At 44.2% G+C, this 64,130-nt stretch overlaps 17 protein-coding genes across 17 annotated transcripts; 9 read left to right on the forward strand and 8 right to left on the reverse strand.

Annotated features, from left to right (window-relative positions):
• Positions 1-1,625: 1,625 nt before the first annotated feature.
• LOC137587974 (histone H2B 1/2-like) lies at positions 1,626-2,020 on the reverse strand. The gene has a single exon (XM_068304649.1). The coding sequence runs from the start codon at positions 1,998-2,000 to the stop codon at positions 1,626-1,628; it is 375 nt and encodes a 124-aa protein (XP_068160750.1). The 5' UTR covers positions 2,001-2,020.
• Positions 2,021-2,756: 736 nt separating this feature from the next.
• On the forward strand, positions 2,757-3,120 carry LOC137588001 (histone H4). The gene has a single exon (XM_068304696.1). It carries the CDS (start codon positions 2,765-2,767, stop codon positions 3,074-3,076), a length of 312 nt encoding a protein of 103 aa, XP_068160797.1. The 5' UTR covers positions 2,757-2,764; the 3' UTR covers positions 3,077-3,120.
• A 2,230-nt stretch (positions 3,121-5,350) lies between these two features.
• On the reverse strand, positions 5,351-6,106 carry LOC137587926 (histone H3). The gene has a single exon (XM_068304616.1). The coding sequence runs from the start codon at positions 6,101-6,103 to the stop codon at positions 5,693-5,695; it is 411 nt and encodes a 136-aa protein (XP_068160717.1). The 5' UTR covers positions 6,104-6,106; the 3' UTR covers positions 5,351-5,692.
• A 326-nt stretch (positions 6,107-6,432) lies between these two features.
• On the forward strand, positions 6,433-12,683 carry LOC137588026 (histone H2AX-like). The gene is made up of 3 exons (XM_068304747.1): positions 6,433-6,818; positions 10,821-10,833; positions 12,232-12,683. The coding sequence occupies exons 1-3, from the start codon at positions 6,439-6,441 to the stop codon at positions 12,622-12,624; spliced, it is 786 nt and encodes a 261-aa protein (XP_068160848.1). The 5' UTR covers positions 6,433-6,438; the 3' UTR covers positions 12,625-12,683.
• LOC137587978 (histone H2B 1/2) lies at positions 7,988-9,239 on the forward strand. The gene has a single exon (XM_068304660.1). The coding sequence runs from the start codon at positions 7,997-7,999 to the stop codon at positions 8,369-8,371; it is 375 nt and encodes a 124-aa protein (XP_068160761.1). The 5' UTR covers positions 7,988-7,996; the 3' UTR covers positions 8,372-9,239.
• Positions 12,684-21,657: 8,974 nt separating the features above from the next.
• On the forward strand, positions 21,658-22,269 carry LOC137587899 (histone H1-like). The gene has a single exon (XM_068304584.1). It carries the CDS (start codon positions 21,658-21,660, stop codon positions 22,267-22,269), a length of 612 nt encoding a protein of 203 aa, XP_068160685.1.
• A 1,082-nt stretch (positions 22,270-23,351) lies between these two features.
• On the reverse strand, positions 23,352-24,529 carry LOC137587985 (histone H2B 1/2). Its single transcript, XM_068304672.1, has one exon. It carries the CDS (start codon positions 24,492-24,494, stop codon positions 24,120-24,122), a length of 375 nt encoding a protein of 124 aa, XP_068160773.1. The 5' UTR covers positions 24,495-24,529; the 3' UTR covers positions 23,352-24,119.
• Positions 24,530-25,601: 1,072 nt separating this feature from the next.
• LOC137587940 (histone H2A) lies at positions 25,602-26,042 on the reverse strand. The gene has a single exon (XM_068304636.1). It carries the CDS (start codon positions 26,040-26,042, stop codon positions 25,659-25,661), a length of 384 nt encoding a protein of 127 aa, XP_068160737.1. The 3' UTR covers positions 25,602-25,658.
• A 168-nt stretch (positions 26,043-26,210) lies between these two features.
• LOC137587910 (histone H3) lies at positions 26,211-26,811 on the forward strand. The gene has a single exon (XM_068304594.1). It carries the CDS (start codon positions 26,379-26,381, stop codon positions 26,787-26,789), a length of 411 nt encoding a protein of 136 aa, XP_068160695.1. The 5' UTR covers positions 26,211-26,378; the 3' UTR covers positions 26,790-26,811.
• A 3,424-nt stretch (positions 26,812-30,235) lies between these two features.
• LOC137588021 (histone H4) lies at positions 30,236-30,555 on the reverse strand. Its single transcript, XM_068304734.1, has one exon. The coding sequence runs from the start codon at positions 30,545-30,547 to the stop codon at positions 30,236-30,238; it is 312 nt and encodes a 103-aa protein (XP_068160835.1). The 5' UTR covers positions 30,548-30,555.
• A 742-nt stretch (positions 30,556-31,297) lies between these two features.
• On the forward strand, positions 31,298-33,600 carry LOC137587958 (histone H2B 1/2-like). The gene has a single exon (XM_068304642.1). The coding sequence runs from the start codon at positions 31,312-31,314 to the stop codon at positions 31,684-31,686; it is 375 nt and encodes a 124-aa protein (XP_068160743.1). The 5' UTR covers positions 31,298-31,311; the 3' UTR covers positions 31,687-33,600.
• A 10,477-nt stretch (positions 33,601-44,077) lies between these two features.
• Positions 44,078-44,490, forward strand: LOC137588009 (histone H4). The gene has a single exon (XM_068304707.1). The coding sequence runs from the start codon at positions 44,086-44,088 to the stop codon at positions 44,395-44,397; it is 312 nt and encodes a 103-aa protein (XP_068160808.1). The 5' UTR covers positions 44,078-44,085; the 3' UTR covers positions 44,398-44,490.
• Positions 44,491-49,330: 4,840 nt separating this feature from the next.
• On the reverse strand, positions 49,331-49,792 carry LOC137587919 (histone H3). The gene has a single exon (XM_068304607.1). The coding sequence runs from the start codon at positions 49,790-49,792 to the stop codon at positions 49,382-49,384; it is 411 nt and encodes a 136-aa protein (XP_068160708.1). The 3' UTR covers positions 49,331-49,381.
• Positions 49,793-50,008: 216 nt separating this feature from the next.
• Positions 50,009-50,398, forward strand: LOC137587932 (histone H2A). The gene has a single exon (XM_068304625.1). It carries the CDS (start codon positions 50,015-50,017, stop codon positions 50,396-50,398), a length of 384 nt encoding a protein of 127 aa, XP_068160726.1. The 5' UTR covers positions 50,009-50,014.
• Positions 50,399-52,266: 1,868 nt separating this feature from the next.
• Positions 52,267-52,936, forward strand: LOC137587994 (histone H2B 1/2). The gene has a single exon (XM_068304684.1). It carries the CDS (start codon positions 52,275-52,277, stop codon positions 52,647-52,649), a length of 375 nt encoding a protein of 124 aa, XP_068160785.1. The 5' UTR covers positions 52,267-52,274; the 3' UTR covers positions 52,650-52,936.
• Positions 52,937-54,022: 1,086 nt separating this feature from the next.
• Positions 54,023-54,649, reverse strand: LOC137587888 (histone H1-like). Its single transcript, XM_068304573.1, has one exon. It carries the CDS (start codon positions 54,647-54,649, stop codon positions 54,038-54,040), a length of 612 nt encoding a protein of 203 aa, XP_068160674.1. The 3' UTR covers positions 54,023-54,037.
• Positions 54,650-57,703: 3,054 nt separating this feature from the next.
• LOC137588014 (histone H4) lies at positions 57,704-58,074 on the reverse strand. Its single transcript, XM_068304719.1, has one exon. It carries the CDS (start codon positions 58,064-58,066, stop codon positions 57,755-57,757), a length of 312 nt encoding a protein of 103 aa, XP_068160820.1. The 5' UTR covers positions 58,067-58,074; the 3' UTR covers positions 57,704-57,754.
• Between the last annotated feature and the right edge of the window lie 6,056 nt (positions 58,075-64,130).

Consider the following 64,130-nt stretch of genomic DNA (forward strand, 5'->3'; position numbering starts at 1 on the left):
ATGGGACCGTTTCAGAGCTCGGTTGAGAGGCTTCGGGTCGATGCAGTCTCAATTTGTCTGTTTTTTTTACTGTCACTAGATTGCTGATCCAGTCTGTAGGACGAGTCACTGTAGTTAAGTACCCTTCCTGTTCATAGCGATCAAATTGTGCTTTAACGGCTGCCTTGAGGGCCACGAGAACATTCCTGGGAGCACACTGCACGGGCACCACAGTGCTGTCTAGCTCAAAGTTAACGTCACCTGTGTCCCTCATGCCCTGCTGCTGCGCAGATGCGTTGCTGGGCTCGGATGGCCTGCTGGCAGATCTCCGTCCATAGCGCTGCCCTTGTGTGGCATTAATACTGTCCCCCAGCCTGGAGCTGCCCAGCGACATGGCTTTTAAGTTGCTGTCCATGACCTCGGATGCACGGCAGATCCTGATAGCCTCATCCAATTTAAGGTCCTTTTCCCTCAGTAAGCGACGTCTCGCACCCTCATCAGTTATCCTGAGAACAAGTATGTCCCTTATGAGTTCATCCTTCATAGCTCCATATTCACAAGAGGCAGCTTTTTCTCTCAGCCTGGTAACAAATGAGTCAATAAGCTCTCCATCCTCTTGTTTAAGTTTTCCAAAAACATGTCTCTCGAAAATCACATTCTTCACAGGTGCAAAGTATGTCTCCAATGCTGTCAGTACAGCACCGACATCTTTCTGCTGGTCCGCCGTGAGCCCCAGGTTATGTGTGCAGATAAGACAGCCCTCACTGCCCATCAGCCCCCTTAGTGCTGCAGCCTGCCCTGGCTTGTTTTTCTCACTGAGTCCAGTCGCCAGTAGATAATATTCAAATTCTATCCGAAAGCTCACCCAGTTGCTGTGAATGTCCCCCGTCATCTTCATGGGCTCCGGTGCTGGTATGTTGGATGCCATCCTTTCAGCGCGACACTAATGCTAGCAGGCTAACTAAACTTATAATCCTCACCAAAAACAAAAACGTACGCCGTTTTAGCGTCGGACGGTGCCAAGTTAACTTCTTTGGGTTTCATCATAGGCTTCTGACACCATGTTGCATGTGTCGGTGCCGTAATGATGAGTCACACCAGGCTGAGTTTAATTCAATATATTAGAAGAAGCCGGTTAGGAGCAGCAACAACACAAGCATGGCCAAACTTTAATGTGTATCCCAGAGTCCAGCAAGTACTTCCGTCGGCCACAGGGTGGGGCCGTAGCCTAACTAGTCCATCTTGTAACAGTACTCTGCTGCCACCCTCTAGCGGTTATAGAATATAACAGGTACCCTCTCACACAAATGATAAAATGACTTTAAAATAACAAATCCAATCACAATGAGTAACGTTCTAGGACATATTCAGCATTTATGATCAACTGACATGTCAAACCTGAGATCAACCACACACAGGAATAAATGGAGTGTTGGTCTCCAGATTGACGTTTCAGGACCCTGGACAGCAGCGATTGGACAACTGGTCCCAAAAAAGGCAGCTCATCTATCACTTCAAGGTAGAAAGAAATGAGACAGCTGTTCCAGCTGCTGCACACAAGTGAAGACGTGGGAACAAAAGAAGTGCTCTTGAAAGGAGGTGGTGGCTCTTAGAAGAGCCGTTGGGCTGGGGGGTCGGCAGGAGGTCTATTTGGAACTGGTGTACTTGGTCACGGCCTTGGTGCCCTCAGACACGGCGTGCTTGGCCAGCTCCCCGGGCAGCAGGAGACGCACGGCGGTCTGGATCTCCCTGGAGGTGATGGTGGAGCGCTTGTTGTAGTGAGCCAGACGAGAGGCCTCACCGGCGATGCGTTCAAAGATGTCGTTCACAAACGAGTTCATGATGCCCATGGCCTTAGACGAGATCCCGGTGTCTGGGTGCACCTGCTTCAGCACCTTGTACACGTAGATGGCGTAGCTCTCCTTCCTGGTCCTCCTCCGCTTCTTGCCGGTCTTGCTGGCGGTCTTGCTCACGGCTTTCTTCGAGCCCTTCTTGGGCGCTGACTTCGCTGGTTCAGGCATTCTTCTTCCTCCCCTTCCTCTGAAAAGAAAAACGAGTGACGCATGCGGGGGGGGGGTGACCTAATTTATAGACATTCCATTCAAATTGAACTGTGTGGACCCTCTCCTCTGATTGGTGGAGCTGCACACCGTTCCAGCTGGTCGGGTCTGGTTGAGTGGATGTCCTCTATTGGTCTCTTTCACTTCATAGTAAAGAGTCAAACTGTCCTGTGATGATTTTCCTTCAGGCTCCTCTAATATGTCCAGTCCTCAAGTTTGCCCTTTAACATTTGTCGTCACATCAAATTTGGTGTCACTATCATCGCTGGAATAGATTCCACACACCGTGTCACCACGCGTGTCGAGCGACGTGGATTGAAAGAGTCGAGGCTCGACACGCGTGGTCACACAGCCTCCAGCGAGCAGTTGATCCACTAGAGTTCCTTTTACTGTAGAAAGTCACCATATAGGACAGAGAGGACTAGGAAGTAACGCAGAGAGTAAAGAAGACAGAAATGTTTAAAAAAATTAGGAATTAAGCAAAAATAGTTAAGCTTAAATAAATAAATTAAAGTAAATGTTATAATAAAACAGACATAATAAAGACATTTTCTGTCCCTCCAAAGAGACCACTACTCAATTTTTTCCCACCTTATTGACGACCGTGTGGTTCCGGTCAGGAGAGAAGTAGCCCCGCCTCTGTCCTCTGTCACGTCCGCAGACGATATATATAAGTCTGTGAGAGCTGACATCACCTCATTCAGTCCAGAACTTGTGATCTGAAGATGAGTGGAAGAGGAAAGGGAGGAAAAGGACTCGGGAAAGGAGGCGCCAAGCGTCACCGGAAAGTTCTCCGTGATAACATCCAGGGAATCACCAAGCCCGCTATCCGCCGCCTGGCTCGCCGTGGTGGAGTGAAGCGGATCTCCGGTCTGATCTACGAGGAGACCCGCGGTGTGTTGAAGGTGTTCCTGGAGAACGTGATCCGTGATGCCGTCACGTACACCGAGCACGCCAAGAGAAAGACCGTCACCGCCATGGATGTGGTGTATGCTCTGAAGAGGCAGGGACGCACCCTGTACGGCTTCGGGGGCTAGACCGCTAGTGACGTCATCAACCAAAGGTCCTTTTCAGGACCAGCACTGAGTTCAAAAAGAGTCCGGTTCTAGAGAGATGTGATAAATATCCCCACTGACATACACACCTTCCACAAGACAAAAGACAACCATAAATACACAGCAAACGACACTACAAAGACTAGAGCAGCAGCTAAGCACATAGAAAAACAGACAAACACATGAGAGATGAGTCCAGTTCTATCCACAAAATAATGGTGGCGGTGCTTTCAAGAGGATCAGATTGAAGGGCGTCATGGCTTGATTGTAACTGATGTCAACTATTGGTTCAATCCAATCTAAAGTACAAAACCTAGTGTTGTGCTTTAACTGACACATCATTATGGATACATGGTTACCTTTCAGACTTGTTGCCTATGTCTGATTTTTAGCCCATCAAATTGATGTTGCATATCTCGTGTAGTCTGAAAAGTCCCAATCGAATTTATGCGGGACAGATTAAAACCACATTCGGGAGGTAGTTTCGTGTCGGATAGGGCCAGAGGCCTGCAGACTGAACAACTCCAAATACTCCGATGAGATGTGGGGGACCGCAACATCATATTTGCGACACGAAAGGAAGGCGCCAGAAGGAGGAGTGGTACACAATACAGAGCGTTTAAACACAGACGATGAAATTGACCATCATCAAGAAATTGACGATGTCTGGTGTGTGTGTGTGTTTTCACCACCTCTACCAGACAGTGATATCGCCAATACGCTAAGTCAGGGGTCACCGAATGGCCGACCGCGGCCCGGATCTGGATGGTTCTGTCCAGACCGGTGACCACTCCATGGTAAATTCACGAGGGTAGATTTTTTTTTGAGAATTTTTTCTGATGGTCGCAGCTACAGACGGCGGGCGCTGCTCCTCCAGTTAATGCGGTAATAGCTTCATTCAGTTCAGCCAATCAGATCGTTTATTTACCTGCTCTGTCAGCGCACCTGAAGTGAGACAGCTCGCTACCGCTGTGGGAGACAGTGAAGACAGAATAGTTCTAAACAAAGGGAGGTTAATGAGGAAAACTGCTGGTTAACAATGAGTGGAATAAACTTATGTTCATTCTTCCATCAGGCAGTTCAAAACCATTGTGCCTCATATGCTCTGAACACGTAACAAAATGGTGACATGAAGTGCCACTATGAAACAAAGCACAGACCTTTTGAGCCAAGTTATCCCCTGAAGTCCGAGCTGAGGGCCAAAAAACCGATCAAAATACAAATGTTGACTAAAGGCATGGTGGATTTTGGGGCAACATAAAAAGTCTTTTAGTGATGGCACAGTTGTGAAGGAGAGCTTAAAGTCAATTCTAAAGAAGATTTAAATGACTGGCAGGCCATTCTCATGCCCCTCTCTCATGAAGAAAGTTCTGTTAGCATTTTTCCCTGAAAGAGCCATTTTTTATTGATGCTTTCTGAAGATTTTAATGTTGTTTTTTTTATTTGAAGCGTAGGCCTTCAGTTATTTAGGCTGGGACCTCCTTAATTTATGAGAAAAAAGGGTTATTTAGCTCATTTTGCACTTCATTATTAATTCTGAGGTTTGTGTTCTCTTCAATCATACATGAAGGGCTTAAATATATTTGCCTTTTTCCACTTTTATTTAGGGTAAAAGAGCTTGTTGTGCACTCAGTTAAATGATATCTTGCATTAAAACTTGATAATAACTAAAAATGTGGACATAGGGGCCGGCTACAAGACACAAACTGGACTTGTTTTCGGACCTTGTAATAAGAGGAAATTTTAATAACTGGACCTCCGTGACTTTTAATACCCCTGCGCTAAAGTAACAAAACTTCACGTTCATCGTTGTTGTTGCCTCCGTCCAATTTATATGACCTCACACATTACGCACACTGAAAGACAACTCCGCCCTGATATTGTTGCTACAGCAACCTGTCAGATCAGCAATAATGTGGCCCAGTCTAAACAGAGCCAAAACAAATTTGGACACTTGCTAAAAACAGTGTGAACAGTCAACCCCTAAAAACCAGATATGGAAGGCCTGCAGTCTGAACGGGGCCTAAACGTGTTTTATCTCAGAAAGCCAATTTTGAGCTTTATAATCAAAAGAAGAGTCAGCTAAATCACTTTAATTTTTTTCATATCCTGTACAATCTATTAAATAACCCAGAATATCACCATCACTACTCATTTCATGTCAGTCATTTTACACTGATTTTAAATCTGCTGAACACGGAAGCTTCAGCTATCTGGCCCCTTTACTCTGGAACGAACTCCCAGCCTCGGTCCGGGGGCAGACACTTTCAGCAAATTTAAGAGTAGAATTTAAAAAAATCCTCTTTGATAGAGCCTACAATTACAAATACACACCCCACTAAATATGCTGCTATAGGTTTAGGCTGTTGAGGGTAATTTTCTCCATCTCTCCAGTTGAAGGGAGATACTCTGGAGCTTTTGTCACTTCTCTTTATCCTTCTATGCTCCTCGAATTTATTACTACTATCAAGTGCTTTGAAATGTCTTCAGACGTGATTAAGCGCTATATCAGTAAAAGTTGATTGATTCAGAAGCCCTCAGTGAAGGAAGAGGCTCTGAAAAGAGCCGTTGGGGTGTCAGTGGGGCTGTGACGTCAGTCTAAGCCCTCTCCCCGCGGATGCGGCGGGCCAGCTGGATGTCTTTGGGCATGATGGTCACCCTCTTGGCGTGGATGGCGCACAGGTTGGTGTCCTCGAACAGGCCCACCAGGTAAGCCTCGCTGGCCTCCTGCAGAGCCATGACAGCGGAGCTCTGGAAGCGCAGGTCGGTCTTGAAGTCCTGAGCGATCTCTCTCACCAGACGCTGGAAGGGCAGCTTCCGGATCAGCAGCTCGGTCGACTTCTGGTAGCGACGAATCTCTCTCAGAGCCACGGTACCGGGCCTGTAACGGTGAGGCTTCTTCACGCCGCCGGTGGCCGGAGCGCTCTTCCGAGCTGCTTTGGTGGCCAGCTGCTTTCTGGGGGCTTTGCCTCCAGTAGACTTACGAGCGGTCTGCTTGGTTCTCGCCATCGTTTCTTGCTTGTCTCCACAGGAACACAAGAATGCTGCAGAGACAGGAGAGCCGCTGCTCTTAAAGCGTCCCAGCGGCTGAACAGCGATGACGCGGAGTCGGACCTCCGACCACTGGTTGGTGGGGGGCTCCTCCTGGAGCTCAGCTCCGCCCAGTGGAGCGTCACACAGCCCGCAGCTCATTGGAGCCGAGTAGAGCTGGAAAGTTCCGTCTGACCAGCCTCTCTCTGGTTGGTCCGGCGGGGAGAGTGGCGCGCTCTGCTCCATATAAGTGAAGGTGGCGGTGGTCCAAGGTCTATTTTCTGTGAGCTACATCTCTAGGAAAGCAGTCGAACATGAGCGGACGTGGTAAAACCGGCGGTAAAGCCAGAGCTAAGGCCAAGACCCGCTCCTCTCGTGCCGGGCTCCAGTTCCCGGTCGGCCGTGTTCACCGGCTGCTGCGTAAAGGGAACTATGCGCAGCGCGTCGGTGCCGGCGCCCCCGTCTACCTGGCGGCTGTGCTGGAGTACCTGACCGCTGAGATCCTGGAGCTGGCTGGAAACGCTGCCCGTGACAACAAGAAGACTCGGATCATCCCCCGTCACCTGCAGCTGGCTGTCCGCAACGACGAGGAGCTCAACAAGCTGCTGGGCGGGGTGACCATCGCTCAGGGCGGCGTGCTGCCCAACATCCAGGCCGTCCTGCTGCCCAAGAAGACCGAGAAGGCTGCCAAGAAGTGAACTGCTGGAGCCCACAAGCTGCAACACAACGGCTCTTTTCAGAGCCACACAAGGCTGACAAACAGACACGTTTTTCCTCAACATGTCATCACAAACTATCAGGATGACTGAACAAATCTGGGTCACAACACAATGAATAATGAACCTGAAGCTGATCGTCAGGGAATAACATTTCACCACTGGGATCTGATCAAATTGTTGAAACCCTGCTGACCAGTTTTTTAAAAAAGAAAGATGTGTTCAGAATGACAAATTTTAGAGACTTTGATACATTTTGAGTTGACAACAAATTATTTCCCCCCGTTTCTGACAAGTCTGTAAAAAGTCTTGGACTAATTGTAAAAAACTTCATGACTACATTAACGGGATTAAATTCATTTAGATCAGTGGTTCTTAATCTTGTTGGAGGTACCGAACCCTGCCGGTTTCATATGCTCACTCACTGAACCCTTAGTAGTTTAGAAGTTCTAGTTTTTTGCCTATGGTATATTCACACAGAGTGATCAGGGATTGTTAATCTAAAATATCTTTGACAGTAATTTAACTGATAAATACTGGAGGATTTCCATCTTTTCAAATTAACCCCCCCCCCCCCCCATTACATGAGAAAAGTTCCAAACGATTGAAGTCCGGGAATCACGTTCAGTCACTCGATGAATGGAACTGCAGGATTCAAACCAGATCCAACACACATGTGATGCACCTCATGAAAATACGTCCAAGTTGGAAAGCTTTTTGGGATGTTTTATAGGAACAAGTTCACAACGGACATTTGCTTATTTTATCCAAACGTAATTTTGAGAATCTGTCACGACAAATACAGCATTAGTATTGAGTATGACTGGAAAATGATAAGGTGTGTAACATCACTGGTAACGCCCAATTTAAATGCAAAAATGTCACAATGTATTTTCAAAATTCACAAAAGAGCAAACATATTTCATTATTATCAGTCAACACACTTTATTACGTTAGAATTGTGTTTCTGGTCTATTTGTCTCCAGACTGCAGCTTCAGGAATGACGCATCAAGAATGGGAGACTTCCGCTAACCCCGTGATCAGCTCCACCAATCACAGGAAGGAGACCACACAGTCTGCTTTGAATGGAGTCTGTTCAAATACAGTCACTGTGGTGAGTCAGGATTCATTTCTGTGTGATCAGAAAGAAGAAGAATGCCTGAACCAGCGAAGTCAGCGCCCAAGAAGGGCTCGAAGAAAGCCGTGAGCAAGACCGCCAGCAAGAGCGGCAAGAAGAGGAGGAGGACCAGGAAGGAGAGCTACGCCATCTACGTGTACAAGGTGCTGAAGCAGGTGCACCCAGACACCGGGATCTCGTCTAAGGCCATGGGCATCATGAACTCGTTTGTGAACGACATCTTTGAACGCATCGCCGGTGAGGCCTCTCGTCTGGCTCACTACAACAAGCGCTCCACCATCACCTCCAGGGAGATCCAGACCGCCGTGCGTCTCCTGCTGCCCGGGGAGCTGGCCAAGCACGCCGTGTCTGAGGGCACCAAGGCCGTGACCAAGTACACCAGCTCCAAGTAGACCTCCTCCTGCTGACCCCCCAGCCCAACGGCTCTTCTCAGAGCCACCACCTCCTTTCAAGAGCACTTCTTTTGTCCCCACGTCTTCACTTGTGTCCAGCAGCGCAACTTGGCAGCTGGAAGAGCTATCTCAGTTCTTTTTACCTTGAAATGACAGATGAGCTGCTTTTTTTGGGACCAGTTGTCCAATCGCTGCTGTCCAGGGTTCTGAAACGTCAATCACTGCACAAACTGCTCTGCTTCCCTTTGCTGTGTTTTTCTCTTCAGTGGAGACTTCTGTACAAACCTCCCCTCAAGTAAAAAACAGCCGACCTCCAGTGGAGGATTTTGCATGGTGCCATCGGTTCCAATGCTTTTGTCTGTTTTCGCCCCTGCGGTGTCCAGCCAGTGTCCCTTCTGTCCCCTTCGTGAAACAGTCTTAAATGTTATTTCTGGGGAGGCAAAACTTGCAATTTATGTGACCAGGAAGAGGAAAATTGAAAACAATACTGTTCAAGAAGCAGCTACTGTTTTTTGCTGTAACATCAGATGTCGCTTAAAACTAGAATTTGGTTTCTATAAATTGACAAAAGACCTGAATAACTTTAGGAACATCTGGTGTTACAAAAATGTCCTATGCACTTTAGTTGATGACCACCTCACTTTTGCAAACTTCTTGTTATAATGCACTAATTTTTATATTGTATTTCCCTTTGTTTCTTGGTGTTTAATGTTTTTGAGTGTTTAGTGTTTTTGAAATTTCATCTAATGAAAAATTGTTAAATGTTCTAAATGTTAAATGTGATTGAAGTTTTTTTTTTGCAAAAGATCTTCTGAGGCACTTGAATGCTTTCATCTAATGTAAAACTGCAAAATGTTTGAATGAGATTAAAGTGTTTTTGCAAAAATAAAAAAAAAATCTTCATGCAAGCTGAACTTCAAGGCTGGCACAAACGAAGAACTGGAGACCCAACACTCCATTTATTCCTGTGTGTGGTTGATTGTTCTCAGGTTTGATATGTCAGTTGACCATAAATACTGAATATGTCCTAGAACGTTACTCATTGTGATTGGATTTGTTCTTTAAAAGTCATTGATCATTTGTGTGAGAGGGTAACTGCTACGTTCTATAACCGCCAGAGGGTGGCAGCAGAGTACCACAGGATGGGGTTGGGTTGAGTTAGCCCGGTTGTGATGACCTCATTCCACCACCAAGTCTCCTTATCTACTTTCCTTCCAGATGACACACCAAGTACTCTCCTACCTGTCTCCCTGATCACATTAGCCGTAGTTGTCCAGTCATCTGGAAGCACCTCCTGACCACCCAGAGCCTGTCTTAACTCCCTCCTAAAAATCATGCAGCACTCTTCCTTTTTCAGCTTCCACCATTTCGTCCTCTGCTCTGCCTTTGTCCTCTTCATCTTCCTCACCACCAGAGTCATCCTACACACCACCATCCTATGCTGTTTGGCTACACTCTCACCTACCACTACTTTACAGTCACTGATCTCCTTAAGATTACACCGTCTACACAAGATGTAGTCTACCTGTTTAAATGTTATTTTAAAAAAAAGGAAAAGCAGAAATATGTAACTGTGTTTTTTCCCCCCATCTAAGATGTTTCAATGTTTATTTGTTGTGGAAGACTCGTTCAGGAGCTGCTGCTCAGATATTTCAGGACCATGGACAGCACTGACAATGATTGACTGACCCAGCTCAGTTTGTGTGTGTGTGAGTGCGCGCATGTAGGTACGGGTCTGTATGATCTACAGATCTAAAAAATGATCTAATTACAGCTGGGGAAGATTTTTATTCCTCACTCGAAATAGTATTTCTAATATTACAACATCTTTCAGTGGTTAACCTTGTTGGAGGTACTGAAACATGCCGCTTTCATGTGCTCACTCACCGAACCCTTTAGTAAAAAAAACAAATACTCAAATTGAAGGCATAGTGCATGATATACTGGTGTATTTAATGAATTGTGCATTAATGTCACCTTTTTCAAAGAACAAAACCAAAACAGTGCATGCACTCACATGAAATGACCTACCTGCAAATCAGTGACTTCTGCTGTTATTGAATCCAGTTCTGATATGCGTGGTTTCACCTTGACAAGAGCTACTCTAATGTCATTTTCACAGCAAAGTCTGTTTTCTGTTGTTTTCCAGACAGCTTGAATGTTTCAATGACAGGAAACTTTTTCCAAACCTCAACACAATGACATATATAGCATAACTGGCTAAGGCTAAGGAGAAGCTCTCATGTATCTCTACTCGGATACATGCCACATACAGAAGTACTCCGATGACACCGCGATAGTGGCATGTATCCGGGAGGGTATTGGTGGCTGACTTCGTGGAGTGGTGCCAACAGAACCAGCTCCAGCTCAACATCTCCAAGACAAAGGAGATGGTGGTGGATTTCCGGCGGGCACCTCCCTCTCCACAGCCGGTGATCATCAAAGGCAGTAAGGTGGAGGTGGTAGAAAACTATAAGTACCTGGGACTGCAGCTAGACAGCAGACTGGACTGGTCACTCAACTCGGACTGTGTGTACAAGAAGGGGCAGAGCAGGATGTACTTCCTGAGGAGGCTGGCCTCCTTCAACATCTGTCCTAAGCTCCTTTTCATGTTCTATCAGTCCGTAGTCTCCAGTGTGCTGTCATACGCCATTGTGTGTTGGGGTGGGGGGGCCAGGAAAAGAGATATGGACCGTCTGAACAGACTCATCCGCAGAGCGGGCTCAGTGGTCGGGCTGAGCCTGGACTCTGTGGAGACGCTTCTGGAGAGCAGGACCATGTCTCAAGTTAAGGCTATCATGAACAACACCAGCCCCCCCCTACACACCACCTTCTCCCAGCTCCCCCCCTACACACCACCTTCTCCCAGCAGAGAAGCACCTTCAGCGGCAGACTGCTGTCACACAGCACCTCCACAGAGGCTGAGTCCTCCTTCGTGCCCCGTGCCATCAGGGGGTACAATGACTCTCTCAGGAGGGGGGGGGGGTGGCGAGGTCAGCACAGGGTTGAATGGATTTAATTTAATGTTATATACATATATAATTAAAAAAAAAACTTTTTATACTGTTTATGTTTTAATACTGTAATATTTTTTAAATTTTGTACTGCTTATATTTTAATTTTATACTGTTTATATTTTAGTTATAGTTTAGTATATAAGTCTTGTTAGTGCTGCATGTGTCTGTTAGTGTAGTGTATGTCTTGTGGTATGTCCTGTGATGTCAGTGTTTCTTTTTCTCCTGGTGTTTGTCAAGTAGTATTTGTTATGTAGTGCCTGAGCAGTAGATATATACAATTTCTTCCGGGATTAATAAAGTATCTATCTATCTACATCTATCAGTACTGGATGAAGAGGCTATGAAAAGAGCCGTTGGGTTGTCAGCGGGGCTATGCCGTCAGTCTAAACCCTGACGTCAGTCTAGGCCTGTAACGGTGAGGCTTCTTCACGCCGCCGGTGGCCGGAGCGCTCTTCCGAGCTGCTTTGGTGGCCAGCTGCTTTCTGGGGGCTTTGCCTCCAGTAGACTTACGAGCGGTCTGCTTGGTTCTCGCCATCGTTTTTTTGCTTGTCTCCACAGGAACACAAGAATGCTGCAGAGACAGGAGAGCCGCTGCTCTTAAAGCGTCCGAGGGCGACCACTGGTTGGTGGGGGGCTCCTCCTGGAGCTCAGCTCCGCCCAGTGGAGCGTCACACAGCCCGCAGCTCATTGGAGCCGAGTCTGAGCTTGAACGTCCCGTCTGACCAGCTCCCGTCAGCCTCTTTCTGGTTGGTCCGGCGGGGAGAGTGGCGCGCTCTGCTCCATATAAGTGAAGGTGGCGGCAGTCCGAGGTCTATTTTCTGTGAGCTACATCTCTAGAGAAAGCAGTCGAACATGAGCGGACGTGGTAAAACCGGCGGTAAAGCCAGAGCTAAGGCCAAGACCCGCTCCTCTCGTGCCGGGCTCCAGTTCCCGGTCGGCCGTGTTCACCGGCTGCTGCGTAAAGGGAACTATGCGCAGCGCGTCGGTGCCGGCGCCCCCGTCTACCTGGCGGCTGTGCTGGAGTACCTGACCGCTGAGATCCTGGAGCTGGCTGGAAACGCTGCCCGTGACAACAAGAAGACTCGGATCATCCCCCGTCACCTGCAGCTGGCTGTCCGCAACGACGAGGAGCTCAACAAGCTGCTGGGCGGGGTGACCATCGCTCAGGGCGGCGTGCTGCCCAACATCCAGGCCGTCCTGCTGCCCAAGAAGACCGAGAAGGCTGCCAAGAAGTGAACTGCTGGAGCCCACAAGCTGCAACACAACGGCTCTTTTCAGAGCCACACAAGGCTGACAGACACGTTTTTCCTCATCGTTCCATCATCAACTGTCCGAATAACAGAAAATACGCTTTATGGTTTTTGGTGTCTGTACAAAAAAACCCAAACCAACGCCTTCTCTCTGGAGTCTGTTTTACACAGAAACCGCTGCGTGCAACATAGTCAATACTCCGGATGATACGGTTCAGCAGTCAGAACAAAAGACAATGGAACACAAAAAATGTCGGCAATGAAAAATCTACACACCCAGCTGGGAAAACAGAATTGGTGTTTCTGGGCAAATAAACAATTCAACTAATGTTAAATGGATCTATTTTAAAAGCGTATATGAAACTAAATTATTATAAAACACAGACGTGTTTTATAATTGGGAGTTATATTACAGAAGAGACTTGAAATTGTGCAGATCTCTGTTGATTTTTTAAAAAAACATTAAAAAGTAAAACAATTAAGGATTATAATATAGAATGACTAACATGAAACGACTAAGAATAAAAATTTAAGGCACATTTGTCAAAGTCCAGGCCCATGGGCCGGATCCGGCCCACAAATGAATTATGTACAGCCCCCTGGATGATATATAATTACAGTGATACCTCTACTTATGAATGTCTCTTCTTATGAAATTTTCTACTTACGAAATTTCTAAGCAGTAAAATATTACCTCCACTTACGAAATTTCGACTTACGTAATGTAAAAACACAGCATTGGCTGATACTCGAATAAAAACACAGTATCGGCTGATACATGAATCTCCCACAGGTTCCTTAACGCAACATTCTCATAGTTGCTCTGCCATTAGTTATTATCTATTATGTATCTTCCTGGCATCCCATTGGCTAAGATGGACGCCACTCCACCTCTGTGTGGCGCTAGATCGGTGATTAAGGAGTGTCTCGGTATTCGGCACTCGACCCATGAGGTGTTCTGATAGTTTTGCGCAAATATAATAACTTTTTGAGTACGTATTCGCTATGGACCCCAAGAAGGTGACAGAAAAAAGAGGAAAAGAAAAAACGAAGAAAACAGTTTTTTTGTCCGTACAAACAAAGCAAGAGATCATAGAAAAGCATGAGAAATGGATGCGTTTGGTTGATCTCACCAAAGAATATGGCCGAAATGCATCTACAATCACCACATTATTAAAACAAAAGGAAGTTTAAGGAGTTTAAGGCATTGCGTGGGTGGTTGGAGAAGTTCAGAAGGAGGACTGGAATTCACTCTGTTGTTCGGCATCGTGAGATAGGAGCGCATGAACGAAAGAGGGCAAAAACCAATGAGGACAGCAGTTAAAAGGTAAATAACCGTCATTATTATTCTTTACTCTATTCTTTGTTTTTTTACGCTATGCACAACTGTCATTTATTGCGTTATAATCTAATCGTAACATGTATTTGTTACATGTTTTGATGCATTTTTATGCTTTATAAAACATTTATGTCGGAATTTTTGTGGACTTGGAACGGATGGGGCATTTGCATGGAAAACACATCTCTACTTACGAAATTTTCTACTTGCGTAATTTTTTCCGGAACCAATTAATTCGTAAGTAGAGATACCACTGTAGATAGATAGTATTAGAAAAGGCCACAGCCGCTCCCTGGTGTTTTGCACTTACCAACACTAATTCCCCACAATGCAATGGTAGCCCATAAAGTCACAATAGCAAGTGGGCCTCGGCTTCATTATTCATCAGCAGTCAGAGCAGAGGTTAACTTTACCCCCTCTTCAAAAAAGGCTAAACAGAAGGTGGATGCTGAGAACAGGGGGTTTCAAGCCCGATGGGAGACAGAGGACATGTTCTCAGAGGTGAAAGACATACCTGTGTCTTCTAAGTGGAGAAAGTTTGGCTGTAATGAAAGAATATAATCTAAGAAGGCACCATCAAACGTCTCAGAACTCACAAAGACATGACTGTTCTTTGGAGGTTCCTTTTTGTTCATGTGTCTGTTGTAAAGTGTTTTTATTTGAAATTGCTGAAAGAACCATAAGAGAATTATGCTTTTTCATTTAATCATTAAATAATATACACTCTTGGTTCACTAGGCTCTGTGCAATCATTTCAATATGTTTTAATAAACACTGAACCAGTCCGGCCCCGAGACTTGAAACAAATTTGTTTTTGGCCCTCTGTGTATTTGACTTTGTCTTCACTGTATTAAAGTTTCAGCAGATTCTGTCCATCATCCACCAACAAATATCCTTTCTACTACAGTGTTGTTTATCCTCACATTTACATTAGAATTTACTCTCACAATAATAGAAAAAATTTCCGTCTTCCGAAATGAATCAGACCATAGGTTCGTCCTGAAACGGTGAGTCTTTCATCACAAATGTGCCGAAAAAGATTGAAGTCTTCAAGACTTCAGTGACAAATAGTGGACAACTGAAGCCATAGCAACCTGTAAAGATCACAACCGAAGCAACTGGCTGGTTTCAGTCCTGCAACACAACGTCACACAAGAATGACAAAGAGCTGTCATTCTGACGTCACATTCTCGTGAACGACTCGAGTTTGTAGTAGAATGTTGTGGAGGAAAGTGTATGTCTTAAGTGTCCCATAACTGAACAAATTGTGTCCCATCAATTAACTCAAGTGTATATGTCTTATGTGTCCCATGAATGCATGTGTCTTATTTGTCCCATGGATGAACCCAAGTGTATGAATGAACTCAAGTGTTCTCCTAAATGAGCTCAAACTCATTACTGTTGCACATTTTCATAAAATATCCTTATCTGCACACTCCCATACAATATATGGCCTTGTTATTGCAAAACATGTCAAACTTGTGAGACCAATTCATTTAGCTGATGCTCGTATTTCGCCTTGACAACCTAGATAAGGGGAGACTGCTAGTCTTGACCAGGGATGGATGTTGCCTGCAGGTGGGGACCGGCCCTCCTCATTTGCACGCGATGTTCCACTATAAAGAAGAGAGATTTTTCTCTGCCAGTTACAGTCTGCCACGGGTCTTGGTACAGACGCCTGGTCCTTTGTTTTTCATCTGCTGCTCTGACTGAGGTGTTGGCTCTCCGCCTATTGTCAACGGTAAGAGTGATATAGCTGATGACTTGTTTGCATTCTTTGAACTGATGTTAATGTGGGGATTGCGGGAGTGACAACCTGTATCTAGCGTTTTCATCACTGTTGATTTTGCTTGCTTTGTGGATCTTTTGTTATAATAAATATATTAAGCATTTGTGAGTGTGCTGACTTACTTCGGACCTTAGGTCTTCAAATAAGATTTAAAATTTCACAAAACAAACGTTTGCAACAGTGACGGGGAGGCAGGTGAGGCACGGCCTCAACTGACATCGTGAAAGAAAAACATTAAAAATGGAAGAAATAAATTTAATTGTTACATTTATCCTGTGATGTGTATTATAAAGTTATTTTCTGTTGACCGTCACCAATTTTACGTTATTTTTACTTAAAATAGCTGAATTTTCACGTTTACCACTGAAATACTTAGCAGAGACCTGCGGTGAGACGCCACCCAGCTGAGCCTCACCATGGATTGATCAATGGCTCGACTAGCTGTAGTGGTATGCTATACAGTGAGACCGTAATGGTATCTCTCTATATGTCGCTATTAAAATGTTCAAACACGTTTGATCTTTGATCTAATTTAGCCAATGTATATAATGTGAAGTGTTGTTTTTTGTCAACAACTGCATGTGTGTAGTCTTTCATGTATTGAGCGGTCCTGAAACCACGGTCCTGAAACCGCTGGGAAAAGGCACTAAGTGAAGCACAAAGTTGCATCATGGTAGGGGGCGCTGGTGATCCCAGGGATTCGGCCGAGGATTCTTCTTCCTCGCCCGTAGAACAAGGGATAGCAAACTACAATCTACAGTCAGCAAGTCAAGTGCAGCCATTCATTTGTTTTCCACTCGCCTTACCTTACTATAAAAATGGAGGATTACATATCTCAACTCAAATTTTTTTGGATGCTTTTGTTCAGAAGGAGCGGCGCATGGACTTCATTTATAAGTAACCTTAACATAAAAACAAACATGTAGGAAACAAATGTTTTTTTTTAATCAAATGTGCTAATTTTGTTAGTTTGTATGTGTAAATAATTCTGTTATGAGACTTTAAAAATAACTCACCCACTGTTGCTAATTAAATGGTGAATAAACTACACTGTAGGTTCATATTTTTGTAAATCTAATTATGATAAAATCACTGCCCCACTAGCCATGAACCTCACCGCACGTCACTGGTCTGCAGATCTGGTCATGATTGTTGTCTCCAGCCGCTGCAGTCATTGATCAAGGAATGGAAGTGATCAATGACGTTTGTGATGATTCAGGAGGTGTGTTGCCTCACTCATGACTGATAAACTGAACATCTCAGGTAAATTTGAGTGGAAATGAGTTCTATTATAAGATTTCAGCAGATTCTGTCCATCATCCACCAACAAATATCCTCTTTCTGAAAGTGTTGTTTATCCTCACATTTAAAAGACAAATATTCAAAGAAAATGAGAAGAAATATTTCTGTTTTATCGAAAGTTAAATAACAGTTTATGATATTATTATTATTATTATTATTATCATTATTATTATTATTATTATTATTATTATTAACAAGAACTGCAACATCCCGCGACAAGTAGGTCAGGGTACCCTGAATGTAGTACCTGACAAGTGCATAACTTTGAGCTTTCCAGGACTTTGGATTTATGAGACGGTATGAGAAATTATGAGGCATTATGGTCCCTAATGAGATCTTATGAGACATGAGACCTTATGAGATGTTATGAAACCTTATGAGACATTATAAGCCATTAACTTACGAGACATGTGATATTATGAGACCTCATGAGAGGGCCTTACAGTCACAACATTAGCCTCAGTCTGTCCTGTCTCTCCTGCTGGACATGACTTAGCTGCAGGTGTATCCCCACCTGTATATTTGAATAAGCTCACTTTAAAACCTCACGGTGTCACGCTGTCTGACGTCTAGCTGGAAGTTCAGACAGCTAGTCGAATTAGCTCCGATCTTCACGTTTGTCCGTGTCTCTCACTTAAGAAGCCTTTTTGATTTCATTAAACATAACGGTCTATATTCTTTGATTGTCACGGACCTCTTGTTGTCGTGTGGGGAACTCCGATGCTTTATTTACCAGGACGAAACTCACAAAGCCGGCGTCTACCCAAATGGCCAGACCACAACGCCGAAGCGGCCTTCGTCTTCGCATTCGTCCGTCCCACACGTACAGAGCCGTTACGGCTTCAACGGACACAGCAGTTTGTTTTCTTGTGACGGTGTAGAAAAAAAAGAAAACAGAGTCTGATATTATTTTATCGTGGAATTTCCACGGGTTTGCGCTAGTCTGACATATAATTTAATTACTTTACATGTTGTAAACACATTGTTCTTTATTTTACCCAAATGGTGTTTACAGTCTGTTGGGGTTGGGAGCCCTCTAGTGGTACTTTCTGGAGATAACACCATCAGATGCCAGCGGTGGTGCTGAAATGAGAGGATGGTGCCAGTTGAACTTTACCAGAGATGGCTCCAGCAAGTGTTTAGTCAGATGTTAGAGAAGGACAGTCACACATTTAAAAGGCCCTCTGCCTCGGAGTCCAACCAGCATTACAATCCATAATAATAGATGTTCCACTAACTGTTAAAATGAGTATAAACCAGTAAATGTCAGTTCTGGAGGTTCTGGAACCCCTACTAGACCATGACAGTGAAGAGGAAGAGGATGAATCTGAATCTTAGGACCTCGTTAAGATCAGTTCAGCTTCTGATGATTCTGATTGTGAACCAGATCAGAAATTAGTCTCCCTGTCCCTCCAGCCAAGACACACATGGAACATCTTCAACCAACCTAAAACAAGTCCAGCTGGTTCCTTTTTTCTCTTCTAGATTTATATCAGACTGATTGTGTGTCTTTAACATGGAATCAGTTCATAAGAGATGGTTCCAATGAATGATTATAATGTTTTATCTAATTGGGGAAATGTGAGTTTTATTTTGATTCAACAACATCAAAAAGTAAATAATGATATATGTTTAATTTTTCTCCAAAACAATGTCTGGACTTAATTCTCGTTCGAATTGTGTTTCTGGTCTATTTGTTTCCGGACTGCAGCTTCATGAAAGACTCATAAAGTACCCGACCCAGAGAGAGGGAGACCCCCTCTGACCCCGTGATCAGCTCCACCAATCACAGAGGGGAGGCCACACAGTCTGCTTTGACTGGAGTCTGGAGAAAAAAATACCATCACTGTTGATTATCGACGACAAAATCAAGAACAAGAACAAGAACAACACCGACAACAACAAGGTGTAGTTTATCCTCATATTTACATTAGAATTTATTCTGAATATGAGAAGATATATTTGTGTCTTATTTAAAGTATCATAATAGTTTACTATTATTATCATTATTATTATCATTATAGGGGCATTTCAGAATTGTAGGACTTTTTACATCCCATCCATCAAATTCTTAATAATCCACATACAAAATACAAAAAATATGCAGTTTCTGAGTAAATGTTCCTGTCCTGAGAGAAAAGTATGAAAACAGTTTTAAAAATACCAAATAAGTGTGGTTTACCCCCTAAAACGCCATTTTCCTCTTGTCTCACCTACCTAATGACCAAATAGGACCTCAAATGAAAATGTTCATATTAAATTTATATTTCATTTTTTTGTATTATTTAATTGCTGTCTTTTCACTGTGGGAACATTTGTTTTATAAACATAATATTTCAAATAATAATTGTTATTCATGGAACACGTGTCCCACAACATGCATGCAACCCTGTTACCATTAACTTTTTAGCATGATAGAAGAAGAAAGCAGTGAGTCACATCATCCAGTGGACTTGACCTCATCCAACAGTTTTCCAAAAGAATGGGTGGAGCAAAGGTCTGTCCTCTCTTCTAGTCTTCATTTTTACGTAACGCCCCCCCTTCCCCATTTTTTTCTGGACTTTTTGCTGTTTTTTTGTTGTTGTTGTTGTTGTTCAGAATCTTCTTGTGTGTTTCATGGATATTCTGTTCATTGTAAGCTTTTTCTGTTCTGTCATATTGTAAACAGTATTTTTACTGTACATTCTGTAATAAAGGGGAAAAAAAACTGAGTTGCTCTTTACTGTAATGCTTTTGAACGTGAACATTACATGTGGACATAAAGTTCCCAAACAAGAAATTTTGACTGAAACAACTGAAACATAAAAGTGTATGCAACTTTCATAATGTCAACAATATCCAGTATTTTGAAACCTGTTGTACTTTGATTAACTGCATGTACCTTGTGAAGTGGAAACAAGCATTATTGTTTGACACGGTGATTTCATTTCGAGTCGAATATCCAGTGTTTTGGTAAAGTGTGTGTGCAGAGAAAGATGTATTCTATTTTGAAATGAAGAGTTAGTATTTATTTAACAAAATGTGTTTTTGAGAAGAAAATTAACCATTTGGTCAGTTGTGCTTTTATGTGAGTCTGTGTTTTTAAAAGTATTTGAAGTATGGGTAAGCGCTTGCTAGCGACTGAAAAAAACTAACTTATGAGACATGAGATGTTGTGACCATAAGTGACATTATGAGACCTCATGAAAGGGCCTTACTACACTCACAACATTAGCCTCAATATGTCCTGTCTCTCCTGCTGGACATGACTTAGCGGCAGGTGTATCTGACATATAATTTAATTACTTTACATGTTGTAAACACATTTCTGAATTTTACGTACTGAATTGTTTCCTTTCAGCAAATCCCGTTTAGGGCAGAATATCCACAATCTATCTCCAGCTCTTAATCTGGGATTTAAAGGTAAACAGACAATAAGGTTATTGAGTAATGGAAGTTAGTGTAAGCACAGGATGGAAAGCGCTGCTAATGCATATTTTGCTGCAGGTGAAATTGTTATGGAACAAAATTAATGGTTATATTTTTCTTTTAGGAAATGTGATGCTTCTAGAAGAAAAAAATGCCCCCCCCCAAAAAAAAAAAATCCAAAAAGAAGCAAGAGGAGCTACAGGAAAAGTTGAGAAGAGCAAAACATACAAGAGAATAATCCAGGATAAGACTTTAACGTTTGCAGTAAATAAATAATGAAGTTGGTAAAAACATGCCATTATTGAAAAGGGGGGGCGACGAAGATTTCCAAATTGTTGAAATTAATATGTAAATCCAAGTAGTTATTGAGAATGTTAACTTAGTTATTTCAATGGGAATGGAATTATATTCTGTAAACTGAGCTAATCGGGCCTTTGATAGTTTATTGATAAATGTGTATCAGAAAATGCCTAAACATGCTGGGAATGTAAGATTTAAAAATAAAATTATGTTTGAAAATCTTTCAAAGTCTACTTTGTCACATCAGTGTCACTATGAACAGCTGATTTGTGTCCAAACGAGCTGCCAGCAGCAGAAATGTCCACAGTCCACAGCTGTGACAGGAAGTCTGGCTCCACGGTCCCCGAGCCTCGGTCACCATCAGTGTGTTTGCTGCTCCACAACAACTTGACTTGAGTCCAAAGTGATCCTCAGCCGACAACTGCTGTCACTTTGATTCTCTGAGCAAAGATGTGGAGTCGCTGGAAAACGGAGTTTGATGGAGCTCCGATGCATCGGAAACATTTCATCACGTTAACGAGTGGGAAAAGTCACGGAGACTGGCGGGACACGGCGGTGGACTCGTGAGGTGTGGAGGCTCCCTGAACTCAAGCCAGAGAGTCTCAGAGTTCTCCACGAGTTCAGGATGAAGAGGTTCTAGTCCGCGGTCCTCTCCCTTCACGGCCAGCCTTCAGGACGCGTCCCACGGGGACTTTGGAGTGTTTTATCTGTGACAGAAAACACAAGTGAGCCCACGTTCACGCCGGACAGAGGAGCCGCTGAGCTGGGCTGAGTCTCCACGGTTCTCATGGTGCGTTTAAGCCCCGCCTCCAGCTCCGGATTCGACAGCAGTCGTTTCAGCGACGAGAATCGGAGTCCGGAGGAACGAAACAGAGAAAACGATGGCAGAAGAAGCTCCAGCAGCAGCAGCCGCGGCCCCGGCCAAAGCAGCCAAGAAGAAGGCCCCCAGACCGGCTAAGTCTGGCCCCAGCGTCAGCGAGCTGATCCTGAAAGCAGTGGCCGCGTCCAAGGAGCGGAGCGGCGTGTCAGCCGCTGCCCTGAAGAAGGCTTTGTCTGCCGGCGGCTACGATGTGGACAAGAAAAAGGCGCGGGTCAACATGGCCATCAAGGCTCTGGTGGCCAAAGGGACTCTGGTCCAGACCAAGGGCACCGGGGCGTCGGGCTCCTTCAAGATGAACAAGAAAGCAGCCGAACCCAAGGCCAAGAAGCCCGTCAAGAAAGTGGCGTCTAAAGCCAAGAAGCCCGCAGCCAAGAAACCGCCAGCGGCTAAAAAGCCCAAGGCGGCGGCAGCCAAGAAGCCGGCAGCCGCTAAGAAGTCCCCCAAGAAGGCCAAGAAACCTGCAGCCGCCAAGAAAGCTGCAGCCAAGAGCCCCAAGAAGGCCACCAAGAGCCCCAAGAAAGTGGCCAAGAAGACCAAGGCCCCCGCAGCCAAGAAAGCAGTCAAGAAGGTTGCTAAGCCCAAAGTCAAGAAGGCAGCAGCCAAGAAGAAGTGAGCTGTCATAGTGATCAACACACGTCTGACTAAAGGCTCTTTTTAGAGCCCCCATGTCCACATTGAAGAGCTTTCCTCAAAACAAACGCATGCAGCTCATCATCATCATCACATCAACTCTTCCTCTCACACCACACCACCATCACTGCTGAACAACCACATCACTACTGCTGAGCTACAAACTCACTTCATTCACCTCCAAATGTCATTCACCTCATTCACTAACATTTAACCATCAGCAGCTGACCACATGTTTCCTCGGGTATTCTACATTTAATTTTTTTTTTTTTTAATTTTATATACTGGTTTGATCCCTGAAGGGAAATTAAGAACGCACACTCTAGCTACTGATTACAAACGCATGCATACATATTTGTGAGTACAGGCCCCTGTATCACACACACACACACAAAGGGGCCTGTAGGCATGCAGGGGAGGTAGAGTGGCAGGCAGCTCCTTCTTGGTGCGCCTCAAATGAGCAATTTGTAAAGGGGACGGCACCTTGCTCAAGGGTGCCTCGGCAGTGCTCCGGAGATGAGCTGACACCTCCCACTGTCAGCTCACCTCCGGGTATTTTTTGGGGGGGCAGGAGCGGGAATCGAACCGCCGATCTTAAATCATAGGACGACCCGCTCTACCGCCCGCTTTACCACTGAGCCACTGCCGCCCCATTTACATTCACTTCCCGCGAGAAATAATTTAACTTTTCACAAGATTAAACTTTTATCTATTTATATTTGAAGAAATGTATAAAATTGAAGTTCATACGTACTAATAACTTAATTTCGCACAACCAAACATTTGGGATGTTAATTGAAATTACTTATTCTCATGAATTAGATGCTGCAGTTTCCTTTCCTTTTTTATACAATTTCCTCTGGGATTAGTAAGTATCTAAATAGGTTATTCCAGTCAAAATTACTATGAAAAACGTGTGTTCAGCTAACAAATACTTGTTAAATAAAAAAAAAAGAGCTCTATGATCAAGAAAGGAATCAGTTTTATTTATCCCATCCTGTACAATCAATTAATTTACCCAGAATACCATCAATACAGAGAGAACGAAAAAGATGTTGACAAGATTTATTTTAATTTCTTCTTGTTAGTCGTTTCACATCAATAATCTTGCATTATAATCCTTCATTATTTTACGTTTTAATGTGTTCTGAACATCAACAGAGATCTTCAAATCATCACTGAATCCATTCTGTGAAATAATTCCCAAATATAAAACATCTGTGTTTAACAGTAGTTCTAAAATTAATTCTTTCAAAGACTGTCAACCCTCTAAAATTATATTTCTTAAATTTAAATTTAACTTTTATTTATTCAAAATAGTATTTCTAATGTTTTGAAGTATACAGTATCTAAAACTTTGAAAATGCTGAACTCTAAAAACAATTAATGTTTTCATGATAGGAAGTTTTATGTGTATTTTCCCAAACCTCAATACAATCTGACCCATAAGACTATGAAAGTGAAAAATAAATCATGTACACACATTTTTAAAAATTGCTTATTTGGAAAAAAAAATTAATATAAAATGAAACTTTTTGACAAGTTGTCAACTATATTGTGTATGTGGCTTTCAAATGAATTGATGATCTAAAATCACCGTAAACAATTGAGTTTCATTTTGGCTTCTAAATTTAACTGTTTAACATTACTTACTTACCTTACTTAATATGACATCTAACACTGTAGGACGCATTTAATTTCTAATTATGTATTTGTGATGAGCGAGACCGTAGAGCAGACACTCGCTCTACTCCTGACAGACCGGATCAGCTCTCCAGAGGAGGTGGTGGCTCTTAGAAGAGCCGTTGGGCTGGGGGGTCAGCAGGGGGAGGTCTACTTGGAGCTGGTGTACTTGGTCACGGCCTTGGTGCCCTCAGACACGGCGTGCTTGGCCAGCTCCCCGGGCAGCAGGAGACGCACGGCGGTCTGGATCTCCCTGGAGGTGATGGTGGAGCGCTTGTTGTAGTGAGCCAGACGAGAGGCCTCACCGGCGATGCGTTCAAAGATGTCGTTCACAAACGAGTTCATGATGCCCATGGCCTTAGACGAGATCCCGGTGTCTGGGTGCACCTGCTTCAGCACCTTGTACACGTAGATGGCGTAGCTCTCCTTCCTGGTCCTCCTCCTCTTCTTGCCGCTCTTGCTGGCGGTCTTGCTCACGGCTTTCTTCGAGCCCTTCTTGGGCGCTGACTTCGCTGGTTCAGGCATTCTTCTTCTTTCTGATCACACAGAAATGAATCCCGACTCACCACAGTGACTGTATTTGAACAGACTCCATTCAAAGCAGACTGTGTGGTCTCCCACCTGTGATTGGTGGAGCTGATCACGGGGTTAGCGGAAGTCTCCCATTCTTGATGCGTCATTCCTGAAGCTGCAGTCTGGAGACAAATAGACCAGAAACACAATTCTAACGTATTAAGTGTGTTGACTGATAATAATGAAATATGTTTGCTCTTTTGTGAATTTTGAAAATACTTTGTGACATTTTTGCATTTAAATTGGGTGTTACCAGTGATGTTACACACCTTATCATTTTCCAGTCATACATAATACTAATGCTGTATTTGTCGAGACAGATTCTCAAAATTACGTTTGGATAAAATAAGCAAATGTCCGTTGTGAACTTGTTCCTATAAAACATCCCAAAAAGCTTTCCAACTTGGACATATTTTCATGAGGTGCATCACATGTGTGTTGGATCTGGTTTGAATCCTGCAGTTCCATTCATCAAGTGACTGAACGTGATTCCCGGACTTCAGGATCGTTTGGAACTCGTCTCTTGTAATGGGGGGGGGGGTTAATTTGATAAGATGGAAGTCCTCCAGTATTTATCAGTTAAATTACTGTCAGAGATTTTAGATTAACAATCCCCGATCACTCTGTGTGAATATACCATAGGCAAAAAATTCGAACTTCTAAACTACTAAGGGCTCAGTGAGTGAGCATATGAAACCGGCAGGGTTCGGTACCTCCAACAAGATTAAGAACCACTGATCTAAATGAATTTAATCCCGTTACTATAGTCATGAAGTTTTTTACAATTAGTCCAAGACTTTTTAGACTTGTCAGAAACGGGGGGAAATAATTTGTTGTCAACTCAAAATGTATCAAAGTCACTAAAATTTGTCATTCTGAACACATCTTTCTTTTTAAAAAAACTGGTCAGCAGGGTTTCAACAATTTGATCAGATCCCAGTGGTGAAATGTTAATCCCTGACGATCAGCTTCAGGTTCATTATTCATTGTGTTGTGACGCAGATTTGTTCAGTTGTCCTGATGGTTTGTGATGAAATGAGGAAAAACGTGTCTGTTTGTCAGCCTTGTGTGGCTCTGAAAAGAGCCGTTGTGTTGCCGCTTGTGGGCTCCAGCAGTTCACTTCTTGGCAGCCTTCTCGGTCTTCTTGGGCAGCAGGACGGCCTGGATGTTGGGCAGCACGCCGCCCTGAGCGATGGTCACCCCGCCCAGCAGCTTGTTGAGCTCCTCGTCGTTGCGGACAGCCAGCTGCAGGTGACGGGGGATGATCCGAGTCTTCTTGTTGTCACGGGCAGCGTTTCCAGCCAGCTCCAGGATCTCAGCGGTCAGGTACTCCAGCACAGCCGCCAGGTAGACGGGGGCGCCGGCACCGACGCGCTGCGCATAGTTCCCTTTACGCAGCAGCCGGTGAACACGGCCGACCGGGAACTGGAGCCCGGCACGAGAGGAGCGGGTCTTGGCCTTAGCTCTGGCTTTACCGCCGGTTTTACCACGTCCGCTCATTTTCGACTGGTTTCTCTAGAGATGTAGCTCACAGAAAATGGGACTCACACCGCCCCCACCTTCACTTATATGGAGCAGAGCGCGCCACTCTCCCCGCCGGACCAACCAGAGAGAGGCTGGTCAGACGGAACTTTCCAGCTCTACTCGGCTCCAATGAGCTGCGGGCTGTGTGACGCTCCACTGGGCGGAGCTGAGCTCCAGGAGGAGCCCCCCACCAACCAGTGGTCGGAGGTCCGACTCCGCGTCATCGCTGTTCAGCCGCTCGGACGCTTTAAGAGCAGCGGCTCTCCTGTCTCTGCAGCATTCTTGTGTTCCTGTGGAGACAAGCCAGAAACGATGGCGAGAACCAAGCAGACCGCTCGTAAGTCTACTGGAGGCAAAGCCCCCAGAAAGCAGCTGGCCACCAAAGCAGCTCGGAAGAGCGCTCCGGCCACCGGCGGCGTGAAGAAGCCTCACCGTTACAGGCCCGGTACCGTGGCTCTGAGAGAGATCCGTCGCTACCAGAAGTCGACCGAGCTGCTGATCCGGAAGCTGCCCTTCCAGCGTCTGGTGAGAGAGATCGCTCAGGACTTCAAGACCGACCTGCGCTTCCAGAGCTCCGCTGTCATGGCTCTGCAGGAGGCCAGCGAGGCTTACCTGGTGGGCCTGTTCGAGGACACCAACCTGTGCGCCATCCACGCCAAGAGGGTGACCATCATGCCCAAAGACATCCAGCTGGCCCGCCGCATCCGCGGGGAGAGGGCTTAGACTGACGTCACAGCCCCGCTGACACCCCAACGGCTCTTTTCAGAGCCTCTTCATTCAGTAATGAGAGCTTCTCCTGTGTTCGACAGATTTTAGCCCTTTACACGTTAAGAGAATGTAGGGGTCTTATTTTAGGACGTATCTTGACACAATCATCCGTCTGTGGTTTGAAATAATGAAAGCTACTACAACTTTTGCAGCTGGAATCTCAGGGACAACATTAACCACTAAACTAGATCAGAGGCTCTAATGATATTGTGTCAGATTGGAAAAATAAATTGTGGAGTTACACAAGGTTCAGTATTGGACTAAAGTTATTGAAACTTTATTTGAATGTTATTGGTTCGGTATTCAATAAGTTGACATTTCAGCTTGGGGTGTAGCTCGGTGACAGCTCATTCTTGCCAGAGCTCTTACTAGAGCTCGTTCTCTTAGCTCATGCCATTAATAAATAAACCTATACTATCCATAATTGATAAATCCATAAAAATAGGTTATGTACTGCAATCTTTCAAAGTGGTAACTTTTCAAACCTAGATGCTGGCATCCTCTCAAATTACAGGCTGATCTCTAACCTGCCATTCCTGTCTGAGATCCTAGAGAACGTAGCTGCTAAACAGCTAAATGACCACCTGTTCGAGAACAATCTGTGGAGGATTTTCAGTCAGGTTTTAGGACGAACTACAGTACGGAGACTGCACTGCTAAGGGTCACAAATGACCTGTTAATAGCATCAGATATCTGTTCTAGTCTTATTACACCTCAGTCTATTCTTTCAAGGAGATTGGAAGAGGAAGTTGGGATTATAAACTCTGCACGGGACTTGTTTAGGTCATATCTATCTGACCAATTTCAGTTTGTCTATGTCAATAAAAAATCTTCAGATCACGGGACTCTCGTTTGTGGAGTACCTCAAGGATCTGTTCTGGGTCCAATTCATTTTAATTTATGCTACCATTGGGAAATATTATATGGAAAAATAACATTAACTTTCATTGATATGCAGACGATACGCAATTATATTTATCAATTAAAACAAATGAATCTGACCAGCTAATTAAATTGGAAACCTGCCTCAGAGATATTAAATCCTGGATGCTGCACAATTTCTTAATGTTGAACAGTAACAAAACTGAAGACATTATTATTGGGCCTAAGCATCTTCAAGATGATTTCTCTAACTCCACTTAGATAGCATTGTTCTGTCCTCCACTAATGAACTCAGAAATTTGGGAGTGATTTTTGATCAAGACCTGTCCTTTGACTCACATATTAAGACTGTCTCGGATAGCCTTTTTTCACTTACGAAACATTGCTTAAGTAAGGAATTTCTTATCCTTTAAAGGCGCAGAAAAAAATCATTCATGCTTTTGTTACTTCTAGATTGGATTACTGCAATTCCTTATTGTCGGACTGTTCAAGCTCCTCCGTTTGGACTCTAATTAGTTCAGAATGCAGCTGCCCGCTTACTGACTCGAACTAGGAGGAGAGAGCACACCTCTCCTGTCCTGGCATCCCTACACTGGCTGCCGATAAATTTTAGAATACAATTCAGTACAATGCAAGTCCTTATGATTACATATAAAGCTCTTCACTGTAGGGCTTTGTCTTACATTGAAAATCTCATTTAAGTGTATCAACCTCCCACGGCCCTTCGATCCGAGGATGCAGGATTTCTGCTGACCCGTCGGATCTTTAAGAGTAGAACAGGAGGCAGAAGCTTCAGCTATCTGGCCCCTTTACTCTGGAACGTTCCCCCAGCCTCCGTCTAGAGGGCAGACACCCTTAGCTTATTTAAGAGTTGACTAAAAACCCTCCTCTTTGATAGAGCCTACAGTTATAAATGACACACACTCCAATAGATATGCTGCTATAGGCCTGGGCTGCTGAGGGCTTCTGAATCAATCAACTTTTACTGATGAGCTAAATAACCCTTTTTTCTCATAAATTAAGGAGGTCCCAGCCTAAATAACTGAAGGCCTACGCTTCAAATAAAAAAACAACAACATTAAAATCTTCAGAAAGCATCAATAAAAAATGTCTCTTTCAGGGAAAAATGCTAACAGAACTTTCTTCATGGGAGAAGGGGCATGAGAATGGCCTGCCAGTCATTTAAATCTTCTTTAGAATTGACTTTAAGCTCTCCTTCACAACTGTGCCATCACTAAAAGACTTTTTATGTTACCCCAAAATCCACCATGCCTTTAGTCAACATTTGTATTTTGATCGGTTTTTTGGACCTCAGCTCGGACTTCAGGGGATAACTTGGCTCAAAAGGTCTGTGCTTTGTTTCATAGTGGCACTTCATGTCACCATTTTGCTACGAGTTCAGAGCATATGAGGCATGATGGTTTTGAACTGCCTGATGGAGGAATGAACATAAGTTTATTCCACTCATTGTTAACCAGCGGTTTTCCTCATTAACCTCCCTTTGTTTAGAACTATTCTGTCTTCACTGTCTCCCTTCCTCTGTGCTCCTGTAGCGGTAAACTCACAGCGGTAGCGGTTGCGAGTTGTCTCACTTCCAGGTGCGCTGACAGAGCAGGTAAATAAACGATCTGATTGGCTGAACTGAATGAAGCTATTACCGCATTACCCATCAGAAAAAAATTATTTAAAAAAAAATCTACCCTCGTGAATTTACCATGGAGTGGTCACCGGTCTGGACAGAACCATCCAGATCCGGGCTGCGGTCGGCCATTCGGTGACCCCTGACTTAGCGTATTGGCGATATCACTGTCTGGTAGAGGTGGTGAAAACACACACACACACACACACACACACCAGACATCATCAATTTCTTGACGATGGTCAATTTCATCGTCTGTGTTTAAACGCTCCGTATTGTGTGCCACTCCTCCTTCTGGGGCCTTCCTTTCGTGTTGCAAATATGATGTCGCGGTCCGCCACATCTCATCGGAGTAGTTGGAGTTGTTCAGACTGCAGACGCCTCTGGCCCTATCCGACACGAAACTACCTCCCGAATGTGGTTCTAATCTGTCCCACATAAATTCGATTGGGACTTTTCAGACTACACGAGATATGCAACATCAATTTGATGGGCTAAAAATCAGACATAGGCGACAAGTCTGAAAGGGGCCTTAGTAACCATGTATCCATAAAGATGTGTCAGTTAAAGCACAACACTGGGTTTTGAACTTCAGATTGTAACTGACGTCAACTATTAGTTCAATCCAATCAAGCCATGACGCCCTTCAAACTGATGAAAGCACCGTCACCATGAGTTTGTAGATGTTCTATGTGCTTAGTTGTGTTTCTCTAGTCTTTGTAGTGTCGTGTCCTGTGTATTTATGGTTGTGTTGTGTAGTCTTATCTAATGGAAGGAGTGTATGTCAGTGGGGATATTTGTCACATCTCTCTAGAACTGGACTCTTTGAACACAGTGCTGGTCCTGAAAAGGACCTTTGGTTGATGACGTCACTAGCGGTCTAGCCCCCGAAGCCGTACAGGGTCCGTCCCTGCCTCTTCAGAGCATACACCACATCCATGGCGGTGACGGTCTTTCTCTTGGCGTGCTCGGTGTACGTGACGGCATCACGGATCACGTTCTCCAGGAACACCTTCAACACACCGCGGGTCTCCTCGTAGATCAGACCGGAGATCCGCTTCACTCCACCACGGCGAGCCAGGCGGCGGATAGCGGGCTTGGTGATTCCCTGGATGTTATCACGGAGAACTTTCCGGTGACGCTTGGCGCCTCCTTTCCCGAGTCCTTTTCCTCCCTTTCCTCTTCCACTCATCTTCAGATCACAAGCTCTGGACTGAATGAGGTGCTGTTGGTTCCCACAGAGTAATGTGTCTCCTCTGCGGACGTGATAGAGGACAGAGGCGGGGCTACTTCTCTCCTGACCGGAACCACACGGTCGTCAATAAGGTGGGAAAAAATAGAGTAGTGGTCTCTTTGGAGGGACAGAAAATGTCTTTATTATGTCTGTTTTATTATAACATTTACTTTAATTAATTTATTTAAGCTTAACTATTTTTGCTTAATTCCTTATTTTTTTTTAAACATTTCTGTCTTCTTTACTCTCTGCGTTACTTCCTGGTCCTCTCTGTCCTGTATGGTGACTTTCTACAGTAAATGGAACTCTAGTGGATCAACTGCTTGCTGGAGGCTGTGTGACCACGCGTGTCGAGCCTCGACTCTTTCAATCCACGTCGCTCGACACGCGTGGTGACACGGTGTGTGGAATCGATTCCAGCGATGATAGTGACACCAAATTTGATGTGACGACAAATGTTAAAGGGCAAACTTGAGGACTGGACATATTAGAGGAGCCTGAAGGAAAATCATTACAGGACAGTTTGACTCTTTACTATGAAGTGAAAGAGACCAATAGAGGACATCCACTCAACCAGACCCGACCAGCTGGAACGGTGTGCAGCTCCACCAATCACAGGAGAGGGTCCACACAGTTCTATTTAAATGAAATGTTTATAAATAAGGTCACCCCCCCCGCCTGCGTCATTCGTTTTTCTTTCCAGGGGAAGAGGAGGGAGAAGAATGCCTGAACCAGCGAAGTCAGCGCCCAAGAAGGGCTCGAAGAAAGCCGTGAGCAAGACCGCCAGCAAGACCGGCAAGAAGAGGAGGAGGACCAGGAAGGAGAGCTACGCCATCTACGTGTACAAGGTGCTGAAGCAGGTGCACCCAGACACCGGGATCTCGTCTAAGGCCATGGGCATCATGAACTCGTTTGTGAACGACATCTTTGAACGCATCGCCGGTGAGGCCTCTCGTCTGGCTCACTACAACAAGCGCTCCACCATCACCTCCAGGGAGATCCAGACCGCCGTGCGTCTCCTGCTGCCCGGGGAGCTGGCCAAGCACGCCGTGTCTGAGGGCACCAAGGCCGTGACCAAGTACACCAGCTCCAAGTAGACCACTTCCCCTCTCCCTGCTGACCCCCAAGCCCAACGGCTCTTCTAAGGGCCACCACATCCTTTCAAGAGCACTTCTTTTGTCCTCACATCTTCTTCGCTTATTTTCAGCAGATGGATAAACTGTTGCTCACAATTTTTTCTAGCTCTTACTCCTCACTGACATTTGAACTCCTGCATCTTCAGCAATCAGTTCTCCAGTCGCTGCTGTCCAGAGTCCTGAAATATCAACTTCACAAAATGCTTTCCCTTCCTGTTGTGTTCTTCTCTTGATGAATGATGAATTTGAATTCTGGCACACATGGGACCCACACTCCTTTTATTCCTGCATGTGGTTGATTAGGTTTGATATTTCAGCTCTCCTTTAATGTTGAATATTGTTTAAAACGTGTCAGTGGGTGTCTGCCATGTTGGATAACCGCCAGAGTGGTAGCAGAGCACCACAGGGTGGAGTTTGGCTGGCTGCGATTCAGTAATACGTGTGACTGAAAGTGATTATTGTTTGCATATTGTTTTAGTAATTAAACATAGAACCACTATACAATCACTGGCCTACAGCTATTGCGATGTTGGAGCCTGTGTGCCAACCAACACATTTTGTATCGTGTGTGGTTGATTGTTCTCAGGAGTAAATTCACAACTGATCCATCCACCTCGACTCCTGAGACTTTCCTTATCCAACCAGAAGAACAGGGTGGTCATGTTGGTGCTGTGACCCGTGGATTTTTGGTGGAGCTGGGGCTTCATCTTTGACAAAACAAGAAAAAGAATTGGGACATATATCCCATTGAAATAAAACTGGCATATGAATGTACAAACTATATAAACTTTGTTGTGAATCTTTCAGTGTCTCGCATACATTCTGTGTATACTATTCGGGTGTGCTGCTCGGAACAAAAGTGTCATACACCCAAAGTTATTGTGTTTGATGAGATCCAGCTATATGTTTATGGGAAGATCAGTGTGAGAGTTAATTTGTGTACTGATAAGCCCATGGAAGGTACAAGCATACATGTGTTAACTGCAGAAGAACAACCAACTTTAGATGACACAATACTAAAAGAAATGCGACAACAAAGTCATGAATCTGAACAAGAAATTTGGAAAAACAATGGAGCAATTTTGCAAAATAACATCTATATATGACTCAGCAATAAACCAATCTTATCCAAAAATCTATATGAATGGGCGGCTATTTTGAGTTATGGTGTTACACATGTCTCAACAGGAGGGATGGTAGGACAGATACATCAATATTATACCACTTACGGAACTGAGGTCTTGCCTCCATACCCACTCTGGCCATTGTACGCCTGGACTGCTGGTAGCTGTTGGCTGATTCTGCAGTCCAATGAGTCAACAAGGAGAAATAACACTCCTTCTACAGCTGATTCATTGATAGAAAAGTAATAAAGGAATATTTTTGATGAGGCAACAAGACATTATTGATGTGATTCTCTTAATGGGAGTGCGGGGGTCTTTTAACCCCCAGATTTACACCGTACATTCTGAATAAAAGAAAACCATCAAATACATTTTAAACCCAGCCATGAACAGAACGAGTAAAGTGTTGTTTAATGTATGTCTTTATTTTATTTATCTGGTTGAAAGACAACATGTCTTTTATGAATTAGAAAAATTCAAATTCACTCTACATGGGGAAATAAGTCGATTTTTTAAGCCCTGGAATCATTTTATATAATATTTTACAGACTTCTAAACACTCCCATGACTGATCTTTTTAATATTTCATGCCTAGAAGATGTGTGCTGTAAACAACTGTCATGTATATTAAGAGTAACATAATGGCAGCAGGGTTGCCAGCATTTTACTGTTAATTTAACAATCCCCCTACTGTAATCAACTCAACAGTACATTACTGTAATAATATTACACAATAAATTATAGTACATTGCTGTATTTTCTTCATTTACAGTAAACTGCTGGCAATAGGGTTACCAGTAAATTACCGATTTTGCTAGTTTGCTTACTGTTAACTTATTTATGGTTTATTACTGTTAAATTACATGACTGTTACTGTCATGTACTAAAACACAGTGTAGTGCTGTATTTTGCTGAATATTCAGTATACTTGTGCCATGGTCTACAGTATTTTTTTCTTCAAATTAGCAAAAGAATTTACCATAATCCCAAATTCAGTGCGAAGTGGTTAGTTTTCTAAAAACAGCATATTACTGGCAGGATTGATGGTAGACAATCACTATGATGTAAGCAGTCTTCACTGTAACCTGCTAGCGCTGGTCCTAGCTGTCTCCGCCCCCACCCCCCCCCCCCGCACACACACACACACACACACACACACACACCACCCCTCAGCGACCCCCAAGCAGCTGGGGAAACAGCGTGGTTGGATAACTGTGGGAGGGAAACGTAGGCAGAAGAAGCCTACTGTACACCACCATCATCACACAACTCCAAACCCCTCCGTATGTATCTTAAATCAGTTTGCCCCCCTCAGTAGCACGCCAACTGAGAAAAGCACTCTGGTCATTGGATCCTCTATTGTGAGATATATAAATGCAAGACAGCCAGTGGCCACAGTTAGCCGCATCCCTGGGGCCAGTGCAGGTGACATCGAGGGAGAGTTCAAGTTAATGGGTAAAAATAAACAGGTTTTAGAGAGGACTGCATGTTCATCTGTGCTTTTGGGGGTGGGAGGAAGCCGGAGAACCAGGAGAGAACCCACGCAGACACGGGGAGAACATACAAACTCCGCACAGAGCGGGACTCGAACCCGGAACTGCCGTGTTGTGAGGCGACAGCGCTAACCACTGCCGCCCTAACAGGACATATACTAAACTAAAATATGAAAGTATAAAATAGAATAAAAAGTGAAAATGAAGATAGGAGGCCCACATGTTGGGTAAGGTTATTAAAGATTAAATTAAAGATCAATTAAATTAAATTAAATTAATGATCATCCATCCATCTTCCACCGCTTATCCGTAGTCGGGTCGCGGGGCAGCAGCGTCAACAGGGAGCCCCAAACTTCCCTTTCCCCGGCCACATCCACCAGCTCTGACTGGGGGATCCCAAGGTGTTCCCAGGCCAGTGTTTAGATATAATCCCTTCACCTGTTCCTGGGTCTGCCCCAAGGTCTCCTCCCAGCTGGACGTGCCAGAAACCCCTCCCTAGGGAGGCGTCCCAGAGGCATCCACACCAAATGCCCAAACCACCTCAACTGACTCCTTTCCACGCAAAGGAGCAGTGGCTCTACTCTGAGCCCCTCGCGAACAGCAGTGTTTCTCACCTTATCTCTAAGGGAGCCACCAGCTATCCGCCTGAGAAAGCCCATTTCAGCCGCTTGTATCCGCGATCTCGTTCTTTCGGTCATGACCCATCGCTTATGACCATAGGTGAGGGTAGGAACAAAGATTGAACGGTAGATGGAGAGCTTTGCCTCTCGGCTTAGCTCCCTCTTTGTGACAACAGTGCGGTAAAGCGACTACAATACCGCTCCTGCTGCACCAATTCTCCGTCCAATCTCACGCTCCATTGTTCCCTCACTCGTGAACAGGACCCCAAGATACTTAAACTCCTTCACTTGTGGAAGGACCTCATTCTCCACTCGGAGAAGGCAGTCCACCGGTTTCCTGCTGAGGACCATGGCCTCAGATTTGGAGGTGCTGATCCTCATCCCCGCTGCTTCACACTCGGCTGCGAACCAGACCAGTGAGTGCTGCAGGTCACAGGCCGATGACGCAAACAGGACCACATAATCTGCAAAAAGCAGCGATGCAATCCTCAGGCCACCAAACTGTAAAGCCTCCTCACCACGACTACGCCTCGATATCCTGTCCATGAAAATCACAAACAGAATTAGTGATAAAGCGCAGCCCTGGCGAAGACCAACAGCTCGGAACAAGTCCGATTTACTGCCGAGAACCCAAACGCAGCCCTCACTTTGGGCGTACAGGGATTGGATGGCCCAGAGGAGAGGCCCCCTCACCTCATACTCCTGCAGTACCTCCCATAGTTTATCCCTGGGGACCCAATCGTACGCCTTCCCCAAGTCCACAAAACACATGTAGACTGGATGGGCATACTCCCAAGCCCCCTCTAGGATCCCTGTGAGAGTAAAAAGCTGGTCCGTTGTTCCACGACCAGGAACGAACCCACATTGTTCCTCCTCAATCCGAGGTTCGACAATCGGCCGGACCCTCCTTTCCAGCACCTTGGAGTAAACTTTCCCAGGGAGGCTGAGGAGTGTGATGCCCCTGTAGTTGGCACACACCCTCTGGTCCCCCTTTTTAAAAAGAGGAACCACCACCCTAGTCTGCCACTCTTTCGGCACTGTCCCAGACTTCTACGCAATGTAAAAGAGTAGTCTAATCCATGACAGCCCCTCAACACCCAGAGCCTTCAGCATTTCCGGGCGTAACTCATCAACACCCGGGGCTTTGCCACTGTGAAGTTGTTTAACTACCTCGTTGACTTAGTCCCGAGAGATTGACTCGGATCCCCCATCATCCTCCAGCTCTGCCTCTGCAACAGAGGATGGGTCAGTTGGAGTAGTTGGATTCAGGAGTTCCTCAAAGTTTTCCTTCCACCGACCGACAAGCTTCTCAGTCGAAGTCAACAGTGTCCCATCTTTGCTGTATACAGCTTGGATGATCCCCCGTTTCCCCCAGCTGAGGTGTCGGACAGTCCTCCAGAACAACTTTGGTGCCGTCCAATAGTCCTTCTCCATAGCCTCTCCGAACTCCTCCCACACCCTCTGTTTTGCCTCCATTACAGCAGAGGCTGCAGTCCTTTTGGCCTGTATGTACCCTGCAACTGCTTCAGGAGTCCCCAGGGACAACATGCCCCTGAAGGCCTCCTTCTTCAGTCAGACGCCTTCCCTGACCACCGGAGTCCACCACGGTGTTCGAGGATTACCGCCCCATTGAGGTACCCAAGACCTTGAGACCACAGCTCTCAGCTGCAGCTTCAGCAATGGAAGCTTTGAACATCGACCATTCAGGTTCAATGCCCCCAGCCTCAACTGGGATGCACGAGAAGCTCCTTCGGAGGTACGAATTGAAGGCCTCGCGGACCGAGTCCTCCTCCAGACGTTTCCAGTTCACCCGCACTACTCGTTTGGGCTTACCAGGTCTATCCAAAGGTTTCCTCCGCCAACGGACCCAACTCAGTTCACAGCTCTGCCCCTCTCTTCACCCAAGTGTCCAAAACACACGGTTGGAAATCAATCATTGACCTCCGACCCAGGGTGCTCTGGTACCAGGTACACTTATGAGCATCCTTGTGTTCAAACATGCTGTTAGTTATGAACAATCCGTGACTAGCACAGAAGTCCAACAACATAACACTGCTCGGGTTCAGATCAGGGAGGCCATTCCTCCCAATCACGCCCCTCCAAGTGTCTCCATCATTGCCGACGTGTGCATTGAAGTCCCCCAGGAGAACAATGTAGTCCCCTGCAGGGATCCCATTAAGGACCCAATTTAGGGACCCTAAGAAGGCAGAAAACTCTGAACTGATATTTGGTGCTCATGCACAAATAACAGTCAGAGTTTTCCCCCCCACAGCCTTAAAGCGTACGGAGGCGACCATCTCATCCACCGGGGTAAACTCCAACACAGCGGCGCTCAGCTGGGGGCTTGTGAGTATCCCCACACCCTGCGCCTCACGCCTGACACAACTCTGGAGTAAAACGAGGTCCAACCCCTATCCAGGAGTTTGGATCCAGAACCGAGGCTATGCATGGAGGCAAGCCCCACCAGATCCAACTGGTAATGCTCCACCTCCAACACAAGTTCCTTCCCCGCAAGTGAGGTGACATTCCACGTCCCCAAAGCCAGCTTTTGCCTCCCAGGTCTGGTCCGTCGTGACCCCCTGTCGTCACTGCCACCCATATGGCAGTGCACCCGACCCCATCGCCTGCCCTGCGGGTGGTGGGTCCACAGGAGTGAGAAGAGTCAAAGTTGCTTTTTCGTGCTGAGCCCGGCCGGGCCCCGTGGCAGACCTGGCCACCAACACTGGTGGCCAGGAATTTTACCAACACTGTAACATGAAGGTAGTTGCTGTGAGAGAAGAGGATGCGGAAGACTCGCTGTGGTGGCCCCTGTAGGGGAAAGCTGAAAGAAGAAGAAGAAGAAGACGTAGAAGATTGAAGACCGTGTGGTTCCAGTCAGAACAGAAGGAGCCCCGCCTCTGTCCTGTAACACGTCAGCAGACGAGACATATCCCTCTGTGAGAACCAGCAGCGTCTCATTCAGTACAGAGGGTCAGGCTGGGTCTCTGGAGGTCGATGGGGTCTGGTGGTGCTCTGTGGGGCCCGCATGCTGCCTGCCTACCTGTCTGCCTCCAGGCTCCTGGTTCCAGGACGCTGGCTCCAGACAGGGTACAAGCAGCAGGCAGGGCCCAGGCTCTAGGCTACGTCGCCCTAGGCCTCCAGGCTCCCGGTTCCAGGTGGCAGGCTTCAGGCAGGACTCAGGCTCCAGGGCTCCATGATCCAGGATGCAGAGCCCCAGTCCTCCAGAGCACCGGGCAGGGCCCAGGCTCCGGGCACCCCGTTCCAGGACGCGGGCTTTAGGCAGTGGGCAGGAAGCAGGCCCAAGGGCTCCATGATTCAGCCTGCAGAGCCCAGGCTAGAAGAAGACCCCAGGCAAACAGGCTTTTTGAGGTCCGCTGGAGCCCGGTGGAGGGTCCCAGGTGTCCCTCCAGGGCTCCTATCCTCTAGGCCCCCAGGGCTCGCCCCACACTGCAGGGGAATCAGGCTAATAACTCTATTTGTCCTGAGCCTATTTGTTTTTTGTCTCTATACAGCACATTAAAATATCATTTACTTGCAAAGCTTTATTTATTGTCAACATTTCTGCTATTGTACTAGTGGTCAATCCAAAGCTACAATTTCAACATACTTAAAATGCAATAATTATTGCAAAATTAACTACATTTCAACATTCATTTTCACAAGTCCATTGCAAAGGAACTAAATTCACCTTTACAACATGTTTTTGGAGTCATCCACTTATTTTGTATTGTTTATGCATTGAGTTTCAGATGGTGGTTGAAATCAATCCACTGGATTTAAAGAAAGTTTCTTTAAGAAGTTTCACCTCTCATCCAAGAGGCTTCTTCAGTTCCAGTGGTGGTTGGTCTTGTCTCATTTTATTAACCCTGTAATGTGTGATCGGTGCTTTTCATATTCCAACGACCACTGTCTGGCTCCTGAACAGTTATTGAGTGCCAAAGGGTGGTTGTTGAAATGCGAGTTTCACAGAGCCTTTGTTTATTAATGGAAACCATTAGCATGAGGCTAACGGGTCTAAGATGGCGATAACATGTTTGCTGAAACAGGAAAGGTGAGACATCTTCAAGAAAAGTGAGACATCTTCAAGAAGCTCTCTTATAGTCCAGTGGACTAACTGAACTTTGGACGACCATGACTTTGATAAATGAGAACCTACACAGACATGTATTTGTGTATTTTACTGAAAAGTAGAACAAAACTTTTACGTGCACAGATGTGGTATTTCTTCACAACTAACCTTACCAATAAACGAACCCAAACAGGACACATCATGCTTTATTTCTCAAGAAGAATTGCAAAATATATAAAAGATTCAAGTTTGATTCACTGACAAGGGCTCAAGCTTTAATGTGTTAGGCTGTGCTGCATACATGCAGTCAAAGGAACAAATCAATATAAAAATTCACTGAATCAGAAAATATGACTAACTAATCCATAACTAATTTTTTGTCATTGTTTGGTCAATGTGAATTTCCTGAAGCAAACAAAGTAGTTGGAATTCTTCTTTAATTTTAAACAAAATTTGAGTGACATCTGGTAATACAAGTAAATATTTAAAGGATTCATTTGAGGCTACAAAGGGAAGAGGAGGGAATAAAGTGGTCCTTTCACACTTAAAACAGCAGAGTTCCTCCCGGTGCTTCAAAATAACTGCAGGTCAAACATACAGGTGTTGTGTAAAGTAAAGGACATGGACACTCTGCTGCCACCACATCTGTTGAGGCACTGGACACTCTGGGGACTTTGGAACTCCACTTCTATACTGACATGTATGTCTTAGGAATCAGATGGGGTGATTGTCCAGATGCACTGGAATTGAAGAAGGTATCTCTTCAGCATTGAAATGCTGACTCATATGAAACATATATGATGACGACTGGTGAACTGTGAGATTATTAGTGATTTAAAAGCAGAGCAACATAAAACAAAATCCTAAAATATCTGGATAGCAACAACAACAAAAAAAAAGACATGGTTGGTCTCAAAAACAGTCAACCACCAATAACTAAATTGTGGTGCTCCAGATTCATGTAGAGCAACAATGAAATTACTGGACTGTAAAGATGTGATCATGCAGTGTCTGGTGGGTAGCGGGAGATCTGGTGTCTCACAGATAAACTGTGTAGGTTTCAACATGTCTTGTGGGATGAAGCCATTCCTGAGACTATAGAAAGACACCAAAACATGGGGATTAGAATGAGTTTTAAATTACCAAATGTTAGGATGAGGGTCAGCCAGCGATTGCTAAGAATTTAATCAGAACTTTAACCCTCACTGTTTAAGTGAGTCCCTCCCTGCTGGTCGGAAAGAGCCACAGATGAACTAATCTTCACCAGCAGGGCCCCTGGAAAAAATAGGTGTGTATGTGCGTGTGTGTGTTTATGTGTTTGTGAATGACCTCCCTCAGATGACAAAATAACTATTTTAAAGTACAGTCTGTAATTTCTTTAAATAATGTTTAGACATTGACACATTTCAGTTTTTAACTCATAGAAAGTATCTTTCATTAAAAAGTTATTTTTTTGTGTTATGTATAAAGTACCGAATTTAATTTATTTAAAAAAAACGCTTGCACTAAAATATAATTACTTTTTGAAAAGTATTTTTTCTACATGTTTTTAAAAGTTGCCTTTTAAATGTGTGACTGTTGTTAAATTTTCTCGAGTCACATTTACTACTAAATCATAGCCAGCCGAACTCAATCTAACTCCTGTCGTGCTCTGCTGCCACCTTCTGGGAGTTATAGAACACAGCAGGCACCTTCTGACACAAATGATGAGTTTAAAACAACAAATGCGATTACAATGTCTAACGTTCTAGGACATATTCATCATTCAAGGTGAACTGAAATATCAAACCTGAGAACAATCAACCACACAGGATTAAATTGAATGTTGGTCTCCAGTTCTTCCTGTTTGTGCCAGCCTTCAAATTCAGCCAGCATGAAGAGAAGAACACAACAACAGGAAGCAGAGCAGTTTGTGCAGTGGTTGATATTTCAGGACCCTGGACAGCAGCCACTGGAGAACTGGGCCCAAAATAGAATAGAATAATTAACAAGAAAGAAGAAAATTAAGAAATATATTTATAATGAGCCAACAATACCCCCTAAAGATCAAATCCATCCACATGCAGCGCGTCATGAAGGATCTGATCACATTCTCGGGTTATCTATGGTTTGTTTGCATTAAGGAGAACTTGATTTGGTTCCTGTTGAAGTTCTTTAATGGGCAACAGACTTCAACGTGATTTAATTTCCTACATTGGTCTCTTTCACTTCATAGTAACAATTCAAACTGTCCTGAGATGATTTCCCTTCCGGTTCCTTTAACATGTCCTGTCTTCAAGTTATTTTATCCTCATCATTTGTTTATCACGACTTCAAATTCTGTGTTACTGTCATCGGTGGAACCGATTGCACACATCGTGTTCACCACGCGTGTCGAGCGACGTGGATTGAAAGGGTTAAAGGTTGTGACACAACTTCCAGCGAGCAGTCGATCCACTAGAGTTCCATTTACTGTAGAAAGTCATCATATAGGACAGAGAGGACCAGGAAGTAATGCTGAGAGTAAGGAAAAAAATGTTAAAAAACGGAAATAATTAAGCAAAAATAGTTAAGAAAATTAAAGGGCCTGTAATTTCTTAAAACAATGTTTGGCTCTAATGAAAGAATATAATCTAAGAAGGCACCATCAAACGTCTCAGAAACACACAAAGACATGATTGTTAATTGGAGGTTCATTTTTGTTCATGTGTCTGTTGTAAAGTGTTTTCATTTGAAATTACTGACAGAACCATAAGAGAATTATGCTTTTTCATTTAATCATTAAATAATATACACTCTTGGTTCACTAGGCTCTGTGCAATCATTTCAATATGTTTTAATAAACACTGGACCAGTCCGGCCCTAGACTTGAAACAAATTTGTTTTTTGGCCCTCTGTGTATTTGACTTTGTCTTCACTGTATTAAAGTTTCAGAAGATTCTGTCCATCATCCACCAAGAAATATCCTCTTTCTACTACAGTGTTGTTTATCCTCACATTTTCATTAGAATTTACTCTGAGAATAATAGAAAAAGTATTTCTGTCTTCTGAAATGAATCCGACCATCGGTTCGTCCTGAAACGGTGAGTCTTTCCTCGTAAATGTGCCGAAAAAGATTGAAGTCTTCAAGACTTCAGTGACAAATAGTGGACAACTGAAGCCATAGCAACCTGTAAAGATCACAACTGAAGAGCAGTCATTCTGACGTCACGAAGCGTCTCGTCAAAGACTTGAGTCTTAGTAGAACGTTTGCAGGTCTGATTCTGTTTGTCTCCAGCTTCTGCAGTCATCGATCAGGGAATGGAAATGATCAATGATGTTTGTGATGATTCAGGAGGTGTGTTTCTTCAGTAATGACTGATAGGCTGAACATCTCAGCTAAATTTGATTGGAGATGCGTTTTATTATAAGGTTTCAGCAGATTATGTACATCATCCACTAACAGCATGTATATTTACATTCACATTTATAACAGAAATATTCTAAGAAAATTATAAAAAATATTTCTGTTTAATCTAATGTTAAATAACAGTTTATAATAATAATAATAATAATAATAATAATAATAATAATAATAATAATAACAAGAACTAAGGCAGTCAGAGACTGCAACATCCTGCGACTTACCTGACATAGCTTTGACCTTTCAGGGTAGGTCAAAGCTATGATTTGATCTACCCTGATTGAATGTTTCACTCTACCTCATACAAACGTCTTATACATATGATCAGAATAAGACCTTTTTAAAAAATCATTTTTATACCTTCTTTAGATAGGTAAGTTTCTCTTCTTGATCAGCAGAAACAGCTAACTGAGCAGCTAGCTCGTACCCCAGAGAGAAAACTAACATCATTATAGACTCACATCCCTGTTGCTGTGATTTAAATATCAGGGTTTGATTACATTAACAGGGTTGTGTCTCCTCCAGTTTACTCAGACTTTGGAAACTATTTAGTAACCTTGACCAGCTGACTGGGAAAAGAAATACACTGGGGATAGAGACAGGGCAAAGAAAAGAGAGAGACAGAGAGAGTGGCAGAAGGGCCAGATCGAATTTGCAGTCATAATCGTGTAGTTGCTGAAGTGGGGGCAGGATTTCAAGGCCTTTGGATGAGACTGTATGAGAAATTATGAGGTATTATGATCCCTCATGAGACCTTATGAGATATTAGACCTGATGAGATGTTATAAGACCTTATGAGACATCATAAGACATTAACTTATGAGACACAAGATGTTATAAGACCTTATGTGACATTATGAGACTTCACGAGAGGGCCTTACTATCACAGTAGCCTCAATCTACTGTATGTCCTGTCTCTTATGCTGGACATGACTTAGCTACAGATGTATCTGACATGTATTTTAATTACTTTTACATGTTGTGAAAACATTTATGAATTTTACGTACTGAATTATTTCCTTTTATTTCCTTTCAGCAAATCCCGTTTAGGGCAGAATATCCAGAATCTATCTCCAGCTCTCCATCCAGGACTTCAATGTAATCAGACAATAAGGTTATTGAGTAATGGAAGTTAGTGTAAGCACAGAATGGAAAAGGCTGTTAATGCATATTTTGCTGCAGGTGAAAACATTATGGAACATTATGTTTTCTCTGAGGCCTCAGTGTGGAGACGAAGAGAAGAGAAGACAAAGACGAGAGAATGATTACGTGACTGAAGTGTGAGCAGCTCTTCATCACCAGAACACACGGAGCTTTGGGTTCTTCTGTCGGGTTCTACTTGGTTCCATTTACTGTAGAAAGTCACCATATAGGACAGAGAGGACCAGAAGGTAATGCTGAGAGTAAAGAAGAAAGAAATGTTTAAAAAAATGAAATAATGAAATAAAAACATTAAAGAAAATAATTGAATGGTATAATAAAACAGACAAAATAAAGAATTTTCTGTCCCTCCAAAGAGACCACTGCTCTATTTTCTCCACCCTATTGACCTTGTGGTTCCGGTCAGGAGAGAAGTAGCCCCGCCTCTGTCCTCTATCACGTCCGCAGACGAGACATATACATCTGTGAGAACCAACAGCTCCTCATTCAGTCCAGAACTTGTGATCTGAAGATGAGTGGAAGAGGAAAGGGAGGAAAAGGACTCGGGAAAGGAGGCGCCAAGCGTCACCGGAAAGTTCTCCGTGATAACATCCAGGGAATCACCAAGCCCGCTATCCGCCGCCTGGCTCGCCGTGGTGGAGTGAAGCGGATCTCCGGTCTGATCTACGAGGAGACCCGCGGTGTGTTGAAGGTGTTCCTGGAGAACGTGATCCGTGATGCCGTCACGTACACCGAGCACGCCAAGAGAAAGACCGTCACCGCCATGGATGTGGTGTATGCTCTGAAGAGGCAGGGACGCACCCTGTACGGCTTCGGGGGCTAGACCACTAGTGACGTCATCAACCAAAGGTCCTTTTCAGGACCAGCACTGTTCAAAGAGTCCAGTTCTGTCTATAAATAATGCTGATGGTGCATTAAAAAGACTAGATTGAACAAGTGGTTGATTTCAGTTACAATCTGCAGCACTAAACTTAGTGTTGATAAATCATTATCAATACATGGTTACATAAAGTCTCTGTTCAGACTAAATCTGATTTTTAGTCCATTCAGAATGAGGTTCCATATCGTGTTGTCTCAACAGTCCCATTAGGATTTCTGCGGGACGGATTGAAACTACATTCGAGAGGAAGTTTCGTGTCGGATAGGGACAGAGGCGTCTGAACAACTCCTAATACCCCAGTTGGACAGGACAGCCCGCGTCAGCATGTTTGGAACGCGCCAAAAGAAAGAAGGGTGCGCGTTACAGAGCGCTAAAACACGGAAGAAGAAATTGTCCATCTTTGGTGTGTGTGTGTGTGTGTTCTCTCCACCTCTACCAGACAGTGATATCGCCAATCCGCTAAGGCAGGGGTTCTAAACCTGGTTTCGATCGAACCCTAGGGGTTCGGTGAGTCGCTCTCAGGGGTTCGGCAGAGACGGAGGTCAGACAAAACACCCGACACGATGTTTTGTCTTGACACGATGTGTCGGACTCGGGTGTTTTTGACGTATCATCGGATGTTTTGTCGACATCTGATTGTTTTCTTAATATTTCAATTCACAGTAACTGAGTTGAGCAAAAAAAAGAAAGTGGTCGGATGAATGTGTGCATCGTGAATTTACATGTATGTACTGTATAACGGAACGTGATGGAAGTCAGCATTCTGCATGGTTTGCAATATCAAGTTGAGCGAAAATAAAGGAACACTCTCTGCATGGTAAACAAAAGAAACCGACTTTGCTGTGAAAATGACGTCAGAGTAGCACTGGACAAGGTGAAGCCACGCATATCTGAACTGGTCTCTCAACAACAACAGCAGAAGTCACACTGATTTGCAGGTAGGTCATTTCATGTGAGTTCTTGCACTGTGTTGGTTCTGTTCTTTGAAAAAGGTGACATTAATGCACATTTCAAAAACATTGCTTATGTTAAAATAGTATTTCAATTAATATTACACCAAAACTTTTACACAATTTCCAACTGAATTTATGATCTGAAATTACTCGCCAGAATTTAGTTTCATATACTCATCTAATTTTAACTCCATTTAGTGTTCGTTGAATTTTGCGATTTGCCATGACACCACCAAACACCACTTTATAAATATTTTTATTTAATGATAATGAATTGCATTCTTTAACGTGATCAATTCCTTTTCTGTTTGTTGTTGTAAACAATCTTTTCATGTCTGAATTTTTAGTGGATTTTTAAAAAATGCTATCATCCAAAAATGTATTCAATGTCAACTTACTAAATAAAACTCTTTGGTCTGATCCCGTTTGGGGTCGCCAGAGCCTTGTCATCCATTTTTCATATATGAATATGAATGCTCATATTTGTTTGGCAAAGTTTTTTGTAGCCTGATGCCCTTCCTGCAGCAACACTGCATTTATCCAGGCTTGGGACCAGCCTACACTTGACACAGGCTTGCGCCCCCGTAGGGCTGCAGATGGTGGGCATTGAACCCAGAGCAGCATACATGTCAAGAATCAATCAATCAATCAATCAACTTTTATTTATATAGCGAACAATATAGCCAATAATGCCCTCCAGAACAAGCATAAGCGATGGTGGCGGGGAAAAACTTCCTCACTAAGGAAGAAACTCCGGGCAGGACCCAGGTTCTGGAGGGCGGTCATCCGCTTTGACCTGTTGGTTGGGAAAAAGAAATACACTTGGGACAGAGATAGGTCAAGTAAAAGAGAGAGAGAGAGAGAGAGAGAGAGAGAGAGAGAGAGAGGCAGATAGGCCAGATTAAGTTTAATGTCCATAGTGAGTTGTTGCTGAATTGGGGGCGGGATTTCCATCCCTTTGGATTGCCTGTGTTCCATGCGTGTTCCCCACCTGTCGAACAGAAGCACAAATACAGTGGCAGTATTGTGTACACATAGAGTGTGATTTAACAGTAGTAATTTTTTTTTGCCTGTTTATTCACAGGCAAAATGCCAAACACTTCAACGTCATGCCAAGTGATATTTTACCATCCAGTAGATGTCGTACTAGAGCAAATGAAGCCTCGTGAAGCTTCAAACCGCAGTGAACTGATTGGAATGAAAAGCTTCAATGCTTCATGGGGCTTCATCTACCCATCACTAACTATACATGGACTTCCCAGTTAACATAATTTTAGAGTGTCATAACTGTTCCAACAATTTTCATGTTTTTGAGCAGAGTCCAAACAGCAGGAATGACACAGAAAACAGCAACAATTTCTGAGTGAAACTAGCTGGCTAGCACAGTCTGTCCAGGTATGGTTTCCATTTGGAATGACACAATCGATGTAGTGTCCAAAATGGTCCTCAGGCATTTGACAAAACTGGTCTTTTAGTAACTACATACAGTTCTGTTCATGTAGTCAGCGAACAGAACTATCACTTTTCTAAAATTTATTTTTTTCACTTGCTCTTTCGACAGGTGCCTTTTCTTTTAACATTAGCTCCTTTCTCACAATTAGTTACCTTTCCTTCTCCAGTCAGCCTGCTAACATTCATCTATGGCTTTGCAATGCCCGCCCAGCGCAATCCATAATTTGCCAACACAAAGTCATTACGTTACCACGTTGATTTTTGACTATACTGGGTGTGCTTGATTTATAATACCAATACATTTATTTTCATGTGTTTGGTATGAAGTCTGATATTATTGTTCTATATGTGTCTGTATGTCTGTCTGTTCATCTACACAGCACACGAGTGACATGTGACCACACTGTGCTTTTTCAAATGAATTTAGCACATTTCACACAGGTCATGCTCATGTTCATATCATCAGATGGCCTGCAGACCTGGCACCTCTTCCTCTTTCCTTTTCCCCAAGAAAATAACATCACACACTGGTGTACAGTAGTAAATTCTAATAGCCTAGAAAGATAGAGAAAGAGAAGTGACAGAAGCTCCAGAGTATCTCCCTCTAACGAGAGACACGGGGAAAAATAACCTCAGCAGCCCAGGCCTATAGCAGCATATCTATTGGAGTGTGTGTCATTTATAATTGTAGGCTCAATCAAAGAGGAGGGTTTTTAGTCAACTCTTAAATAAGCTAAGGGTGTCTGCCCCCCAGACGGAGGCTGGGGGAACGTTCCAGAGTAAACGGGCCAGATAGCTGAAGCTTCTGCCTCCTGTTCTACTCTTAAAGATCCGACGGGTCAGCAGAAATCCTGCATGCTCGGATCGAAGGGCCGTGGGAGGTTGATACACTTCAATGAGATTTTCAATGTAAGACAAAGCCCTACAGTGAAGAGCTTTATATGTAATCATAAGGACTTGCATTGTACTGAATTGTATTCTAAAATTTATCGGCAGCCAGTGTAGGGATGCCAGGACAGGAGAGGTGTGCTCTCTCCTCCTAGTTCGAGTCAGTAAGCGGGCAGCTGCATTCTGAACTAATTACAGAGTCCAAACGGAGGAGCTTGAACAGTCCGACAATAAGGAATTGCAGTAATCCAATCTAGAAGTAACAAAAGCATGAATGATTTTTTTCTGCGCCTTTAAAGGATAAGAAATTCCTTACTTAAGCAATGTTTCGTAAGTGAAAAAAGGCTATCCGAGACAGTCTTAATATGTGAGTCAAAGGACAGGTCTTGATCAAAAATCACTCCCAAATTTCTGAGTTCATTAGTGGAGGACAGAACAATGCTATCTAAGTGGAGTTAGAGAAATCATCTTGAAGATGCTTAGGCCCAATAATAATGTCTTCAGTTTTGTTACTGTTCAACATTAAGAAATTGTGCAGCATCCAGGATTTAATATCTCTGAGGCAGGTTTCCAATTTAATTAGCTGGTCAGATTCATTTGTTTTAATTGATAAATATAATTGCGTATCGTCTGCATATCAATGAAAGTTAATGTTATGTTTCCATATAATATTTCCCAATGGTAGCATAAATTAAAATGAATTGGACCCAGAACAGATCCTTGAGGTACTCCACAAACGAGTCCCTTGATCTGAAGATTTTTTATTGACATAGACAAACTGAAATTGGTCAGATAGATATGACCTAAACCCGTCCCGTGCAGAGTTTATAATCCCAACTTCCTCTTCCAATCTCCTTGAAAGAATAGACTCAGGTGTAATAAGACTAGAACAGATATCTGATGCTATTAACAGGTCATTTGTGACCCTTAGCAGTGCAGTGTCCGTACTGTAGTTCGTCCTAAAACCTGACTGAAAATCCTCCACAGATTGTTCTCTAACAGGTGGTCATTTAGCTGTTTAGCAGCTACGTTCTCTAGGATCTCAGACAGGAATGGCAGGTTAGAGATCAGCCTGTAATTTGAGAGGATGCCAGCGTCTAGGTTTGAAAAGTTACCACTTTGAAAGATTGCAGTACATAACCTATTTTTATGGATTTATCAATTATGGATAGTATAGGTTTATTTATTAATGGCATGAGCTAAGAGAACGAGCTCTAGTAAGAGCTCTGGTAAGAATGAGCTCCGTCACCGAGCTACACCCCAAGCTGAAATGTCAACTTATTGAATACCGAACCAATAACATTCAAATAAAGTTTCAATAACTTTAGTCCAATACTGAACCTTGTGTAACTCCACAATTTATTTTTCCAATCTGACACAATATCATTAGAGCCTCTGATCTAGTTTAGTGGTTAATGTTGTCCTTGAGATTCCAGCTGCAAAAGCTGTAGTAGCTTTCATTATTTCAAACCACAGACGGATGATTGTGTCAAGATACGTCCTAAAATAAGACACCTACATTCTCTTAACGTGTAAAAGGGCTAAAATCTGTCGAACACAGGAGAAGCTCTCATTACTGGATGAAGAGGCTCTGAAAAGAGCCGTTGGGGTGTCAGTGGGGCTGTGACGTCAGTCTAAGCCCTCTCCCCGCGGATGCGGCGGGCCAGCTGGATGTCTTTGGGCATGATGGTCACCCTCTTGGCGTGGATGGCGCACAGGTTGGTGTCCTCGAACAGGCCCACCAGGTAAGCCTCGCTGGCCTCCTGCAGAGCCATGACAGCGGAGCTCTGGAAGCGCAGGTCGGTCTTGAAGTCCTGAGCGATCTCTCTCACCAGACGCTGGAAGGGCAGCTTCCGGATCAGCAGCTCGGTCGACTTCTGGTAGCGACGGATCTCTCTCAGAGCCACGGTACCGGGCCTGTAACGGTGAGGCTTCTTCACGCCGCCGGTGGCCGGAGCGCTCTTCCGAGCTGCTTTGGTGGCCAGCTGCTTTCTGGGGGCTTTGCCTCCAGTAGACTTACGAGCGGTCTGCTTGGTTCTCGCCATCGGTTCTTGCTTGTCTCCACAGGAACACAAGAATGCTGCAGAGACAGGAGAGCCGCTGCTCTTAAAGGGTCCGAGGGCGACCACTGGTTGGTGGGGGGCTCCTCCTGGAGCTCAGCTCCGCCCTTTCCGGCGGGGAGAGTGGCGCGCTCTGCTCCATATAAGTGAAGGTGGGGGTCTGAGCCCCATTTTCTGTGAGCTACATCTCTAGGAAAGCAGTCGAACATGAGCGGACGTGGTAAAACCGGCGGTAAAGCCAGAGCTAAGGCCAAGACCCGCTCCTCTCGTGCCGGGCTCCAGTTCCCGGTCGGCCGTGTTCACCGGCTGCTGCGTAAAGGGAACTATGCGCAGCGCGTCGGTGCCGGCGCCCCCGTCTACCTGGCGGCTGTGCTGGAGTACCTGACCGCTGAGATCCTGGAGCTGGCTGGAAACGCTGCCCGTGACAACAAGAAGACTCGGATCATCCCCCGTCACCTGCAGCTGGCTGTCCGCAACGACGAGGAGCTCAACAAGCTGCTGGGCGGGGTGACCATCGCTCAGGGCGGCGTGCTGCCCAACATCCAGGCCGTCCTGCTGCCCAAGAAGACCGAGAAGGCTGCCAAGAAGTGAACTGCTGGAGCCTACAAGCGGCAACACAACGGCTCTTTTCAGAGCCACACAAGGCTGACAGACAGACACGTTTTTCCTCCTCGTTTCACCATCAAAAATCATGAACCCAATTCAAACAAGTTCTGAAACTGCTCAGTCTTCAGGGTTGAACATTTCACCACTAGAATTTGATCAGATTATTGAAACCCTACTGACTACTTTAATATGTACAGGATGTGTTCATTTCAGGATGTGACTCATTTCAGTGGCTTTGATACACTTAATTCGAATACAATTTATTTTCAACACTTTCTGACAAGTGTGTAAAAAGCCTCTGACTAATTCTAAAACAAGCAGGCTACATGACTAGTAAAGGATTACAATCATTTAGACTTTAGAAATCTGGAGTCAAAATTCCTCAGACATTGAGGGACTGCAGACTATTTTCAAAAAAATTGAAAGGTAAAATAAGCATAGTGTAAAATGATGATGGAATACAATTTATTTTCATTTGTTTCTAATAGAAGTTTGTAAAAACATTTGAAGAAATTCTAAAAGAAACAAGCAGGTTTCATGACATTAGTCACAGATTACATTAACTTAAATTGTTCAGAAATTTAGTCAAATAAAAAACTTTTCAGACATTGAGGGAATTAAGAAGGAAACAACTTTGTCAATAGAATTAAAACAACCAGGAAACAACCTGTTCATGTGGTTTAAAGTCTTCTTTTTTAATTGGAATTATTTTTACAAAGGTTGAAGGATTCTCAAGACTCGTGTGTCCTGCTCTATTATTATTTGTGTAAAATCATTTTAACCTTTACTTTAAAAAAGAATACACCTTTAGGAGGAGATACTTTATGATGTAGTTGAAAACTGATGAACTGTTATTTAATTGGCAAATTACATTTTAGTTCACAAGTTATTTTTTAATTTCAAAATTACCCTTTAAAGCTGACTGACTTTTACTAACAGGCTCCATATTTTAAAAGTTCTCTAATCTTAAGAGGATGTTAACATCACTTCAGCTTCTGATGATTCTGAGCGTGAACCAGATCAGAAATTAGTCTCCCTGTTCCTCCAGCAAAGACACACATGGAACATCTTCAACCAACCTAAAACAAGTCCAGTTGGGTTTTGTTTTTTGATTGGTTTATTTGAAAGGGGACAATGCATTTCCATTAAACACATGATTACACATGGTTAAAAAAGCCAGAATTAGCCAGAAGGCTAGTTTTCATCTGTATTCCCCTGGCCATGATGTATAAAAAGCAGCAAAGTAGTAAAATACATCTAAAATATAGTGAAAATGTACATTTTCAAACACTTATTGTACAATTAAAAGATACATAACATTATCAACATAACATTCTTATTTATATCACACTGATTGTGTGTCTTTATATGATATATGTTCATAAAAGATAGTTCCAATGAATAATTTTAGTTTTATCTGTATGGGTCAGTTAGAACTTGAATTTAAGACGTATTCCATTTTAATTTATCAACATCACCCAATGAAAAATAATGATATTTTTTTAGGCTTCTAAAAACCATGTTATGTAAACTATTACACTGGATATGTCACTTTTTCTAACATGAATACAAACCAGTTCAAAAGAGAATAACAGCAGTTTGTGTGTTTTCATTAAAGGTTCTTGTTTGAACTTTATTGTCGTTAGAATTGTGTTTCTGGTCTGTTTGTCTCCAGACTGCAGCTTCAGCAAAGACGAATCAAGACCCCGACCCAAAGAGAGACGGAGACCCCCTCTAACCCCGTGATCAGCTCCACCAATCACAGGAAGGAGACCACACAGTCTGCTTTGAATGGAGTCTGTACAAAGAGAGTCACTGTGGTGCGTCGGGGTACATTTCTGTGTGACCAGAAAGAAGAAGAATGCCTGAACCAGCGAAGTCAGCGCCCAAGAAGGGCTCGAAGAAAGCCGTGAGCAAGACCGCCAGCAAGAGCGGCAAGAAGAGGAGGAGGACCAGGAAGGAGAGCTACGCCATCTACGTGTACAAGGTGCTGAAGCAGGTGCACCCAGACACCGGGATCTCGTCTAAGGCCATGGGCATCATGAACTCGTTTGTGAACGACATCTTTGAACGCATCGCCGGTGAGGCCTCTCGTCTGGCTCACTACAACAAGCGCTCCACCATCACCTCCAGGGAGATCCAGACCGCCGTGCGTCTCCTGCTGCCCGGGGAGCTGGCCAAGCACGCCGTGTCTGAGGGCACCAAGGCCGTGACCAAGTATACCAGCTCCAAGTAGACCTCCTCCTGCTGACCCCCCAGCCCAACGGCTCTTCTAAGAGCCACCACCTCCTCAGGAGAGCTGATCCGATCTGTCAATAGACGCGGGTTTCTGTTCTGTGGTCTGATGGACCAACTTATTGTAATCAGGTTATAACTAGACATTAAATACTACGGTGTTAGATGTCAGAACGAGATGAGCAGTTCAATTCAACTCACGTTACATGGTGCTAAATTTAAAAGCGTATATGGAACTAAACTGTTGGGGGTGATTTTAGATCAATTCGTTTTAAAGCCACAAACAAAATATAGTAGACAACGTTTCAAAGTGTGCTTTTATTTTAATATTTAGTTATTTCCAAAAAAGCAATTTCAAAACTAGAAATGTGTGTACATATACGTATTTCTTATGGTCATAATATATGGTCATATTATGTTGACGTTTGGGAAAAATACACAAATAAAACTTCAGAACATGAAAACAATAGTTTTTAGAGTCCAGCATTTTCAAAGTGTTAGATACTGTATCCTTAAAAACCTCAGAAATACTATTTTCAATTAAAGACAAAATTTAGAGGGTTGAGCGTCTTTGAAAGAATTACTTGGAACTACTGTTGGAACACATTCGTGTTTTATGTTTAGGAGTTATTTCACAGAATGGATTCAGTGATAATTTGTGTTGGTCTGTTGATTCTCAGAACACATGTTAACATAGAATAACTAAGGATTATAATGTAAAATGACTGATGTGAAATGACTAAGAACAAGAATGTAGAATGAATCTTTTTATCTATTTCTGTATTGGTGATATTGTGGGTAATTTAATGGATTGTACAGGATGGAATAATATCAAACGGCTTCAACTGATTCCTTTTTTGATCTTTTTTTTGTATATTTCACAATCCTTTGTCAGCTGAATAAAACACAAATTTTTTACAGCAGATTTATCTGAAAGAAACTATTAAAGTCATGAGACTGAACTTTATGAACATCACAAGTACAATGTTGGGTTGTGAGAAATTAAGTTATTATCTACACTTTGTACTTGTTGAATCACTTTAATTTCATATATTTCTTCAACAATAAATTCAATGAAAACTTGTTAACACAGAAATTATTCATTGTCTTGAATAAAGTAAATTGAATGCAAATGCAGAATCCCTGAAGGAAACATGTGGTCAGCTGCTGATGGTGAATGAGTGTAACGTTAGTGAATGAAGTGAGTTTGTAGCTCAGCAGTAGTGATGTGGTTGTTCAGCAGTGATGGTGGTGTGGTGTGAGGAAGAGTTGATGTGATGATGATGATGATTAGAATGCTTTTTTTTTTGAGGAAAGCTCTTTCATGTGGACATGGGGGCTCTAAAAAGAGCCTTTAGTCAGACGTGTGTTGATCACAATGATGACAGCTCACTTCTTCTTGGCTGCTGCCTTCTTGACTTTGGGCTTAGCAACCTTCTTGACTGCTTTCTTGGCTGCGGGGGCCTTGGTCTTCTTGGCCACTTTCTTGGGGCTCTTGGTGGCCTTCTTGGGGCTCTTGGCTGCAGCTTTCTTGGCGGCTGCAGGTTTCTTGGCCTTCTTGGGGGACTTCTTAGCGGCTGCCGGCTTCTTGGCTGCCGCCGCCTTGGGCTTTTTAGCCGCTGCCGGTTTCTTGGCTGCGGGCTTCTTGGCTTTAGACGCCACTTTCTTGACGGGCTTCTTGGCCTTGGGTTCGGCTGCTTTCTTGTTCATCTTGAAGGAGCCCGACGCCCCGGTGCCCTTGGTCTGGACCAGAGTCCCTTTGGCCACCAGAGCCTTGATGGCCATGTTGACCCGCGCCTTTTTCTTGTCCACATCGTAGCCGCCGGCAGACAAAGCCTTCTTCAGGGCAGCGGCTGACACGCCGCTCCGCTCCTTGGACGCGGCCACTGCTTTCAGGATCAGCTCGCTGACGCTGGGGCCAGACTTAGCCGGTCTGGGGGCCTTCTTCTTGGCTGCTTTGGCCGGGGCCGCGGCTGCTGCTGCTGGAGCTTCTTCTGCCATCGTTTTCTCTGTTTCGTTCCTCCGGACTCCGATTCTCGTCGCTGAAACGACTGCTGTCGAATCCGGAGCTGGAGGCGGGCCTTAAACGCACCATGAGAACCGTGGAGACTCAGCCCAGCTCAGCGGCTCCTCTGTCCGGCGTGAACGTGGGCTCACTTGTGTTTTCTGTCACAGATAAAACACTCCAAAGTCCCCGTGGGACGCGTCCTGAAGGCTGGCCGTGAAGGGAGAGGACCGCGGACTAGAACCTCTTCATCCTGAACTCGTGGAGAACTCTGAGACTCTCTGGCTTGAGTTCAGGGAGCCTCCACACCTCACGAGTCCACCGCCGTGTCCCGCCAGTCTCCGTGACTTTTCCCACTCGTTAACGTGATGAAATGTTTCCGATGCATCGGAGCTCCATCAAACTCCGTTTTCCAGCGACTCCACATCTTTGCTCAGAGAATCAAAGTGACAGCAGTTGTCGGCTGAGGATCACTTTGGACTCAAGTCAAGTTGTTGTGGAGCAGCAAACACACTGATGGTGACCGAGGCTCGGGGACCGTGGAGCCAGACTTCCTGTCACAGCTGTGGACTGTGGACATTTCTGCTGCTGGCAGCTCGTTTGGACACAAATCAGCTGTTCATAGTGACACTGATGTGACAAAGTGGAGTTTCCATCTCTGCTCACCAACAACCTGAAACTGTGGGTCCCGTTTTCACAGCCTGTCGTCGAATCTGTTTCCATGACAACCGTACACTACCTGCTATTGAACCTATGATGTGGAGGGGAAAAGATTGGAGCACAAACTAAGAGTGGAACTAGCTTTGAGCTCAGAAAAACAGATGAATATATTTGACATCTGTGAGTCACATCATCACAATAGTCACTAGAACACATGATAGAACATTGTCCACATGTTGAACATTCTGTTCACACGTGTCCCTGTTTGCTACACCACTGTAATTCATTTCCACATGAGCTGTGTCATTTGTAGAGAAGAAATAAAGGAATATTTTTGATGAGGCAACAAGACATTATGATGTAATTTTCTGAATGGGGGGGTTCTTTAACTCCCTGATTTACACCACACATTCTGAATAAAAGAAAACCATCTAATACATTTTAAACCCAGTCCTCAACACAACTAGAAAAGTTTTTAGGTTTCAAGTACATGCATTTATTTATCTGGTTGAAACACAATGTTTTTCTTTTAATTAGATAAAGTTAAATTCAAGGGGACATCAGTAGAATTTTAAAGATTTACAAAGTCTCCCATGAGCTGTTTTTTTTTTTTAATCTTACATGCCTAGCATGTGTAGGCTTTTTTAAAACCAGCTGTCTGGCAAATACAACGTGAATGAATTCCAAAATTACCACTTGGTTTGTCCTGTTAAAGTAAAACTGTAATTTTCTTTTAAAATGTATGAACTAAGAGCAGTAATCCTATCAGATGTTGGTTTGGTTCAATCAATCCAACAACTTTTTATTTGCGAAGTGCTTAATCATGTCAACAGACATTTCAAAGCACTTTACGGGCAGAAAACCCCAACTGAACTTTCCAGTGCAGGCATAGCGACAACGGCGGGGAAAAACACTCTCACTGAGGAAGAAACTCTGGGTAGACCCAGACTCCGCCTTAACCGGATGAGCGGAAAATAAATACAATGAAGATAAGGACAGGGCATCAGAAAGACAGTGGCAGATAGGCCAGATTGAGTCAGTTGTCTGTCAGTGTCTATTACAGTTAGGAGATTTGATGCAGGCGCTGAATTAGAGACGGGAAAGTCAGGCTGCGGTCATCGGCTCCTGGGTTGTTGTCTGGTTTGTTGAAAAGCAGTGGTCAAACCGTGTTTACCATTCTGCTTCATAACGATCAGATTGGATTTCAGCATTTCAACCCTAAAGAACTGTTTGTTAAAAGATAAATTCTTGCTTATTTTAAACTTTATGCAACAACACTTCTGTTTCTGCTAAACCCAAAAAAACCATTCCCAGTTCTATACGGTTCTTTTTTTTTTTGTTCTTTAGTTATGAATGCAGTTTCATAATACTGGGCTTACACAGATATTTTAAAACTTGTAAACAAATACATCTTATTTTTTAGGAGAAAACAGCAAAGTCTCGTCTTCAACCGCTTCTTCTGCTTTGTGGGTCACAGAGGTTTTTTTAGTTTTTTGTATTCTGTGTATTTTTTTTTCTCAAAATCGGCGTAAGTTGAGGTCTGTATTTGTTTCCTTGGTGTATGTTAAATGTAAAGTGGTGCACTGATGTGTTTAGTTGTCAATTTTTTTCCTTGTTGTTGTGCTTATATGTATGGTTAGATGTTTACGTACATGTAGTGATGTTTCCTCTAACACCGAAGCTCCGACGCACGCTTCAAACTCGACAGGCCGGTTATAATGAAGCAGTGGGTCGGAGCTTGCTTCAGTTGACATCACTGATGACGTTCCAACTGCTTCACAGCTCTATTCAGACCGAGAAATATATTTTAGCTGAGCAAAAATGATCTTGAGACCCTGGCCTCTTCCTTTCCCTGTGAAAAGATGTTTCAAAGGATGGAGAAGTTGTTTCCAAAAAAATAAAAAATCGACTGAGTCCTTAAACTGTGGAAAAAAGTTGTTGTTCCTCAACAAAAACACCTCAGTTACACAATCATTCGGTACACTAAGCACAATCCCAAAATAAATATGAATGACAAACACCAATGGAACATCAGGTTTGCAAGGGTTCCTTTGGATGATGAATTTAGCTCATCTGATAATGAATCCAAGTGAACAAAGATCACAGAAGATGTGACCAAAGAGAACTGAATTAGGTAGCGAACCACTTCCACAGTAATTCGAAAAAAGGTTGAGCTTCACAAAGCCTCGTTTTGCCATCACTACACATATTTATGTCCATCTGTCATGTTTGTCGAGCTGTTTTTCTATGTACAGAGTTGAGAGTTTCTTTAGTCTCTAGTTTGTTGTTTTCTGTGTATTCATCGTTGTTTTTCCCCATCTGTTGTCTTGCAGAAGGTGTGAATGTCAATGTGGATCTTTTTCACGTCTGGCTAGAACTGGACTCTTTGAACACAGTGCTGGTCCTGAAAAGGACCTTTGGTTGATGACGTCACTAGTGGTCTAGCCCCCGAAGCCGTACAGGGTGCGTCCCTGCCTCTTCAGAGCATACACCACATCCATGGCGGTGACGGTCTTTCTCTTGGCGTGCTCGGTGTACGTGACGGCATCACGGATCACGTTCTCCAGGAACACCTTCAACACACCGCGGGTCTCCTCGTAGATCAGACCGGAGATCCGCTTCACTCCACCACGGCGAGCCAGGCGGCGGATAGCGGGCTTGGTGATTCCCTGGATGTTATCACGGAGAACTTTCCGGTGACGCTTGGCGCCTCCTTTCCCGAGTCCTTTTCCTCCCTTTCCTCTTCCACTCATCTTCAGATCACAAGTTCTGGACTGAATGAGATGTTGTTCGTTCTCACAGAGTAATATGTCTCCTCTGCGGACGTGACAGAGGACAGAGGCGGGGCTACTTCTCTCCTGACCGGAACCACAAGGTCGTCAATAGGGTGGAGAAATTAGAGCAGTGGTCTCTTTGGAGGGACAGAAAAATATGTCTTTGTAATGTCTTTTTTATTATAACATTTACTTTAATTATTTATTCTGTCCTATGTGGTGACTTTCTACAGTAAATGGAACTCTAGTGGATCAACTGCTCGCTGGAAGCTGTGTCACAACCTTTAACCCTTTCAATACACGTTAAAGAACTTCAACAGGAACCAAATCAAGTTCATCTGAATGCAGACAAGACAGAAGATAACCCAAGAATGTGATCAGATCCTTCATCACTCACTGCATGTGGACGGATTTGATCTTTAGGGGGAATTGTTGGCTCATTGTGAATATAATTCTGTAATTTCTTTATATTATTTTTTGTCCTTTCTTGTTACTTATTCTATTTTGGGGCCAGTTCTCCAGTCGCTGCTGTCCAGGGTCCTGAAATATCAACCGCTGCACAAACTGCTCTGCTCTGGATTGGTTGATTAAAACTCATTTATAATGTGTCAGAGTGTGGTGCTATGTTCTATAACCGCCAAAGGGGGGCAGCAGAGCTCCACAGGATGGAGTTAGGTTACGTTAGGTCACTATTGATGGAATAACTTTCTACAATCTGGAGGCAAGTGCTTTAGATATTATTTTAATGTCGGTGTTGATTATTGAAAGAGGTCAATAGCTAGAAGAGTGTGTGGGATCTTAATCTGGTTTTAATAACAACTTTGATTAATTTAATCCCGTACCTGAACTACACAGCGGGTCATTTCACTAACTCAGTTAAACTAGGAGAACACCACTCAGCGTGGCAAGATAGTTTACATAAATACAGGAAGGCTCTTTGTTCTGCCAGAGCAGCCTATTATTCATCATTTATAGAGGACAAGTAAAACAAACCCAGATGTTGTTCAGTACTGTATCCAGACTGACAAATAACCACAGTACCTATGAGCCTAGTATTCCATCGAGTCTCCACAACAATGATTTTATGAATTTCTTCAATAATAAGATCCTGCTCATCAGAGTCATAATCAATGGTGTCCTGTCCTCCACCGACTCTAGTCCTTCTTTAGATCCCTAAGATCTGGAAAACACACATTTGACTTTTGAACCCTTTGGTTCTATGGATCTTGTCTCAAATACAGATCAGTCAGTTGATTAAAATAGTCTCCTCAGCTAAACCATCCTCCTGTCTGTTAGATCCAGTTCCAGCAAAGCTCATCAAAGAAGCCTTACCTTTACTTAGCAGCCACTTCCTTATTATTATTATTATTATTAACCTGTCATTATCAACAGGATATGTCCCACTATCCTTTACAGTAGCTGTAACCAAGCCCCTTCTCCTAAAATCTAACCTTGACCCTGCTGTTCTAAGCAACTATCAGCCCATATCAAACCGCCCATACTCATCTAAAATCCTTGAGAAAATAGTCGCTAATCAGTTATGTGGTTTACTTAAATCCAACAGTTTATTTGAAAATTTCCAATCAGGTTTTAGGGAACATCAAGGTATAGAAACACACCCTTCAAGGTTAGCAACGACTTTCTAACTGCTTCAAATAGAGAACTTGTTTCTATGCTGGTTCTCTTGGACCTTAGCACAGCTTTTGACATGATTGGCCTCAATATTCTATTGAAATGACTGGACAAGACAATTTGTATTAAGGGATCAGCACTGGTGTCTGTCTTTCTAACTGACCGTTCCCAGTTGGGTAACATTAATAATAACTCCTCCCAGTCCACTACAGGTAGTTATGGAGTTCCTCAAGGCTTAGTTCTTGGTCTAATATTGTTTATCTTTACGTGCTTCCTCTAATTTGATAAGGAGACACTCCGTCAACTTCTATTGTTATCAAAGTCAGAGTCAGCTTTATTGTCAAGTGTACCATGTATGCACGACATACAGCACAGATGAAATTGCAGTCCTCTCACACCCACGGTAAACAGGCAGTACAAAAGGCAGTACAATACAGGCAGTGCACAGGCAGTATAACGAGTCGAGTCGATCCACTGGACGTTAAGATAAGTTTTTGAAGACGTTTCGTCTCTCAGACTTCTTCAGTTCAGAGAGTGACTGATAATGTCCCGGCTTATAAACCCTGTGGGGTGTGGTCAGTGCTTTTCACATTCCAGTGGGTGGTGAGAGTCAAAAAGCAGGTATTGGTCCGTGTGTGTTGGTTTCTTATATACCCCAACATACAGACTTCTGTCATCTTTTATGCCGACCTCGCAATCCAAGAAGGGCAAACTGATGTCCTTCACATCCTCTCTGGTGAACTTGATGCTGCTGTCCACCGAGTTGATGTGTTCGGTGAAAGGTTGCACCTCGTGAATTTTTATCTTAACCCATGTGTCGTCCACATACCGGAACCAGTGGCTTGGTGGTGTTCCGTTGAACGAGGTAAGGGCCTTGTGTTCCACCTCTTCCATGTACAAATTGGCCACAATAGGAGATACCGGCGAGCCAGCCCATGGCACATCCGTGTTTCTGCCTATAGAAGTTCCCTCTGTACTGGGAGTAGGTTGTGTTGAGGCAGAGGTCCAAAAGTTTGCAGATGTGGTCGGGGTTGAGGTTTGTCCTGTCGCTGAGGGCGGTGTCCTGTCAAAGCCGTTGTCGCACCACTTCCACAGCCTCCGTTGTGGGGACACATGTGAACAGGGAGGTGACGTCGTAGGATACCATGGTCTCATCTGTATCCAATCTCAGTCCTCTCACCTTTTCCACAAAGTCCATGGAATTTTCTATATGATAGTCTCAGTGGATTGACCCAGGTGATGGGTCTCATGCCAATGACCCTCATTAGCATACAAAGGTGTAATCACATCTCAACGACCCCCTTTGACACCCCCACCAACAATCGTTAAAGAGCCAGACGGGTGTAATGACGGTCGTTGGAATGTGAAAAGCACTGACCACACCCCACAGGGTTTATAAGCTGGGACATTATCAGCCACTCTCTGAACAGAAGAAGTCTCTTGGATGAGAGATGAAACGTCTTCAAGAACTTTCTTAACGTCCAGTGGATCGACTCAACAGCTTTTGGATAACACAGTCTGTTTTCAATGGAGTCTGAACTTATCAAGTCGCCGCTGGATATAAACAACAACAACAAGGTGTTTTTCTTCCTCATATTTGTATTAGAATTTATTCTGAGTATGAGAAGACATGTTTCTGTCTTACTTAAAGTTACATTATAGTTTACTATTATTATTATATAGGTTTTTCTCTATTAACAGTAACAGCTGGATGATGAGCTAGCTTCTACTCCAGAGAGAAAGCTAACTTTATTATGGACTCACATCCCTGTTGCTGTGATTTGAGTACCAGGTTTTAATTACATTAACAGGGTTGTGTCTCCTCCAGTTTACTCAGACTTTAGAAACTATTTAGAAACCTTGACCGGCTGACATGGAAAGGAAATACACTGGGGATAGAGACAGGGCAAGGAAAGGAGAGAGAGGCAGAGAGAGAGTATGGCAGAAGGGCCAGATCGAAATTGCAGTCATAATCGTGTAGTTGCTGAAGTGTGGACAGGATTTCCAGGTGTGGCAAGGCGAGCGGCGTGAAGCCGTTACCGACAACGCCACCTGGGGGCTTTCACCCCAGGATATGGACAAGACTTATGGATATGCAGGTTTTGAAATGATCCAAGGCACACGGTTCAAGAATATTCCACGGGACCAGAGTGTGATTTCCAATTATAAAAAAATGACTTTATTAAACAGTTATTTTAAAATGAGGACAGACGAAAAGAATACTACAAATATGATTATAAAAAGTATGAGGGATTACCAAAAACAGAGCTGGGGCTTACCACGACAGCGGTAACAAAAAGGGGAGAGATCCAAAAAAACTACACTGCACCCGTGACACAGCAAACCAAAAACGTGGATAAGGAACCACCACCAGGGGAACCGCTGCCGCTCTGGGCCCGCAGCACCTGTCAACGAAAAGAACACAATTAGAAACAAAAAAAGCAAGGCAACCCTCACACACGATAACCAAATAGCAATAAACCCAAAATAAACTGTTTAACACACAAATTATCCAAAAGAGGAAAAAAAGATTACTACACAATAAATCAAATATAACCCACCAAACTGATCAATAATAACTCAACGGAAGAAATAACAGATGAATAAACTAAAAAAAATGGGGAGAGTCTGCCCCTCCAATTAAAACCACCCTCCAGGGGTAGTGGCTCAGCGTCAATTAGAGGGTCGGGATGCCCTCTCTTGGCTCGCGTTGAGGACGCCGTATGATACGGCCTTGACCACCGGTAATGGTGTCTGGCCCGATATAGGCCGAATCAGCGCCGGATTGTGGTGGTGGAGGCCTCCAGATGAGCCAAACCCCGGAGCAGACACACAGATGCAGGGGGAAAAAAATACAACGAACAGAGAACGAGGAACCAAGAACCAAAACAGCAGTGAGCTCTCAGTGGCGATGACGGCCGCGCACGGAGAGCAGGATTGAGGTGTCACTCGCGGCAGGAGGAGGAAGCCCGCAGCCCAGACCAGGAGAGGTGGTTCCTCAGGATGCGCACCGCACGCGCACCGGCCCAAGGGAGACAGCCCAGGTCCCAGTAACACCACACCACATTTTCCAACTCAACTGCTCACCGCAAAACGCTGCCACGCCCAGCTGTCAGCTCTATAAAGGAGGAAGAGGAAGCGGAAAAAGGGTGGAGAAGGGTCCGACCAGGTCTATTTATGCGGCACTCGCTAATTGTCGGCTACACTACCCCCTCACGGTGGGGAGTGTAGCACTTTCCTGCCACATCTACCCCCAGATTTTGCATCGTCGGCCCGACGATGAAACAGAAACTCGCAGATGCTAACACCAGGGCCTAAAAATGGCGATTTGGGCATTAGACGCAAGCTGTGCGGGATTACCATGCTGGCCTGCAGGTAAGGGGAGATGGTAAAGATTGGGATGGTGGCCAGCTGTAGTGCGAGCAGTCCGACGCGGAACATGCTGACTGGTACTGGGTTGCTCTGAGGGGGACAAAGAATGAACAGATGGTAAAATGCCCCTCGATGTAGGTAACGCACTTGAGCTGGCCTGAATCTCTGGATGGATTTCAGCAGAGGAACTACTCGGGCCCGCAGGAGGCAAGGGTGTTTCGGGTACCAAGAGCCACAAGTCACCATCACTGAGGGAGTCAGCGTCCACCTGTTCTGATCTGCAAGGCGAGCGGGCCCTATGAGGGGCTACTTGAGCCTCGGGGCCAAGAACAGCTTTCAACATGTCTCGATGGACTGTTCGGGCCTGGTGCAAGTTATGTACTGGAGCAACAGTGCAGACTGCCCCTTGATTTTCTGGGGCTGTTAGTACCTGGTGAACAACAGGGCTCCAAACATCCTGGATTTTATGCCGACCCCTAGCACTGTGATCTTCTAGGTACACCAGCTGACCCACTGGTAATGGCGACTCACGAACTCGCTGATCGTGGCGCTCCTTTCGACGACCAGTGGCAGCCAGCAGTCGCTCCCGAGCACCCACAAAGGCCACATTAAGTCTGGCTTGATGCTCAACAACCCAATCCTGTACTTCCCCCCGCACAGGATCCTGAACTCGCCCTAAAAGGAAATCAATGGGGAGACGAGGTTCTCTACCAAACATCAAATAGAAAGGGGACTCTCCGATACCCTGATGAGGGGTGGTATTGTATGAAAACAACACTTGAGGTAGACAGGAGACCCAGTCCCGTTTCTTGGAAGCTGGAAGAATGCGCAAAAGGTTATGGAGGGTTCTGTTGAATCGCTCACACTGCCCATTGCCCGCCGGATGGTATGGAGTAGTGCGAGATTTAGCTACCTCATACAAACAGCAAAGATGGTGAATCAGGGCACTCTCAAAGCTCCTACCCTGGTCTGAGTGCAGACGGCTCCGAACACCAAATTTGTAAAACCACTCGGTAATGAGGACCTGGGCCACAGTGGA

Source organism: Antennarius striatus, chromosome 2, assembly GCF_040054535.1.
Source record: "Antennarius striatus isolate MH-2024 chromosome 2, ASM4005453v1, whole genome shotgun sequence".
Classification (NCBI taxonomy): domain Eukaryota; kingdom Metazoa; phylum Chordata; class Actinopteri; order Lophiiformes; family Antennariidae; genus Antennarius; species Antennarius striatus.

What these genes read in the sequence shown, in the direction of transcription:
- LOC137587985 (XM_068304672.1), bottom strand. Translation starts at nt 24,494, where the DNA reads ATGCCTGAACCAGCGAAGTCAGCGCCCAAGAAGGGCTCGAAGAAAGCC.
- LOC137587958 (XM_068304642.1), top strand. Translation starts at nt 31,312, where the DNA reads ATGCCTGAACCAGCGAAGTCAGCGCCCAAGAAGGGCTCGAAGAAAGCC.
- LOC137587994 (XM_068304684.1), top strand. Translation starts at nt 52,275, where the DNA reads ATGCCTGAACCAGCGAAGTCAGCGCCCAAGAAGGGCTCGAAGAAAGCC.
- LOC137588001 (XM_068304696.1), top strand. Translation starts at nt 2,765, where the DNA reads ATGAGTGGAAGAGGAAAGGGAGGAAAAGGACTCGGGAAAGGAGGCGCC.
- LOC137588014 (XM_068304719.1), bottom strand. Translation starts at nt 58,066, where the DNA reads ATGAGTGGAAGAGGAAAGGGAGGAAAAGGACTCGGGAAAGGAGGCGCC.
- LOC137587919 (XM_068304607.1), bottom strand. Translation starts at nt 49,792, where the DNA reads ATGGCGAGAACCAAGCAGACCGCTCGTAAGTCTACTGGAGGCAAAGCC.
- LOC137588009 (XM_068304707.1), top strand. Translation starts at nt 44,086, where the DNA reads ATGAGTGGAAGAGGAAAGGGAGGAAAAGGACTCGGGAAAGGAGGCGCC.
- LOC137587940 (XM_068304636.1), bottom strand. Translation starts at nt 26,042, where the DNA reads ATGAGCGGACGTGGTAAAACCGGCGGTAAAGCCAGAGCTAAGGCCAAG.
- LOC137587974 (XM_068304649.1), bottom strand. Translation starts at nt 2,000, where the DNA reads ATGCCTGAACCAGCGAAGTCAGCGCCCAAGAAGGGCTCGAAGAAAGCC.
- LOC137587978 (XM_068304660.1), top strand. Translation starts at nt 7,997, where the DNA reads ATGCCTGAACCAGCGAAGTCAGCGCCCAAGAAGGGCTCGAAGAAAGCC.
- LOC137587926 (XM_068304616.1), bottom strand. Translation starts at nt 6,103, where the DNA reads ATGGCGAGAACCAAGCAGACCGCTCGTAAGTCTACTGGAGGCAAAGCC.
- LOC137588021 (XM_068304734.1), bottom strand. Translation starts at nt 30,547, where the DNA reads ATGAGTGGAAGAGGAAAGGGAGGAAAAGGACTCGGGAAAGGAGGCGCC.
- LOC137587932 (XM_068304625.1), top strand. Translation starts at nt 50,015, where the DNA reads ATGAGCGGACGTGGTAAAACCGGCGGTAAAGCCAGAGCTAAGGCCAAG.
- LOC137587910 (XM_068304594.1), top strand. Translation starts at nt 26,379, where the DNA reads ATGGCGAGAACCAAGCAGACCGCTCGTAAGTCTACTGGAGGCAAAGCC.
- LOC137588026 (XM_068304747.1), top strand. Translation starts at nt 6,439, where the DNA reads ATGAGCGGACGTGGTAAAACCGGCGGTAAAGCCAGAGCTAAGGCCAAG.
- LOC137587899 (XM_068304584.1), top strand. Translation starts at nt 21,658, where the DNA reads ATGGCAGAAGAAGCTCCAGCAGCAGCAGCCGCGGCCCCGGCCAAAGCA.
- LOC137587888 (XM_068304573.1), bottom strand. Translation starts at nt 54,649, where the DNA reads ATGGCAGAAGAAGCTCCAGCAGCAGCAGCCGCGGCCCCGGCCAAAGCA.